At 40.8% G+C, this 72089-nt stretch overlaps 1 protein-coding gene across 1 annotated transcript; it reads right to left on the reverse strand.

Moving 5' to 3' along the window:
• Window positions 1-13634: 13634 nt before the first annotated feature.
• dmrt2b (doublesex and mab-3 related transcription factor 2b) lies at window positions 13635-18506 on the reverse strand. Its single transcript, XM_060920012.1, has 3 exons — window positions 17986-18506; window positions 15641-15737; window positions 13635-14921 (listed from the first exon to the last, which is right to left on the reverse strand). Exons 1-3 carry the CDS (start codon window positions 18253-18255, stop codon window positions 14170-14172), a joined length of 1119 nt encoding a protein of 372 aa, XP_060775995.1. The 5' UTR covers window positions 18256-18506; the 3' UTR covers window positions 13635-14169.
• Window positions 18507-72089: the final 53583 nt, after the last annotated feature.

Genomic DNA, 72089 nt, shown 5'->3' on the forward strand with positions numbered 1-72089 from the left:
AAAATATTTGAGCAAATATGCATATGTGCACGTAACTCCACCCCACAATATATTGCACAAGATAAATATTTAGTAAATCAATCAAAATATCTAATAGTTTGTTTAATAATAGGGATTTCTTCATTTTTACCATTTTCTACTACCTTAGAATAATGAAGATTCCATTAACACTGTGCAATAAAACACGTGTGGAAATATGCAGTGACCAATAAAAATGTTAAACAAATCAAACTTAAAGGTGGGGTATGAGATTTTTTTCAGGAGTATTTTTTACCATATTGCTTGAAAAGCTCCTCACACCCATGTTGCAAGCAGCACAATAGAAGGTTTGACCCAAAAACGAAATATTTGAATCCAGTCTACAGTGTAAAATAAAGGAAAAACGCCATCCAATCCTATCGAGGTACCACCTCAAAATGATTGGATACTGACACGTCAATCAGACTGAAGCCTGTGAGCAGCCAGTCCCTTCTGTGTGTATGTGTGAGACAGCGAGCAGCCCCTCCCCCAACCCGCGCGCTGAGAGCAGAGTGTCACACAGAGCGCAGGATTTTCTCAGTGCGCTCCCTCCAAACAACGGGGATTTACACGAAAACAGAAGGAGATATTCACAAAATTCTTTCACAGTGAGTGCCACAAGGCTCTCCTGAACACACTGATGTAATTATTTTGTCTGTAGTGTAAAAAATGAGGTCACTAGAGCGAGTTAAAAAACGAGTGACTTTTCTGCTAAGTTTATAATGGCAGTCTATGGGGCTGCGCGGCTGTCCTCTCCTCACTTTCAGGCTTCTCATTCAAAAACTGCAAGTCCTATCGTGTAGGTAGACACATTGTGTGAATCAGGACAAGTGTGGCTACTACTTTTGAGAAAATTGTGTGTGTGGAGTGAAAGTTGTGGCTGAAAACACAGTTTAAATGAGAAAGTTTGAGCTATTTTTCCAAGCTCTCTACACTCTAACTTAACAAGCTCCACTGGTGTGTAACGCAATAGACACCCATTATAAAGGCTGACTTTCTCAGGCTTTTTAAGGGGGAGGAGGGGTGGAGACGCGGGGGGTGGGAGCATGGCGAGGGTGGGCGTGTTTCTTTTCAAAATATGGCTTGCGGGAACCGTTATTCCAAAATCTCGTACCCCACCTTTAATAATAAAAAAAAGTGTTGCTAGTGATGCTTCACACTCTTGCCATTTTGTCAATCAGCTCCATGATGGAGTTTCACCCAGGATACTTTTCTTAAAGTTCGTAAAGATGCTGAACTAGTCACTGTTTTTCCTAAAGTTTTCAATGAAAACTCTTTGTCAATAATAAATTTATATACGAGCATTGATTTCACAATTCACATTGGTCTTAGAAACAAATTTCAACCTGATGGTCACAATGAACAATAGAATCTCCCGTATACATAAAAATGATAATGGTAATTTTTAACTATGTTTTGCTATTTTTAAAATGTTCTTGTTGTTAAATTTCTAAATGTTATTCGTTTTTCCATTACAATCCCTGATTAAAAAAGAAAAAAGGTACCATATATTTAATATACTCTCGGTTTAAAAACAACAACAACACAACAACCCTAGAGTGTAGCTGATTATACCACAGCTCTGTTGAATTCTCATAACCAGTTGTTCAGAAAGCATTGATTAATTTTCAAAAACAGCTAGGCTTGGACCCCAAGTCCAAAAAAAAGATGGGGCACTCTCTAAAACATCAATAAAAACTAGGGCTGTTGAAGTTAATGCGATAATAATGCGTTAACGCAATCTCAATTTATCGCAATTTTAAAAAATAGTGCCGTTAACACAAATTCTAATTTGGCCCTGCGAGTCACCCGTAGTTCCTGTTGAGGCTTGTCGCGCGCTGCTTCAATAAGAGTAAGTGTGAGTGATGGAGAAAGGTCTGTTAAACGGGAAGTTTCATTTCAAAAGTAGAGTGTGATTGAGCATAGACATATAAACATAGACGCCGCCTTCTGCGTAGAATCATACGTCATCCTTGCCGCCATATTGGATGTGGCAAAGTGGAGATTCTTCAACCATCTCTGGTATAGCGTCTAGACAGTAGCCGAGAATAAAGATGCCTCATTCATGTGCTGCGTTTAACTGTACCAACAGGTTTGCCGTCCAAACGAGATCACATGGGATTACCTTTCACAGGTGAGACTGGAAAAATACTTTTCATTGTATTTGGTCATTATAACGTAATTTTACGAACAGATTTTCCTGACTTTGTGGCTAATATGAAGTCTCGCGCATAATAGCCGCTCGGTGAAACCTGTCTCCAAACAACAAAGTATTTCCTTTGTAACTACGCTGATAACACTTTTTGTGTTTTTGTCAAACATTGGAGCTTTGTATTCATTCTGAAGGTTTGTTATTAGTATTGAATAAAAAGTAACTGGGATACATCATTGTTAATTATCATTCAAATTTTAGGTAAATTATTTTAATTTGCATCTTATACGGATTTTATAAGGGAAATACGGATTTTGGAGGTTGGTTATACAGGTTTGATTGACCAAAGGTTGACATGTATGTTTATAACCATCACATTGAAAGTTATATGTGTTGTTTTGATGCCTGTTTGTTTCCCAAATATATACGTGTGTGTCTTAATGGGTGAATAAAAGGCATCGAGTTAAATATTATTGTAGAAAGGGGCTTTATGAAGTTCAGTCCATTTACTTGCATTGGTTTACGGGGAAGATTTGCCACATCCAATATGGCGGACACTCTGACGTATCCCAGCAACGGGGCCACCAGCTCAATGCGGCGTCTATGTTTATATGTCTATGGTGATTGAGTTAGTTTTGGTATGCACTTATACTTTTGCAAAGTGAGATTTCAGTATGCTGTAGCACTGTGATATGACACTAAATGTCTTTATTGAAGTCCAACTGCAATTTTTTTTTGTTTGCACAGTACTGTGAAGTCCTATAGGCTGTGACTGAATACAACTCCAGCACAATTGAAGTTTTATTTCATTTTTATTTTCTTTTGTCACACATGTCTGAACTGAGACACAGTAGTATGTGACTACATGTTTTATATTTGAGACTACAGCTCCCTAATCCATCACAAAATCCAATTTTGTGTTTTGTACCGTATGTTCAGTACTGCCTAGTATGTGAGTGAATAAACTCCCTTACCATTTTCTCTTGTCCCAGCAGTTTTTAACAAGTACTTTTAGCATAAAATGTGTTCACCATTTTAATTGTAACATTTCACTTTAAAAGCCTTATTCATTTACATAGATTTAAAAAATGTGATTAATCACGATTAACTATATGAAATTCTGAGATTAATCACGATTAATTTTTTTAATCGTTTGACAGCCCTAATAAAAACTGAATGCTATGATTTAAAAATCACGAAACCCTATATTTCATTGAAAATAGGACAAAGACAAAATATCAAATGCTGAAATTGAGAAATTTTATTGTTTTTTGAAAAATATGTGCTTATTTTAAATTTAGTGCCAGCAATTCAAAACCGTTGGGACAAGGCCAACAAAAGATTTGAAAAATTGTCATGTTGGGGGGAAAAAAACAACTCAAGGTTAATTGGCAACAGGTCAGTAACATAACTGGGTATAAAAAGAGCATCCCAGAGAGGCGGAGTCTCTCAGAAGCAAAGTTGGGGACGGGTTCACTGCTCTGTGAAAGACTGCATGGGCAAATAGTGCAACAATTTAAGAATAACATTCCTCAATGTAAAATTGCACAGAATTTGGGGATCACATCATCTATGGTCCATAATCATGAAAAGATTAGGAGAATCTGGAGAAATCTCTGTATGCAAGAGACAAGGCTGAAAACTGACATTGGATGCCTGTGACTTTCAGGCCCTTGGGCAACACTGCATTAAAAACAGACATCCAGATGACGTCTTTTTCAAGGAAGGCCTTGCTCATTTCAGTAAGACAGTGACAAACTGTGTTCTGCATGTATTACAACTGCATGGTTTCATAGTAAAAGAGTCCAGGTGCTAAACTGGCCTGCCTGCAGTCCAGACCTTTCTCCCATTTAAAACATTTGGTGCATTATGAAGCACAAAACATGAGAAAGGAGACCCCGGACTGTTGAGCAACTGAAACTGTATATCAGGCAAGAATGGGACAACATTTCTCTTTCAAAACTACACTGCAAAAAACTGAAAACTGAATTTGAGGAAAAATGACTGGATACTATTGAAAGTATCTTGATATTTTTACTTGATAAGACATATTAGAATAAGTTGGTTGCAATCTAGAACTAGATTTAATAATCTCAGAATTGGTGTCTTGTATTCTTCTAATAGGAAATGCTACAGTAGATCATGTCAACTGTTTTCAAGATATTTTCACTTGCTAAGATATCATTTTTTGCAGTGTACAGCAATTGGTCTCAGTTTCCAAACATTTACAGAGTGTTTGTAAAAGTAGAGGTGATGCCACACAGTGGTAAACCATTTTGTCTCAACTTTTTTTTAAATGTATTGCTTGGATCAAATTCAAAATTAGCATATATTTTTCAAAAAAACCATAAAATTTCTCAGTTTCAACATATATGTCATACTTGTACTATTTTCTATGAAATATAAGGTTTCTGTGATTTTGCAAATCATTGCATTCTGTTTTCATGTAGGTTTTACAACTTCTTTGCAATTGGGTTTGCACTTAAAAAGGGGTTTATATTAACACACGTTCTAATAAATGATTGTTTCTATATTAGCAACTTACTGGGACTTGCACAACAGAAAATCTGCATAATCTAAAGAAAAAAACATTAAAAAGTGTATAATCATTGACATAGTAATGCTTTCTGTGAGGAGATGTGTATTATCATTAGTGGAAGGAGTCTCCAGTGTCAGTGCTTTGTATAATAGGTTTTCCACCATGGCAAAGTCTTCATGATGACGGATTTTGCTTTCTGAGTTAAAGATAACATGACATGATACACTATTTTGTCTTATTAAATTTACGAAAGAGGGAAAAATAGGGGCTGTTGAGGGAATGACTGTTTATAGTTGGTATAATGTAAATGATAACACACTGCAAAACCCGATAAGGTCACTGAGCTCAAAAATTTTATTGAAACCGATTACGTAAAAATTTTTGATGTAAGTAACTTAAATTTTTTAAGGTAAGATTTCTTAAAAATTACAATTAAGTGTAACTATAGTGTAATTTTTAAGAAATCTTACCTTAAAAATTTAAGTTACTTACCTCAAAAATTTTTACGTAATCGGTTTCAATAAAATTTTTGAGCTCAGTGACCTTATCGGGTTTTACAGTGCAGGAACTGACTTGTTTCTTGGAAGTTCTGCAATATTAAACATCACAAAAAACAATATGATGTGGAATAAAACACTTCAGGACATGCTATTATTGGAAAATTTAAAAAAAATGTCAAGGTGGTCGTAGTACTGTAACTCCACTTTGCATTGGGCCTTTTTTATTTTCCTATAAAAGCACATACAAGCACATCATTCCTTATATATCACATGCTTGTTTTGCTTTGAATGGCATTGAATCACATTTAAAACTGCACGAGAGTGTACCTAAGAGACTTGGTGTAATGTATAGCCTACATATAATGAAAATTCCAGTAGACTGAGGTATGTTTTGTCATTTTTAATTTCACCACCTGTACCTCCCACGTATGAAGCAAAAAGCTGATTCTGATTTTAATTGAAACTCTATGCTGCCACCGATACCAGGATGAGCTGCAATCCTTAATCCAACCTCTGGTCCTGTTTTCCTTGAGAATTCACAGTATGAATTGTCATGTCTGTAATGATAATCCTGTTAGAATAAATAGCCCTTAAACATGGTGCTGTTCTTGGCCAGTGTGCAGGCTGTACAGCTGGGATGGATACTTCTCTACTATATCACGCCATCTCACTTCTCCAACAATCTGCCAATTCAACACTCTCTCTCTCTCTCTCTCTCTCTCTCTCTCTCTCTCTCTCTCTCTCTCTTTCATTCTCTCCCTGTTTTACTTTTAGCCAAACAGCAGGTATTACTCCAAAATCCCATTCATTTGCTCCTGGAGCTTTTACTTGACATAATCAGTGGAGGTTTGTGTGTCAATAACCCCTTGTTTTTCATTTGTGGATCTGGTAGTGGTGCAATCAATCACTCAGAATAAGGTGTCAATATACTTGTATGGCACTTTTATGGAGCAGCAACCACATAACACGCAAGGCTGGGTTCTTTTTCCAGGACTGTTGGCTGTTATGGCTGTCCAGTGGTTAAGGTTACCCATAGAAGAGAAACAAACCCAGGCACAGTAAATACCTTGCTAATGGTTTCATCGGGTGGGGAACGCAGCTATGTTCATCTAAATATTGCTGCGCAGCCTAAGAAACTCCAGAGGCATTCAGGCATCCTGTTGCTAAAGCAGGACAGTTAAGATGCATACAGTGAAGGTTATACCATTGGAATACTCCATTTCAATGGTTCTTGTTGTTAAAAGCAATTGTCAAGACATGACTACAGTACACCAGGAAGGTGTGTTTATATGTCATTGAGATGCAGCACTGTCAAACAGTTTGTGTTCTCTCAGCTTCTGTAGTATGAATCAGGAAATCTGTGGTTTATGCTTTTGGAACAGGGAAAGATGGATACCGGGAGTTGAAGGTAACTGTATAGCCACACAGCTGCAGCAGTGGGCACAGACCCCATGCCGGCTCCAAGAAATCACCACAGAGAGAAAGAGAGAGACAGGCAGAAAGACAGATTTAGCATTCCCGAGTGGAAAAACCAAACCCTACAAGCAAGAAGTGAAATAAATCCTCATCAGTTTGCATCTGTAACATACAGACAGGTGGCAAATTAAACTAAACATAAAAATAATCTGAACAGAAAGTGTCTTAGTATGGTGTTGGCCCCCCATGAGCTGCCAAAAAAAACTTTATAGGTTTTGAAGATTTTACAAGTCTCTGGAACTGTACTCAAGCTTTGAAACCAAAACATATTCACTCAGTTGGTGTTTTGATGATGGTGGGATAGAGATGCTGTCTAAGCCGACACTCCAGAATCCCTCATAGGTGTTCAATTGGGTTGACATTCTGGTGAGTGTAAAAGCCATAGGATATGATTTACATTTCCATCCTCATCAAACCATTTAGTTTTGTGCCGTGGGAATGGAGTCAGAGTCAGCCTGGAAGAGACCATGCCCATCAAGATAGAGATACATCATCCATCCATCCATTATCTGTAGCTGCTTATCCTGTTCTACAGGGTCGCAGGCAAGCTGGAGCCTATGCCAGCTGACTATGGGCGAGAGGCGGGGTACACCCTGGACAAGTCGCCAAGTTATCGCAGGACTAGAGATACATCATTATAGGATAAAGGTGACCAGTCAAAAGAATTTTGCAAGATACAAGTGATCCCACATGGCATTGCCAAATAAATGAATGAATGAATGCCCCACAGCATAACTAAGCCACAGTTCTTTCCTTTGTGACCCATCTGTATGTGTGATTACTTACAGTACAGATTACTTACATTGCTTAAGATTAATTTCGATATTTGACACTCTAACAACTAGAAGGGCACTTGGTAGAGTGTATACCTCCACCAAGCCACATACTATCAACATCAATATCAAATCACTTGAACCTAGGGTAATGCTAAAACTGTACACCGAATTTCATCAAGATCGGTTCACTATTTTACATGGGGAAAGCCAAAAAAAAAAAAAAAAATCCTGGATCCGCATACATGTCTGGATTTGCATCAAAATCTAATCAATTGTTCCTTGGCCCATGGCCCACCTTTCCTCAAAATTTCATCAAAATTGGTTCATTACTTTTTCAGTCACATGGGGAAAAGACAAGTAAACAAACAAACAAATGAAGGTGAAAACATAACCTCCTCCAACAAAGTTGACAGAGGTAATAAAGGTCTTACGGTACGATGAGAGAGAAAATTTTTTACCAAAATTGTTCCTATGGAGTTTCAACTTTCCCCCATATATGTAAAATAAATAAATAAACAAATAAACTTGTTTTTACCTTTTTATATAATGTTTGGTATGGTAATAATGGGAAATAACATAATTAGGGAAATAGTCCTAGTGGGAAAGTATTCCTCCCAATGAAAGTATTCCCAACTCTAAAATAAATAATTATACAGACTTAGAGCTTTAGAGGTTATCAAAAACACCTTTCACTAAAAAGTTAGTGAAAGTATTGTATAAAATATATGTATATCTTTCAAAAAATGGCTCAATGTTCAAAGAGGCCATGGCACTAGTCAGAAGTGGTAAACAGTACTATGAAAGAAACTCTAACCGCTTCAGCTTGTCTTATTTATAGCTGTGAACGAATCACTTAATGGTTAAGCATTAAAATGTTACTGTTATCACCTTTTAGTCATGTTAGTACTTATCTTTCAAAACAAGGAATTTTATGTAGTTGGCCCTTCATTCATCTTAGATGAATGCCCCTGGTCAGCACCTTTTAAGGCAATTTTTTGCCCCGGTAGAAATCACATCTGGCAACAATAACAGCAGCTACCATCACATTGACACACATTTTATCCAAATAAAATATTTCCAACTCATCTGGTCTGTGGCCTTTTTATTGGGTGCAGCAGGTGAGGGGCAGAAGGCCAATCACACACACTGAAGGAGATAACTGCGCTTGGAGATTGGACGGATTGGGTGGTGTGTGTAACCCTAGATCTGCTTTTGGGTGGATTGGGATCATGTACCAGGCGCAGGGGGTCAATGTGACAAATTCTGCCCGTGTAGGGAGCTGGCAGTTGGATCAAAGTGGAGCTTGTGAATCCTGATCCTAAACGTTGCTGATATCCTGTCAACAGAGACGAGATACTGAAGTTTAGCTTACATAAACGATTTAGGGGTGACTAAGAGCAGCATGTAAGCATAAATAAATCCATGGTGGCAATATTTTATACCACATATAGGGCATGGAGTGGCTGGGTTAGCAAAGTCAAGTCTCGACTGTGGTGAGTGTTAAAATGAAATGTTACTGAAATGCAAATAAGAAGAGGAAAAAGTTTTACTTTAACAAGAGGACTGGCTTCGAAGCAGCTTCTTAAAGTGGGGAAAAGCTAATGCTGTGGTTAAGCCTGTTATCTGCTCCGTCAGCATGCCGATCCCGACCCAATTCAAAACTGCATACCTCTGAAACCTTTGGGGGAAAAGAATGCTAATGAAGTTGCATACACTCTCGGAAAATACAGTGCATTACCATACTTTTATGGGTACAATGGCTTCTATCCTCTTAGGTACTTATTTGTACCTTTTACATACTGCTTGGGAACATATATGTACCTTTTTGGCCCTAAAAAGGAACACATTGAGGTCCAGTAATGTGCCAGAGGGGTTACATTAGTTGTTCATTGTACCTTCGGCGACAGAAATGGACTCCTACTGTACCGCTATTTCTGACAGTGTAGAATCTCAGAACAGTAGAAAACTATACATATATTTTGGAGTAATTTGCGTTCGTTTTAATCTAGATACTTGTTTGGCAATATGAACGAGATCAGATACCACTCAACTACTAAAAAGCAACATCTCATCTCATCTCATTATCTCTAGCCGCTTCATCCTGTCCTACAGGGTCGCAGGCAAGCTGGAGCCTATCCCAGCTGACTACGGGCGAAAGGCAGGGTACACCCTGGACAAGTCGCCAGGTCATCCCAGGGCTGACACATAGACACAGACAACCATTCACACTCACATTCACACCTACGGTCAATTTAGAGTCACCAGTTAACCTAACCTGCATGTCTTTGGACTGTGGGGGAAACCGGAGCACCCGGAGGAAACCCACGCGGACATAGGGAGAACATGCAAACTCCGCACAGAAAGGCCCTCGCTGGCCACGGGGCTCGAACCCGGACCTTCTTGCTGTGCCGCCAAAAAGCAACATATCAAGCAGAATAAATATGTTGTGGAAAGGAAGATGGATAGAAATGTCCCTGGTCTGAATGGTGAAATCGATCATTTCCAGTGTTGTGGAGTCTCTACTTTACGAGCTGAAGTTCAATTATTTAGTAGTCGTTTAAAAAAGTTCTAATTACTGTCGAAAGTGTGTAGATGCACCTCAGCTAGTATGGACTTGTCTGGAGAATAACAGGATTGTGGTACAGCTCCAAACCTGTCACTTCGAAACAAAAAGATCAAACATCCATGGCCATATTAAAGAGCGTGATAGATTCACCTGGCAAAAGGACACACATTTGTTTGTAACCTATGCAAATCAGAAATGAAAATACAGTTGACTTTAAACACTAATTTAAGGACACACGCAAATCTGGACAGCTTGTTAGATGCTTTTGTTATTGCTCTTGGTCAGGAGTGATATTAGCATTAGATAGCATCTAATTAGCATTAGATAGTAGCTTAGCTATTTTAATTCTTAAGTAGATTATAGCTTGACAAATTATAATTGTAAAATAGCTTCCTTACACTGATCATTTCTATCATTGTTCTCATGAGTCATTGTGTCTCCAGTTTATTCCTTTATACAAAATGGTTTGTCTAGAACAATAGACAGTCAGACAAAAACAAAATATAAATGGCATCGTTTATTTAGATAATATATCTATATAGCACAACAACAACAACAACAACAACTATTACTCATTTCAAGTGTAATATTAATTCGGAACAAGTCTCTTTGTTGCCAGAGTCCTTTTTTTCCCTTTCACGGGAATGATTAAGGTTCCTCTGAAAGCGTCCTGATGTGGCGCCCCTATCTACACTCTGAGATGTGCTGAGATAGAGCCAAACAAAGAAGAGGGCATGACGCTATCACTCGTGTTGACGCCACACGGTCCAGAGATGTCAAAACTATCTTGCTCCCCTATGATTGTAATTGAAATGAAGGGACAAAAAAGAAAGGAAGAGAAGAAAAAGAGGTGGGATACAGATCAGCTGCAGGCTAAACAAACTTGCCAAGGCTCCAGAATGAAATCACGATTGTGTGAGAAAAATGTTGCTAAGGCAACTTTATCAGATGTGCAGGTATACTGAGCTGAAGTCACCCATGTATACAAAAGGATTTAAAAAATGACTGATTGTATAAAAAGAATATACACTGATCAGCCATAATATTAGAAACACTGACAGGTGAAGGGAATAACATTGATTATCTCATTACAATTGCACCTGTCAAGGGGTGGGATATATTAGGCAGCAAGAGAACACTCCATTCTTGAAGTTGATGTGTTGGAAGCAGGAAAAATGGGCAAGCGTAAGTGAATGACTTTGACAAGGGCCAAATTGTGATGGTTAGATGACTGGGTCTGAGCATCTCCAAAATGGCACATCTTGTGGGGTGTTCCCAGTATGCAGTGGTTAGTACCTACCAAAAGTGGTCCGAGGAAGGACAACCGGTGAACCGGCGACAGGGTCATGGGTGTCGAAGGCTTACTGATTCGCATGGGGTACGAAAGCTAGCCCATATGGTCCAATCTTACAGAAGAGCTACTGTAGCACAAACTGCTGAAAAAAATTAATGCTGGCTAAAACAGAACTGAGTCAATGCTTTCTCTCCCCCCCCCCCCCCCCCCCCCCCATCTGTCCCTCTGAGTTACATGTTGGTCCTGGGATTGGGATGCTGGCCTCTTCTGCCCCTTGAACCTGCTTGATCCATCCTGGTGCCCTGTGTCTGGTCGGAGTTTTATCGCCCCACTCCTCTGAAGGACGGCCCCATGAGGACATTTGAGGGTTATACCTGTTAAAACTGTTAATATTATAGTCAGGCTGTCTGTTGTTGCCCAAATGAGGATGGGTTCCCTTTTGAGTCTGGTTCCTCTCAAGGTTTCTTCCTCATGTCGTCTGAGGGAGTTTTTCCTTGCCACCGTCGCCACAGGCTTGCTCATTGGGGATAGATTACGGATAAAATTAGCTCATGTTTTAAGTCGTTCAAATTCTGTAAAGCTGCTTTGCGACAATGTTTATTGTTAAAAGCGCTGTACAAATAAACTTGATTTGATTTGAACTGAGTGTTCTCTTGCTGCGGAATATATCCCACCCCTTGACAGGTGCCACTGTAATGAGATAATCAATGTAATTCACTTCACCTGTCAGTGTTTTTAATTTTATGGCTGATCGGTGTATATTTAATATGTTTTTATATTTAGTGTGTGAAGTGATTGTTAGTGTCAGTTCACCACTTTTAAGATAGCAATTGTAATTAGAATAAAAATGCAGGTGATTATAGGAAATCGCACGCACTGATTGGTTGAGAAATTCGGACTATTTCTCGATAATCACCTCGGGTGACTCGGCCAAATGGCGGCCGATCGTTTTGTCACTGTAAGTGAGGAAGAATTACAAATTATGAAAGAAAATGCTGTTCTTAAAAGCACTAAAGATACTCCAAAGTTTGGTCTAAAACTATTCAAAGTTAAGGTGGAATTGGGATTTATTTTTTTATCTCTTTCAAAACAAAGTATTTTATGTGACTTGGTGTAGATAAGTGACACAAGTCTGTGCCGCGCCTTTATTACATTTGCATGCCGCTTTTGAAGTTTGAAATCAATAATTTTTTAATACATTTTTTTAAAATAATCACCCGCCTCAGGCTCAGTGAATCCATCCATCCATCCATCCATCCATTATCTGTAGCTGCTTATCCTGTTCTACAGGGTCGCAGGCAAGCTGGAGCCTATCCCAGTTGACTATGGGCGAGAGGCGGGGTACACCCTGGACAAGTCGCCAGGTTATCGCAGGGTTGACACAGAGACAAACAACCATTCACACTCGCATTCGCACCTACGGTCAATTTAGAGCCATCAATTAGCCTAACCTGCATGCCTTTGGACTGTGGGGGAAACCGGAGCACCCGGAGGAAACCCACGTGGACACGGGGAGAACATGCAAACTCCACACAGAAAGGCCATCGCCGGCCGCTGGGCTCGAACCCAGAACCTTCTTGCTGTGAGGCGACAGTGCTAACCACTACACCACCGTGCCGCCCGGCTCAGTGAATATCAGTGAATAATAATCTCGACTTCATCTCAGTTGTTATTATTCACCGATATTCACTTCGCCTTCAGCGAATAATTGTTAATTATACCACAGTGCTGTTGAATGCTGAATTCTGATCAGAAGGTGCTGATTAAGTTTCTATGACAAGACGAGTTTCCTGTGTTCGTGTTTTTTTTTTTTTTTCTTGCAGTTGCTTGGTAACAGGACAAGCTTCATTATTATTTATTTATTTATTTATTTTTATAATTATAATACATATTTTTTCACATTTTCACAAACAGACAAAGCAATTTGCAGTTAATTTAAAAAAAGTCTTTATTAATTTAGGAATTATACTTTTTATCTGTTTATAGATGCGTGTCAGAGTTTCATGGCAGCAATTTACAGCCTCTCTCTTGAACATGATTCGAATCAGCCAGAAGGTGTTGATTAAATTCAGTTTCAGTCGTTTTAGCTGTAAGACAATTTACAGGTTTATACTGTTAAAGAAACAGAAACCATCATACAGTATGTATATATATATATATATATATATATATATATATATATATATATATATATATATATATATATACACACACACACACGGTATGTGTATAGATGTGTACATCTATACACATACCATCATGTTTTATTAATATCAAATATTCCATATTAAATATTCTCTTGGTCGTGATACCTCAGGGCTTTTTATCTTTATTTGTCATTTCTGTAAAAAAAAAATCCAGGGTTTTTCGCTGACGAACATTTTTAATCACACACAATTAAAATGATCCTCCTGCTGTTTAAATGCATAAAAGATGAACATTACTGTTTGCATTTCACTATATGCTGTACATGTGCCTTAATGGTATACCTTCCTCTGTGCATGAATTAAAATAAAACTATACAAAAGAGTACTTTTATGTATCTTTATAAGCCAGTACAAATATATGGTTATTATATAATCAGGGGGAAATAAAGCTTAGGTGTAAATGTAAGCTGTAGCTGTTGTATGAATGCACGATTAATAATAAAATAAATAAAAATAAAAATATACTTAGAATTACCTAGCACACAATATACAACCTAAGGCATATTTTTACAATGTATTAAACCTAATTATGCAGTTTCAGAGTAACACGTGCAACATGGTTTCCTCTATAAAAAATTCTAGAAAAATAAACCACTAAATCTATAAAACCAAGTCGATTCTACAGCGAATACTTCTTCTTATCATCTCATCAGCAAAGCCTCAACAGAAAAAGGTAAGAGCCTCCTATTCTTGATTGGGTTGGGTTTAGTGGCCCAGTCCTCGTGTGTGAGTGATTTAAGCCCTGATGCTCTGCATTGTTTTCCTGGCTGCTCAGTCTGTGACAGCACCTTCGCCTCGGACAGAAAACCAGCGCTGTCTCGCTTGGACGTGACATCCAGTCTGTCAGCACCAGCACTCTGTGGCGTGCTGTGAGACGAGTCAGCAGGGACTCTTTCTGCCTCTGTATTTCTTCTCGTTTTGCAACAATAATAGTGTGAGCTTTGAAACAGGGGCAGAGGAACAGATTCCAGACACGACTCGGTCCCACTGCAGGCGTCCCATGATTTTAGGGATGGAGAAAAATTCTGTGTTGTGAGGATTTCCTTAGGACAGTGGTCTCCAGACATGGCTTTGAACTCCTGTGTGTGGCAGTGGAGGTCACATTCAAACACCACTGGACTGGACTTATACACGGGCATGTAGCCGGGTATGGCTGTATCAGACAGCGGACAGAAGCAAGGTGAAGGACCTGGAGACACAGCGGCCTGAAGGAGGACAATTCGACGCAGGTCTTCCATCTCTCTCTGTCTGAGCTCTCGCTCCAGCATCACACTCTCCAGCTCTTTATCAGCAAAAGCTCTCCTTTTCCTCATCTTAACACTAAGTGGAGGATAGTGGAGTCTCGTCTGCCAGTCCTCTGATGATGATGATGATGATGATGATGATTGACATCCTATGGTTAAACAAAGCACAATGTTCTGTTCACTGTAGTAAGAAATTACTCATGAACTACAATTACTAGGTCTTTTGATTTTACATCAATATGTAAATGTATTTAAAAACACCATCAGCATTCCCTCTTGATATAAACACATCATATTATTTCATATCATACATGTTCACATGTTTGAGGACCTCTTGGATGTCTGTATGCACATTCGGAGTGTGAATAAGAAGCCAAAGTTATGTGACGAGAACTTGTGTTGTAACTACAATTACCGTTGCAGTATAACGATTATGCATATTCTCGGACACAGAATCTGAACCAAACAGTTTTTTTTTTGGGAAAAAAAACCCCCAGCATTGTTTAGGATTGTTCCACTTGGGTTCAAACACAACATAAGAACCGAAGATGATGTGGAAGCCATGACAGAAATTCACCCTTTCCTCAGTTCTTCTTCCTTTCCCTTTTGACTAATTTATGCTTTGTTGTGCATATACTGTATATATTTCCTGTATGTATATATGTATAGACTTCTTCTTTCTAAAGCATCCCATTCCATTGGGTAATTAGCCTATTTGACCTTCATTTGCATAATTTTAATTACCATAAATAATCACAAATAGATCCTCTTCCTGCCAGAGGGATCTGTAGTAATGCCTGCACAAATCCAATTTCTCCTTGTGGATGGGTTAATGAGATAAATGATATATGTGTTAATTAAGGCTTACCCTCGAGTATACTCTTAGCCAGGAGGCTAGGTGTTTTGGTGTAGCGTTGGTAGGCTTGGCGTCTCAGGAAAGGAGCACTTCTTGGAGTTTTCTTACTCTGTTGATGAAATAATCAGAATATTTGTGACTTTAGTAGCATGTTATCTGATTCTATCTGGGGGAAGACTGAATGGCAGGAAGGAGCTTATAATACTAATATTACGGGATATACATTTGCTGTAGCCAGAGTGACACAGAGATTATCAATTAGGTTTTTTTTTTCATAATTGATGCTGAGGATTGAAAGTGCAAAATAATAATTTAATTTTTTATATATACACATACACATACACATAGGGTTAGTCAAAATTATGTTGACACTAATGGATTATTTTTCTCCTGCAGATAGACGTACGCCATGGTGACAGATTAAATGGTACTGTTGCTTGTGTTGGTTTTTGTGTGTTGAATACAGTGGGGAACAGGTTGAGACCGTCCTGTAAATCATCTTGCACATATGATGCATGTTTTGTGAATGAAGTGTTAATATAATTTTGATTAACCCTGTATATACGAGGGTAAGTCAAAAAGTTCGAAGACAAATTGAAAAAATCTTTATTTACGAAAATAACAAAGCTATTTCTTTACATATCCTTAATTTAAGTCTAAACACTTCTGCAAGCGGTGTTTCCATCGGAGAATTCCTTCTTTGTAGAATTCTGGGCGATGTCTTTCACACCTTTTGAAATTATAACATCTCTCAGAACTTTTTGACTTACCCTTGTACACACACACACACACACAAAGTGTTTCAAAAAATTTTATATTATTTGAGATGTAAATATCCCAGAGTGATGTCAGATTTTTTTAAACACCCTGTGTGTGTGTGTTAAAAAAAATATATATATAAATATATATATATATATATATATATATATATATATATATATATATATATATATATATATATACAGTTTCAAAAAATTTAATATTGAAATGTAAATATCCCAGACATCAATTTTTTTGAAACACTGTGTGTGTGTGTGTGTGTGTGTGTGTGTGTGTGTGTGTGTGTGTGTGTGTGTGTGTGTTATACACACACAAGGTGTTTCAAAACACTGAGATGTAAATATCCCAGAGTGATGTCAGCTTTTTCTAAACAGCCTGTGTGTGTGTGTGTGTGTGTGTGTGTGTGTGTATATATATATCTCCACACAGTTTCAAAAAATTTAATACTGAAATGTAAATATTCCAGACCGATGTCAATTTTTTTTAAAACACTGTGTGTGTTCATGTGTATTATACACAGACATACACAGGGTGTTTCAAAACATTGAGATGTAAATATCCCAGAGTGATGTAAATTTTTTCTGAAACACCCTGTGTGTTTGTGTGTGAGAGAGAGATACACACAGTTTCAAAAAATTTAACATTGAAATGTAAATATCCCAGACCGATGTCAATTTTTTTTTTTTTGAAACTGTGTGTGTGTGTGAATATTATACACACACATACAGGGTGTTTCAAAACATTGAGATGTACAGTATATATCCCAGAGTGATATTAAATTTTTTGAAACACTGTGTGTGTGTGTGTGTGTGTGTCTATATATATATATATATATATATATATATATATATAGACACACACACACACAGGGTGTTTCAAAACATTGAGATGTAAATATCCCAGAGTGATGTAAATTTTTTCTGAAACACCCTGTGTGTTTGTGTGTGAGAGAGAGATACACACAGTTTCAAAAAATTTAATATTGAAATGTAAATATCCCAGACCGATGTCAAATTTTTTTTTTTTTGAAACTGTGTGTGTGTGTGTGTGAATATTATACACACACATACACAGGGTGTTTCAAAACATTGAGATGTAAATATCCCAGAGTGATATTACATTTTTTGAAACACTGTGTGTGTGTGTGTGTGTGTCTATATATATATATATATATATATATATATATATATATATATATATATATATATATATATATATATATAGACACACACACACACAGGGTGTTTCAAAAAATTTGATATTGAGATCTAAATATCCCAGAGTGATATCAATTTTTTTTAAACACACTGTGTATTATATATATATATAACTGTTGGTATGGAGGCTTAGTGCAGCACAAGTTTTGAGTTATTCATACACTAATGCAAAAACAAACAAACAAACAAACAAACAAACAAACAACAAAGATGATGTGAATGATTCTGTGTGAGTTAAAAAGTAACCTTGATGTCACAAAATGTTGAGATCAACAGAACACTGTAAACAAAAAAGTAATATTTTACAGCAAGTCTCTCTCTCTCTCACACACACACACACCCCCCCACACACCCCCGCACCTCTCCGGCCTGCTGCCTGCGGAGCGCGACCTGTGCGGCCATCACGCGCTGCCTCTCCAGCACCAGGACGCAGCTCGCGCATCGGCACTCACGCCAGCGGCACGCGCGCTTGTGGCCCTTGAGACGCGACACGACGCCGTGGTTCCGACAGCGCGCGCATTTCGGGCTGCGCACGGGCCCTCCCGGCGTCCTCTGCGCGTCCGGTCGCTCCAAGGGTTCGAGCTCGGGGTGCTGTCGCGGCTCACAGTCCGTTCCCAGTTTAGCGGCCATTGAACAGCAATAACGCGGAGCATGAAGAACCGGGCTCCGAGCTCTCCTCTCACTGGGACATGAAGAAGAGTCCAGGTTCGAAAATCTGCCTCCCTGAGTGCCGCTGTGGATGTTTCTCAGTGCGCGCGCGGCGACGCTTCAGGACGTGAAGATGACGAATGAAGGTCCAAAGTGCCAAAGTTTGAGCTCATCTTCTTCTGTATTTAACCCGCAGCGGGTCGCGGTGCTCAAACCCAACTCCTCCTCTCCTCTCTGGTTACTGCTCATTTACTGGAACATCTGATTAACTAATGCATGCGTAAAGAGTCTGTTTTACCTGTCTGTGTGTGCACAGTAGCAGTCAAAAGTTTGTACACCCCACTCATAGAGTTTTCTGTATTTTCTACATTGTAGAACAACACCGAAGACACCAAAACTATGAAATAACACATGGGACAGATATGGAATTATGTGGTAAACAACAACAAAAAAAGTAAAAAACAAAAAAATCTGTTTCATATTTTAGATTCTCAAAGTATCCAGTGTTGACCTTGATGATGCCTGGCACACTATTGGCATTATCTTAACCAGTTCCATGAGATAGTCACCTGGAACGCTTTTGTCAAAAGATAATTAGTGCAATTTCTTGCTTTCTTAATGCATTTGAGAAAAAAGCAAATCATAAATAATAACACAGTAAATAGCTCGATTCCACAGCTGCAGTCATCCATATTATATCAAGAACCGCTCAACTAAGTAAAGAGAAACGACATCCATCATGACTTTAAGACCAGAGGTGATTCTAGAGTCTGTTGTGGCCCCAAGCAAAAATTTCCAGGGGGCCCTTCTTACCAGTGTTCATCACCAATATGTTATAAATAATCTGACACCAATGAAAAATGTATGAAACCAAAGTTTTTTAAATTCCAAATGTGAAAATACAATGGTAAAGAACAATAAAAACAATAAAAAACAAAACAAATAAGCCCTCGGGCCCCAACTCTCGGGGGCCCCTGGGCCAGGGGGCCCCAAGCAGTTGCCTGCCTTGCCTGTTCACAAGCTGCTCATCTGTTTAAGACATGAAGTGACTTTTAATTCATAAAAATCTCATCTCGTCTCATTATCTCTAGCCGCTTTATCCTGTTCTACAGGGTCGCAGGCAAGCTGGAGCCTATCCCAGCTGACTACGGGCGAAAGGCGGGGTACACCCTGGACAAGTCGCCAGGTCATCACAGGGCTGACACATAGACACAGACAACCATTCACACTCACATTCACACCTACGGTCAATTTAGAGTCACCAGTTAACCTAACCTGCATGTCTTTGGACTGTGGGGGAAACCGGAGCACCCGGAGGAAACCCACGTGGACACGGGGAGAACATGCAAACTCCGCACAGAAAGGCCCTTCGCCGGCCACGGGGCTCGAACCCGGACCTTCTTGCTGTGAGGCGACAGCGCTAACCACTACACCACCGTGCCGCCCTACTCTAAAGGAATGTGTATGTAAAATAATAATAATAATAATAATAATGGCTGGCTTTTTTCCTGATATATAACATATATTCCATTCAGCGAGCATGATATTGAACTAGTCTTCGACTCATTCAGTATCATGCTAGCTGAATAGAATATATCTGATATACCATGAAAAAAAGCCAGCCAATATTATTTAAATGTCACTCAGATCCATGATGTATTTCATTTGAAAAATGCAAGTTTTTCAACACAAGAAGATAAACTTCATATCTTCAAGCCAGCGTGTGATTTTCTTTTTATTATATAGACACATTCACAAACAAAAAGTACCCAAATTTATCAAAACAATTCATCAATTTCCTCACGAGTAACATATAGAGATTTATGTCATGGTTTTGGTTCTCCATGTCCTGGATGGAGCTCGTATGAAAAATACGAGTGGCGTATTTCCCACTAAAACACTCATGTATATACAGTTAGGTCCATATATATTTGGACACTGACACAAATTTTGTTTTTTTTACCTGTTTACTGAAACATATTCAAGTTATAGTTATATAATGGACATGGACATAAAGTCCAGACTTTCAGCTTTCATTTGAGGGTATCCACATTAAAATTGGATGAAGGGTTTAGGAGTTTCAGCTCCTTAACATGTGCCACCCTGTTTTTAAAGGGACCAAAAGTAATTGGACAATTGACTCAAAGGCTATTTCATGGGCAGGTGTGGGCAATTCCTTCGTTATGTCATTCTCAATTAAGCAGATAAAAGGCCTGGAGTTGATTTGAGGTGTGGTGCTTGCATTTGGAAGATTTTGCTGTGAAGAAAACATGCGGTCAAAGGAGCTCTCCATGCAGGTGAAACAAGCCATTCTTAAGCTGCGAAAACAGAAAAAACCCATCAGAGAAATTGCTACAATATTAGGAGTGGCAAAATCTACAGTTTGGTACATCCTGAGAAAGAAAGAAAGCACTGGTGAACTCATCAATGCAAAAAGACCTGGACACTCACAGAAGACAACAGTGGTGGATGATCGCAGAATAATTTCCATGGTGAAGAGAAACCCCTTCACAACAGCCAACCAAGTGAGCAACACTCTCCAGGAGGTAGACGTATCAATATCCAAATCTACCATAAAGAGAAGACTGCATGAAAGTAAATACAGAGGGTTCACTGCATGGTGCAAGCCACTCATAAGCCTCAAGAATAAAAAGGCTAGATTGGACTTTGCTAAAAAAACATCTAAAAAAGCCAGCACAGTTCTGGAAGAACATTCTTTGGACAGATGAAACCAAGATCAACCTCTACCAGAATGATGGAAAGAAAAAAGTATGGCGAAGGTGTGGTACAGCTCATGATCCAAAGCATACCACATCATCTGTAAAACACGGTGGAGGCAGTGTGATGGCTTGGGCATGCATGGCTGCCAGTGGCACTGGGTCACTAGTGTTTATTGATGATGTGACACAGGACAGAAGCAGCCGGATGAATTCTGAGGTATTCAGAGACATACTGTGTGCTCAAATCCAGCCAAACTGATTGGTCGGCGTTTCATAATACAGATGGACAATGACCTAAAACATAAAGCCAAAGCAACCCAGGAGTTTATTAAAGCAAAGAAGTGGAATATTCTTGAATGGCCAAGTCAGTCACCTGATCTCAACCCAATTGAGCATGCATTTCACTTGTTAAAGACTAAACTTCAGACAGAAAGGCCCACAAACAAACAGCAACTGAAAACCGCTGCAGTAAAGGCCTGGCAGAGCATTAAAAAGGAGGAAACACAGCGTCTGGTGATGTCCATGAGTTCAAGACTTCAGGCAGTCATTGCCAACAAAGGGTTTTCAACCAAGTATTAGAAATGAACATTTTATTTACAATAATTTAATTTGTCCAATTACTTTTGAGCCCCTGAAATGAAGGGATTGTGTTTAAAAAATGCTTTAGTTCCTCACATTTTTATGCAATCATTTTGTTCAACCCACTGAATTAAAGCTGAAAGTCTGAACTTCAACTGCATCTGAATTGTTTTGTTCACAATTCATTGTGGTAATGTACAGAACCAAAATTAGAAAAATGTTGCCTCTGTCCAAATATTTATGGACCTAACTGTGTGTGCGTGTGTGTGTATATATATATATATATATATATATATATATATATATATATATATATATATATATATATGATAAAGCGGCGAGAGATAATGAGATGAGATGAGATATATATATATATATATATATATATATATATATATATATATTTTTTTTTTTTTTTTTTGCAGGTTTGTTCCAATATTCACAGATCAATAGCCAGAGATAAGTTTCCCCCACCTGCTGTCCACTAAACATTCGTTTCAAATTCTATCTTTTCATGGGCCTACATTTTACTTTTTTCTTGTTTCATATGATTTAAAGCTGCCTTTAAAGTACACAAATTATAAAGTCAATAAACTTGAGTTGATATAATGTTGGTATAATGCAGATGGTTTGTTTGAATTTTCCAGAGCTCTCAAGCTGATAATGTTGTTATTTAGAAAGAAAGAAATAACAGTTAGATCTTTATTCACTCACAAGGAAAAGTTTTTTTCCCCTCTGTAATCCACGAGGGACGTCTGTCTCTTTTCAGACACTAATATTTTGCAGCCCTGTGCATCAAGTGTTTAACAAAACAGGATCCAAAGCAGATTTTATGTTGTTCATGTATCGCTAATGCCAAATTAACCACTCCACAATTTTTTTTAAATAATAAATGAATCAGAAATGCTTTCAGAAGTTCTAAGTGACAGTGATTAAGTGTAGCCCCCATGTGGTGGATATTTGTACTTTAAGTTCCTGAAACATGAAAGGTGAAATCTTGAAACCTCTCTCTCTCTCTCTCTCTCTCTCTCTCTCTCTCATATATAACAGTAATTCCACAAAACTGAGTTGTATATGCAAGACACATTGCGCTGAGTCAGCTATAAGTCATATACAACAAAATTGAGTGGAATAACTGTTTTATTCTATCCACATTCACTGTATTTTGAGAAACAGAGCATTTTTATTGTTATTTTTTGCAAATTAGATAAATAAAATTTTTATACAAAACGTCCAACAAAGGCACGGTGGTGTAGTGGTTAGCGCTGTCGCCTCACAGCAAGAAGGTCCGGGTTCGAGCCCCGTGGCCGGCGAGGGCCTTTCTGTGTGGAGTTTGCATGTTCTCCCCGTGTCCGCGTGGGTTTCCTCCGGGTGCTCCGGTTTCCCCCACAGTCCAAAGACATGCAGGTTAGGTTAACTGGTGACTCTAAATTGACCGTAGGTGTGAATGTGAGTGTGAATGGTTGTCTGTGTCTATGTGTCAGCCCTGTGATGACCTGGCGACTTGTCCAGGGTGTACCCCACCTTTCACCCGTAGTCAGCTGGGATAGGCTCCAGCTTGCCTGCGACCCTGTAGAACAGGATAAAGCGGCTAGAGATAATGAGATGAGATGAGACGTCCAACAAAATAATTTCCCCTTAGAATGTAAACAAACTAGTGAAATGACAGGAGCAATTTGTGAAAAATGCCATAATAATAATTCTTGAAAAATAAAAAAGATACGTTCTTACCATCAAATACTTTTATTCTATTGTTGCTTTTTTGTATTTTTTGGGGGTTTGGTTTTGAGTAGAGTTTTTATTTCGTCCTCAGTTGGTTCAAGCAACACGCGCCGCCATTTTCTTTTCTTCTTTTTTTGGCAGTTGGCAAACCAACTTAAAGGTGCATTACCGCCACTGACTGGCCTGGAGTATGGAACAGAAGATATTGGAGGAAAAAACGATATTCTTTTATTGAGCTATTTCTGTTTCTTTTAAATACTTGATAAAGTGATATATCTGACTTGATGTGCACTGCCATTTTGTTTTTCTTTATTCACAGTTTCCACTTGAGAGTACGCCGTGCGCGTTTGGCTGCCACTTCTCACCAGAGCATTTCATTTTTTTGTGTGTTTGTGTAGTTTGATGTTTGTTCTTTGTTTGAGTGTTTTGTCCGCCGGTTGTGGTGTAGCTCCAGACCCAGTTTTGGTGTCGGTTTCCTTCAGGCCTTGGTGCACCGTGGGTGATGCCTGCGCTCCTCACTGTGGACTGCATTGAACTCGTTGCTTTTTTTAACATCGGGGTTGTTCAGCGCTCTGTGCTGTGGTGCTTTTGTGCTTGATGCGGTGTTCTGAGTGATGTTGCCCGGTGGCATTGCAGTGGCTGTGCAGGTGGTTTGGGATATAACAGCGCTCTGTGCAGTGATGCTTCTGTGCTCACTTTGTGGATCCATGGTGTGGTGTTCCGAGTGATGTTGCCCGGTGGTGTTGCGGCAGCTGTGCAGGTGGTGTGGGATTTATCTTTGTGCGCCTGGTGGGACTGTGTTAGCTATGCCACTGGAATTACATCCTGACCCTCTTTTGGTGAACTTTTTTTTCCCCCTCAATTGTAAAGTGACCTTGGGTGTGAGAAAGGTGCAATATAAATTGAACTGACTATTATTATTATTATTATTATTATTATTATATGAGCTGATATCCTAGTAGTAGAGTAGCTAATCAGAACACACGATTGCTCATATCTGGTGAATGTGGACATTATTTATATTTACACACACACACACACACACACACACACAGTACTGGGCAAAAGTCTTAGGCACATGTAAAGAAATGCTGGAGACCAAAAATGGCTTAAAATCTCATCTCATCTCATTATCTCTAGCCGCTTTATCCTGTTCTACAGGGTAGCAGGCAAGCGGGAGTCTATCCCAGCTGACTACGGGCGAAAGGCGGGGTACACCCTGGACAAGTCGCCAGGTCATCACAGGGCTGACACATAGACACAGACAACCATTCACACTCACATTCACACCTACGGTCAATTTAGAGTCACCAGTTAACCTAACCTGCATGTCTTTGGACTGTGGGGGAAACCGGAGCACCCGGAGGAAACCCACGCAGACACGGGGAGAACATGCAAACTCCGCACAGAAAGGCCCTCGCCGGCCCCGGGGCTCGAACCCAGGACCTTCTTGCTGTGAGGCGACAGCGCTAACCACTACACCACCGTGCCACCATGGCTTAAAATATGAAATGAAATGTTTCAACATTAAAAAGTAGACTATAAACAGCAGTAAGCCATAATAAATGAAATAAAGTCAATATTTGGTGTGAGACGACCCTTTGATTTAAAAAAAAAATAGTAGTCTCAGGTACAGTGAGTGCAGTTTGATAAGGAAATGAGCTGCAGGTTTTACTGAGCATCTTACAGAACCAGCCACAGTTCTTCTGGACACTTTGACTGTCACACTAGCTTCTTCATTTTGCACCAAAACCCAGCAGCCTTCATTATGTTTTCTTTTTTTTTTAATCTGAAAAGTGCTCTCTTATGTAATATGCTGCTCAGATACAAACTTTTTTTCTGTAACATTTAATTTTGTGCTGGGGAAAAAAACAACAACAACAATGAATGTTTGGACTCTAAAATGTTTTTGTACTGACTCGATAATGTTGAAGTCATAAAATAGAAATCTATAACAAAGTTTGTATGAAAAGAAAAAGCAGGGTACTTTTGCACAGTACTGTGTATATATATACACACACACACATCCATCCATCCATTATCTGTAGCTGCTTCTCCATCAGGGTTGCAGGTGAACTGGAGCCTATCCCAGCTGACTACGGGTGAAAGGCGGGGTACACCCTGGACAAGTCGCCAGATCATCACAGGGCTGACACATAGACACAGACAACCATTCACACTCACATTCACACCTACGGTCAATTTAGAGTCACCAGTTAACCTAACCTGCATGTCTTTGGACTGTGGGGGAAACCGGAGCACCCGGAGGAAACCCACGCGGACACGGGGAGAACATGCAAACTCCACACAGAAAGGCCCTCGCCGGCCACGGGGCTCGAACCCAGGACCTTCTTGCTGTGAGGCGACAGTACTAACCACTACACCACCGTGCCGCCCACACACATAAAATATGCGAATTCCCTGCGATGACCTGATGACTTGTCCAGGGTGATTTTGATTTGTTTATTCTCATCTCATCTCATCTCATTATCCCTAGCCGTTTTATCCTGTTCTACAGGGTCACAGGCAAGCTGGAGCCTATCCCAGCTGACTACGGGCGAAAGGCAGGGTACACCCTGGACAAGTCACCAGGTCATCACAGGGCTGACACATAGACACAGACAACCATTCACACTCACATTCACACCTACGGTCAATTTAGAGTCACCAGTTAACCTAACCTGCATGTCTTTGGACTGTGGGGGAAACCGGAGCACCCGGAGGAAACCCACGCAGACACGGGGAGAACATGCAAACTCTACACAGAAAGGCCCTCGTCGGCCACAGGGCTCGAACCCGGACCTTCTTGCTGTGAGGCGACAGCACTAACCACTACACCACCGTGCCACCCCTGATTTGTTTATTCAAAATTAAAATGTTTATGCAAATAACATAATAATATATGGATGACACAAGAAAGTACAACCCCGATTCCAAAAAAGTTGGGACAAAGTACAAATTGTAAATAAAAACAGAATGCAATGATGTGGAAGTTTCAAAATTCCATATTTTTATTCAGAATAGAACATAGATGACATATCAAATGTTTAAACTGAGAAAATGTATCATTTAAAGAGAAAAATTAGGTGATTTTAAATTTCATGACAACAACACATCTCAAAAAAGTTGGGACAAGGCCATGTTTACCACTGTGAGACATCCCCTTTTCTCTTTACAACAGTCTGTAAACGTCTGGGGACTGAGGAGACAAGTTGCTCAAGTTTAGGGATAGAAATATTAACCCATTCTTGTCTAATGTAGGATTCTAGTTGCTCGACTGTCTTAGGTCTTTTTTGTCGTATCTTCCGTTTTATGATGCGCCAAATGTTTTCTATGGGTGAAAGATCTGGACTGCAGGCTGGTCAGTTCAGTACCCGGACCCTTCTTCTACGCAGCCATGATGCTGTAATTGATGCAGTATGTGGTTTGGCATTGTCATGTTGGAAAATGCAAGGTCTTCCCTGAAAGAGACGTCGTCTGGATGGGAGCATATGTTGCTCGAGAACCTGGATATACCTTTCAGCATCGATGGTGTCTTTCCAGATGTGTAAGCTGCCCATGCCACACGCACTAATGCAACCCCATACCATCAGAGATGCAGGCTTCTGAGCTGAGCGCTGATAACAACTTGGGTCGTCCTTCTCCTCTTTAGTCCGAATGACACGGCGTCCCTCATTTCCATAAAGAACTTCAAATTTTGATTCGTCTGACCACAGAACAGTTTTCCACTTTGCCACAGTCCATTTTAAATGAGCCTTGGCCTAGAGAAGACGTCTGCGCTTCTGGATCATGTTTAGATACGGCTTCTTCTTTGAACTATAGAGTTTTAGCTGGCAATGACGGATGGCATGGTGAATTGTGTTCACAGATAATGTTCTCTGGAAATATTCCTGAGCCCATTTTGTGATTTCCAATACAGAAGCATGCCTGTATGTGATGCAGTGCCGTCTAAGGGCCCGAAGATCACGGGCACCCAGTATGGTTTTCCGGCCTTGACCCTTACGCACAGAGATTCTTCCAGATTCTCTCAATCTTTTGATGATATTATGCACTGTAGATGATGATATGTTCAAACTCTTTGCAATTTTACACTGTCGAACTCCTTTCTGATATTGCTCCACTATTTGTCGGCGCAGAATTAGGGGGATTGGTGATCCTCTTCCCATCTTTACTTCTGAGAGCTGCTGCCACTCCAAGATGCTCTTTTTATACCCAGTCATGTTAATGACCTATTGCCAATTGACCTAATGAGTTGCAATTTGTTCCTGCAGCTGTTCCTTTTTTGTACCTTTAACTTTTCCAGCCTCTTATTGCCCCTGTCCCAACTTTTTTGAGATGTGTTGCTGTCATGAAATTTCAAATGAGCCAATATTTGGCATGAAATTTCAAAATGTCTCACTTTCGACATTTGATATGTTGTCTATGTTCTATTGTGAATACAATATCAGTTTTTGAGATTTGTAAATTATTGCATTCCATTTTTATTTACAATTTGTACTTTGTCCCAACTTTTTTGGAATCGGGGTTGTACATGTACTTATTTCCATTGTGGTACATTATAAAAAAAAAAAAACACGTGACTTGGTTCAATAAGGGTGTACTCCGTCTCTCGCCTATAGTCAGCTAGGATAGGCTCCAGCTTGCCTGCGACCCCGCACAGGATAAGCGGCTACAGATAATGGATGGATGGATGGATATGCCTAATTCTCTGAAGCTATTTGCCAAGTTGCTTTTGTGTTTAATGTCATATGCTGATTTAGTTTTGTTAAATCACAACACAGAAAAAAAAAATCTCCATTTCATTTTGCCCTTTGAATGTAGATATGTCAGGCTTCCGAGACATATTTATTTTTGTTATTTGCTTCTTTCAGAAATACAGTTTTCAGAAATATTTGTGTCATGAAGTCTTACAGCTTGTTTAATTTTATTCTCACAAGTGTATGGTGATGAGTTATTAAGATGGAGAGAAAAAAAATCTCTGAGGTTATATTATTTAATCACTGTTGAGTAAAACATTGCTTTCTTATCCTTTGAAAGTGCTCAGAGTTTGACTTTCAGACAGAATGTGAGCTGAATCTCGAGCAAGGTTCAAAGAGAATGTAAAAGCATCTTGGCTCAGTTCAAAGCCCGTAGCGTATCGTATTCACACCGACTTCACCTTTGGAGAGCTTAGGCCTTGATTCTTTGTGAGATTCTTTACCATTTCTGTGTATACTACCTCTGTTTTGTTTGCTCAGGTAAGAGAATACAGAGTTCTGAATGTCATGCCCTGACATTTCCATTTTGTTTACTGTGTTAGCATTTACCAAAGCTACATTTACATTTAAATTTACATTTAACAACATGTGACAGACGTCCTTATCCAGAGTGACTTACAGAAGTGCGTTTAGGTCTCCAGCAACAACATATTCTCAAGCTAGTGCAAATAGATCAAGGTCTAAGTGTATTGTTTAGCTAAACCCTGTTAGAGAAGAGCTTGGACAGCAACAAACAGTCCATGTCAAGACTTTTTTTTTTAAATTCATGCTCATTTAAAGTAAAACAATCCAGAATCACATTTGTCAAGTCAAGTTTGTTTGTATAGCGCTTTTAACAATAGATATTGTCCCAAAGCAGCTTTACAGAATCTGAATGACCCAAGACGTGAGCCAATTTTATCCCTAATCTATCCCCAATGAGCAAGACGGTGGCGACGGTGGCAAGGAAAAACTCCCCCAGACGACACGAGGAAGAAACCTCGAGAGGAACCAGACCCAAAAGGGAACCCATCCTTACCTGGACAACAACAGACAACATGACTATAACATTAACAGTTTTAACATAAAGTCAGTTTCGTTGATGTTATAACTCTTCATTAATGGAAACTTGAGTGCAAGACTGTTCATGACAACCACAGTCCTAAAGTTAGCAAGTCAACTGTAGTCCTCAGCCATAAAAGCATTACTGTAAGTGTCCAGAGTGTCTTCCAAGTGTGACTTTCAACTGTCCATATGGGGCCGTCCTCCACAGGAGCGATGTGATGAGACTCCAGCCAGACACAGGGTACCAGAATGGATCAAACAGGTCCGAGGAGCAGAAGAGGTCAGCACCTCGATCCCAGGATTGACATGTAACTCAGAGGGACAGATTTTTTGGGGGAGAGATGAGAGAGAAAACAGGTTGTTAGGTATGCCTAGTGTCACCTGAATAAGTAGGTACAGTATACATTTTGCGCTGAGTACAAGCAGGGACTCCGGCAAAACTAACTATGACAGCATAACTAAAAGGGGAGAGCCAGAAGGTAACACAGGCATGAGGGAGCCCCAGGACATAAAGCAGCAGCCACTACACCGTCAACAAACTCGAGTGAGCAAGCGAGTGGGGCACTGACAGCATCCATGCATCCCAGTTTACCAAAACACTCTGTCTCTGAGGACCCTCCAGATCTACACCTTTACCTCATAAACAGCATTAACAAAAGGCTTGACGAAACAGATATGTTTTCAACCTAGACTTAAATGCTGAGACTGTGTCTGATTCCCGAAATTTGTGATGTGTTTTGAGATTCTGCTGATGACGTGTTTGCTGTTGCTGGATTGTTTTTCCCCCTGAGATGAGAAGTTAGCAGTTGTGTGCCACTCTAACACCACAGGAGGACATTGCTTGTGCAAAAAAAAGTTTAACAATCTGACGCATAAGACACGACAATCAGGCCTTGCTGTTACTCCTAAAAACAAAACAGCAAGAGCTTCTTTTCTCACTCACCATTTTCTGGCAACATTCAGTGTCATATTAATGCAAAATCCAACATACTTGTAAGTGGAAACTTTTGTGCAAATCTTGGACTCACAGTTGAACATTGCAGAATCCAGTGCAGCTATAACATGCAGTTGTCCCACGGACTCAGTTTGGCTAATTAGCAACCAGCAAAATAATGAGCACAAGATCATTCACTGTCAGAAATAGAAGTAGAGTAGGAGTCCATTTCTGTCCCCCAAGGTACAGTGTACACTAATGTATCCCCAAGGGCTCATTATTGGACCTCAAGGTCACTATGTGTACCTTTTTTTGGGCTAAAAAGGTGGATGTATGTTCCTAAGCAGTTTATCTCTTTCTGGCATATCACTGCAGTGACATGGCTACTCTGACAGCTCCAGCCATCAACGTTTCTTGGGAGGAATTACAGTAGTGGTTTCCTGTTGCCTTCTACTGGATTATTATAGAGGTTTTCTCCTCTCAACCATTTACACACACACATTCACACCTATGGACAATTTAGAGTAACCAGTTAGCCTAACCGCATGTCTTTGGACTGTGAGAGAAACTGGAGCACCCACACAGACACAGGGAGAACATGCAAATTCCACACAGATCCCCCCCCAATCGGCCATGAGGTCCGAACCCAGAACCTTGCTTTGAGGCGACAGTGCTAACCACTGCATCACCGTGCCACCTAAGCAGTTAATAAAGGGTACAAATAAGTACCTTAGAGGGTACTGGACCGGTGACAAGCTGTTGTACCCACTAAAGGTACAATAATGCACTTAATTTTCTGAGAGTGCTGAAGGTGGTATTAACCTAAAAGTTGATGGTGACTAATGGACTAAAGCTCTGCTGCATCATGTACACGATGTATGAAGTGAAGCCTGAAGCAGCTGGTACTTTATCAGCATTGTGGTTAATGTACGAAACTGTTGGTCAAAGTGGAAAGATGTCAGCAAAATAAGTTGAAACTAAAAAAGGCAACTTCGAATTTCATTATATAATTTATTTTGGATGGCACTGATGTTTTTAGTGAAGAAGTAAGTTCGTAGCCTCTGTTTAAAGCCAGCCAGTGATTCAGCAGTTTGAGAAAGTTCGTAAACCATGTGGATGCCAGGACAGGAAAGAGTCTTGATGCATCTCAAGCCATGTTGTCAGATGGTGTGATCTGAGAGTTCTCTTGAGAGATCACAAGATCTTGACATGGTAAACAATCTCCAAGGATATACAGCAGCTTTGTCTCACTGGGATTTAGTTTCAGATGACCACCAGACACATGACTGTCTGAGGAAGGAAAGGCTGGGTTGAGGATGAGTTGAGTGTCATCAGCATCGGAATGTGACACTTTTTTATTTTGTTATACTGTGTTCCCGGTGGTGTAGTGGTTAGCGCTGTCGCCTCACAGCAAGAAGGTCCTGGGTTCGAGCCCCGGGGCTGGCGAGGGCCTTTCTGTGTGGAGTTTGCATGTTCTCCCCGTGTCCGCGTGGGTTTCCTCCGGGTGCTCCGGTTTCCCCCACAGTCCAAAGACATGCAGGTTAGGTTAACTGGTGACTCTAAATTGACCGTAGGTGTGAATGTGAGTGTGAATGGTTGTCTGTGTCTATGTGTCGGCCCTGTGATGACCTGGCGACTTGTCCAGGGTGTACCCCGCCTTTCGCCCGTAGTCAGCTGGGATAGGCTCCAGCTTGCCTGCGACCCTGTAGAAGGATAAAGCGGCTAGAGATAATGAGAATGGGATACTGTGTTCCAGGTTAAAGGCCTAATTGGACACATAGTCTATGATCACAGAACAAGCGGACAGTGAAGCAAAACAGTTCCTACATGCAGTACAGACATAATGGAGAGAAGTCTAATAAGATCATAAGACAAAAAACCAACAACAAAAAACAGATTTGTCTGGCAGAGCTACATACTGTATGTGCACAGTCCATGTGCTAGTATTAATCCCAGCATTAATACAATTTTGATATATTTTTAAACCATTCACTCAAAGGCAAATTACATACTGTATTACAACCCCAATTCCAAAAAAGTTGGGACACTGTGTAAAACATAAATAAAAACAGAATGCGTTAATTTGAAAATAATGGAAACCCTATATTTCATTGAAAATAGTACAAAGACAACATATCAAATGTTGAAACTGAGAAATGCTATCTATCTATCTATCTATCTATCTATCTATCTATCTATCTATCTATCTATCTATCTATCTATCTATCTATCTATCTATCTATCTATCGAAAAATATATGCTCATTTTTAATTTGATGTCAGCAACACGTTTCAGAAAAGTTGGGACAGGGGCAACAAAAGACTGAAAAAGATGTGTAATGCTAAAAAATAACTAATTTGGTTAATTGGTAACAGGTCAGTAACATGATTGGGTATAAAAAGAGCATCCCAGAGAGGCGGAGTCTCTCAGAAGTAAAGATGGAGAGGGGTTCACCGCTCTGTGAAAGACTGTGTGGGCAAACAGTGCAACAATTTAAGAATAACGTTCCTCAGTGTAAAATTGCAAAAAAATTGGGTATCACATCATCTATGGTCCATCATATCATTAAAAGATTCAGAGAATCTGGAGAAATCTCTGTATGCAAGAGACAAAGGTGAAAACTGACACTGGCTGCCTGTGATCTTCAGGACCTCAGGCAACACTGCATTAAAAGCAGACATGTGCACTGAAAAAAATGGCCTGTTAAATTAACACAAAAAAATCTTGTACATTGGTTGTACTTATTAAAATCATATCCACTAAGACCAATTAAGTCATGTTCAGTCAAACAGAACATGACTTAACTGGTCTTAGTGGATATGATTTTAATAAGTGCAACCGATGTACAAGATTTTTTTGTGTTAATTTAACTGGCCATTTTTTTCAGTGTGTCTGTAGAGGAAATCAGTGTATGGGCTCAGGAACACTTCAGAAAACCATCATCTATGAAAAGAGTTAATTACTGCATCCACAAATGCAAGTTAAAACCAGATATAAACAATATCCAGGAACAACGCCACCTTCTCTGGCCCTGAGCTCTTTTACAATGGACTGAGGTGAAGTGGAAAATTGCCCTGAGGTCTGATGAATCAAAAGTAGAAATTCTTTTTAGAAATCATGGACACCGCATCCTCCAGGCTAAAGAGGAGAGGGACCATCCGGCTTGTTATCAGTGCACAGGTCAAAAGCCAGCATCTGTGATGTACACGATGATGGATTTGTGCCATAGGACAGATCAGTCAATGTACTCAATGCACAAATGTATAAAATATTGATAGGATTGTATTAACTTTACATTCACGACTACTTTCAACCTGATATTATATGTATAAATTGGAACAGGGTACATTATATGGCCAAAAGTATATGGACACCTGACCATCACATCCATATGGACTTGTTGAACATCCCAGTCCAAATCCATTGGCATTAAAATGTAGTTTATTTCCCTTTGCTGTTGTAATAGCCTCCACTTTTCTGGGAAAACTTTCCACTAGATTTTGTAATGTGGCTGTGGGAATTTGTGTTCATTTAGCCACAAGAGCATTAGTCAAGTAGAGAATTGATGTCTGATGGTGCACAGGGGGCGTTCCACTTGATCGCAAAAGTGTTGAGGTCATGGTTCTGAGGTGAGGGCTCACTTGAGTTCTTCCACACCAATCTTGGCACATCATGTCTTCATGGACCTCACTATACTGTATGAACAGTAGCACTAGAGCAGCTTGGGCCTCCTAGCTCCATTGAATGGGAAATCTTAATGTTATAGCATACAAAGACATCCTATACAAATGTGTGTTTACAACTTTGTAGAAACAGTTTGGGAAAGAACCACATTTCAGTGTGATGGCCAGGTGTCCACATACTTTTGGCCAGTGCATTTTGTTTGATTTGTTATCATTTGAAGTCTTACCAAAAAAAAAAAGAAAGAAAGAAAAGGTCAAACTGCTAACTCCACCCCAAATCCTTACCTTAACCTTTGTAAATTTGAGTCATGCAAATTGTTACATATTTGCATGTCTGATTCCATGCTGGTTCCTCTTTTATGTGTAGCTTGACACTAAAAGGGAGATCTCAGTAAAAGAATGCAAAAGAAAAATGGAAATATAAGTGTCTTGAAAATGTATTTTGATGTAGACCGACAGTGCAAGATCATGCTACTGGATTATGTTGTCAAATATTTGATTTGCATGAAATGAGTGATTATACGTATTATTACTTTGTACATATTTGCAATTTACTGAAGGGATTTGGTGTAAATATATGCAATGATACAGTGAATAACATCATATTTGAGCCATATATGACACGTTAAATCAGTACGAGATGCATAAAAATGACAGATCTCTCACAGATGTCATCTGAAACCAAAGTTGAAGTGCCATTTTGGAAGAGAAAGACTGATTTCACCCATAGCCAAGCTGTGTTTCAGATATGATTTCACTGTCTCCTACAAGAGGTTGGATTGTAAATATGCTTTAAAAGAGATAAGTGAAGCTTTTTTCCTACTCCAATGCCTGCTCAGGTACAACGATACCTTATTTAAAAAAAAAAAAAATTGCAGTAATTTACAGCAATCATTTCTAAATTGCAGATAATGAAGCCATTTAAACAAGCATCTCTGAGATTTCACTAGCTATGTCATCTCAGTTCACGTATTCTCTTCCACGTCTCCGTGTTGGAACGTGTTTGGGTGCATGATGGAAAGAGAAAAAGATAAAAGTTAAGAGGGTGCGAGGGAATGCTTTGTTTAACAGCAGGACTCCTAATTTCTGTCATGTTTGGTGCAGGTTAATGAGATCTGCTAAATAATGCATAGACTGCACTGCCCTCATGTGCCATAGAAGAGAACAGTTTGGTATCTCCCTTTGTTTCCTCTCTGGCATGCCTTCCCCGTGGAAAAGGAATTGCTAAAGAATTTCTCGTTTACGTCGGAGCTGCATCAATCATGCAATGATAATGAAGTGTTTTATTCATCTTATTCTACAGCACTGGTCAACTTTCAAGAATTACATTTTTTTTTAATTTATTAATGAACAACAGTTTGGATATTTTATTCATTTATCCAGACATTTAATGTTGTGAAATGTCTGAGACAAGTTAGGTCCAGCCTTTCTTTTTTCTCTCTTTTGATAGATAGATAGATAGATAGATAGATAGATAGATAGATAGATAGATAGATAGATAGATAGATAGATAGATTGTCTTACAAAAGTATTCATCCCCCTTGGTGTTTGTCTTGTTTTGTTGCATTACAAGCTGGAATTAAAATGGATTTTTGGAGGTTAGCACCATTTGATTTACGCAACAGGACTATAATTTTAAAGGTAAAAATTGTTGTTTTATTGTGACACAAACAATAATTAAGATGAAAAAACAAAAATCTGGAGTGTGCATAGGTATTCACCCCCCAAAGTCAATACTTTGTAGAGCCAGCTTTTGCTGCAATTACAGCTGCAAGTCTCTTGGCGTATGCAGGGCTGCCAACTTTTCGAAATTCCTTGGAGTGAGATTTTTTTTTGGGGGGGGGGGGTCGACGGCAAAATTTTTCCGCACACCATGCAGTAAGTGGGAATTTTGTATTCAGTTTGATATTCATTTGTCCCCCTGCATTCTGGTGTTTTGTTTGTGGGTCGTCCAGCTGGAGATGGACAATGGGGGGGGGGGGGGGGGGGGTGTTGAGATTTTGGATTTAGTAGATGTTCCTGCATTCTGGTGGATTTTTGGAGTGGCCTGCTGTGCCATACCTACATTCTTACACACCCTGACTTGCCAAGCCTTCAGCTTGTGGCCAACAAAAGCACCAAGTTTTGGCTTAAAAGCCCCCACACTAGAAAACTACAGATGACTGCCAATGTTCCTGTAGCCCTATAGACCTGTGTTTCAGATTTAAAGGCAAGTTCATGTTTGAAAATATTTCATCAGCTAAGCCTAAACACCTTCTGAATTGAAACTAAATGTTAAGTTTTTAATAACTGTTGCAAAAAATAAGATTGTCCCTCACTGACTATTCATTATGCATTTAAGGGCTTTCCCCACCACTGGGTTCAGCAGAAGATTGGCATGGGGAAAAATATCAACAGCAAAAGAACAAATAAAATGCTTAAACAGTAAGCAAAATGTGCATGTGCTACAAGAAACATTAAAATGATTAAGTTTGAACAATATTGAAACACAAAAAGCTGAACCTTGGCCATAGGTGGGAATGTGCACACAAAGTTGGGCTTAAAAATTTTGGTCATACTTAAATAAGCTCATCTCATCTCTCATTATCTCTAGCCGCTTTATCCTGTTCTACAGGGTCGCAGGCAAGCTGGAGCCTATCCCAGCTGACTACGGGCGAAAGGCGGGGTACACCCTGGACAAGTCACCAGGTCATCACAGGACTGACACATACATAGACACAGACAACCATTCACACTCACATTCACACCTACGGTCAATTTAGAGTCACCAGTTAACCTAACCTGCATGTCTTTGGACTGTGGGGGAAACCAGAGCACCCGGAGGAAACCCACGCGGACATGGGGAGAACATGCAAACTCCACACAGAAAGGCCCTCGCCGGCCACGGGGCTCGAACCCGGACCTTCTTGCTGTGAGGCGACAGCACTTAAATAAGCTATATTAATATATTTCTTATTAATTTATTTCTTATCTATGTTTCTTATTAGTAATGGAGCATTCGTCAGGGCCTGTTATCTGACAAATATTCTCTACCTGTCTTGCCCTCTTTGAAACCCTGTCTCCTCAGTATATTTTTCTCTGTTTTTTTTTAAATTATTCACAAGTTCAAGTTCTTTGATATTACAGGTGACCATGCTTTATTTACTTTAACTGAGCAATTACATACATCATAAATAATTAAAAATAAATACCCTGTAAATAAACAATAGGTATGGTGGCTAATGGCTCTTCTTGCATTTGTAATATTATCTCTTACTTGCTTTATTTTACAACATTTCTAGTATGGCTTCAAATAAAGTCATAAAGTATGATAACATACAGTAAACAAACTAAAAATGCACCTTAATAAACGTGTGCTAAGGAGGTGCTCTCCCGTGCTGCTTGTTGGGGAAGATAGAGGCTGTGGCACGGCAGTAGGCCTATAATGATTTAGCATGCCTAGTACACAGCTCTCGATATGGCATTAAATATTCTCACAACACTTATAGGCTAAAACGATTAAGAAACTTTATATAAGTTCATAATTACGCCAGTAACACCACACATTGGCGTGCATATGTACAAACCATTCTGAGACACCCGTCTTCAACTCGGATACCTTCTTCTCTCTCCTGTTCCTCTAAATTGACGGTAGGCAATTATCCAACTTCCGGCGAGTGCAGCATCATTAGATGCACCACCTACCATAGGGGAGTGTGTACAGAAGGGAACACCTCTCTGCCTGTTTAGCCGTGCGTAAGGCATAATTGATTGATCGCAAGTGGTTGGCGCGACGCAATGGGTAGCCTAGATCAGATAGATAAACTAGATTTTTTTCTAGCATGAGAAATTGGAGGTATGGCGTGTGAGTATGTGAAGACAATCAAATGCGTGTGTCTCATTGTGTGAGAGTTGGCAGCCCAGGGGTATGTCTCTATTAGCTTAGCACATCTAGCCACTGGGATTTTTGCTCATTCCTCAAGGCAAAACTGCTCCAACTCATTCAAGTTAGATGAGTTGTGTTGGTGTACAGCAGGGGTGTCAAACCTGATCCATAAAGGGCCTTGTGGCTGCAGGTTTTCATTCCAGCCATGCAGCAGCACACCTGACTTGGCTCATTCAATCAACTGAACTGTCTTCACACAGTCAAATACTTGCAGCCACACCCACCCTTGATTAAAGGGTGGGTGTGTCAGTTGATTGAATAAGCCAAATCAGGGTGCTGCTGCATGGCTGGAATGAAAACCTGCAGCCACACGGCCCTTTATGGATCAGGTTTGACACCCCTGGTGTACAGCAATCTTCAAGTTATGTCACAGATTCTCAATTGGATTGAGGTCTGGTCTTTGATTAGGCCATTCCAAGACATTTAAATGTTTCCCTTTAAACCACTCCAGTGTAGCTTTAGCAGTATGTTTAGGGTCATTGTCCTGCTGGAATGTGAACCTTTGTCCCAATCTCAAACCTCTGGCTGATTCAAACAGGTTTTCCTCCAGAATTGCCCTGTATTTAGTGCCATCCATCTTTCCTTCAGCCCTGACCAGCTTTCCTGAAAAGAAAAGAACCTCCCCACAGCATGATCCTGCCACCACCATGTTTCAGTGTCGGAATAGTGTTCTCAGGGTGATGGATTTGTGCCACACATGGTGTTTTGCATGATGGCCAAAAAGATCAATTTTAGTCTCATTTGACCAGAGAATCTTTCTGCATGTGTTTGGGGAGTCTTCCACATGCTGCTGGGCAAACTCCAAACATGTTTTCTGAAGCAATGACTTTCTCTGGCCACTCTTCCATAAAGCCCCGCTCTGTGGAGTGTATGGCTTAAAGTGCTGATGACACGAACATGACTCTATGCAATTTCTTAAATAAACTATACAACATGGCAAACATGTTAGATTTCTGTTATAATTACGTGAAAAGAAGCTGTTGTTACGCGACTATCCAATTTTTAATTGCACAGCGCAAGAAAACTGGGTTCGTGGCTCGCGGCCATGTTGTGACGTCAGTGGAAGAACACGCTGCGGTTCACTGGCTGTTCTACTCAATGGAAATGGCGCATGAAAATGCCGGTGAACTCTCTAGTGCTAGCTCTTCAACAACCAAATGCTGGTACTTTAAGCAGTGATCATGATGGCATGATTTTATCTGATTTTAAATAAATGAGATTGATAATAATGTGAATGTTCACAACTAGTACATACAAACTCTGCAGCTTCTGATTCAGCAGCTGCGTCATACTCTGCAAAAGCATCAGCAAGAACCTACAATATAAATGGAAATGCAATACACTAAGCTCAAATGACTTTTGGAAAGTATAATTTCTAAATTTTTTCTACATATTCTTGAAGTCGGTCATCGGGGTACTTGCTACCATTCCCTAACAACGCATGGCAAAGGGTAAAGTGTAGTGTTGCTACGAGTACTTGCTAAAGCCTCCGGTGGAAGATCCTCGATGTGCTGATAAGACATACAGTTCTATATAACACACAAGTGTCACGATAATCACAAAGCAGATGCAAATTGTTAAAATACCTAATTTTTAAGCAATCATGTATTGATCTCTTCCGAATAGAATCTATGATAGCCTACCCTCTTTACCCTTTGCCTCTCGTTGCTAGGCGGCAGTTACATGAAAGCCTCAAGCTTTCACAAGCAAATATGTGACTGATATCACGCCGACTTTATGATTACATTTATGAATATCATGAATGTGTACTCTATGATGTGTACTCTATGAGCGCTCTGGAGCGAGTCACTTCCAAGATGGCCGCGCAGACCGCATGGTTACTATTTTTAGCATCATGTCAGAGCACTCTATAGCTCTACGTACCTTTATCTTATGTCGTTTCTCAACACATGTTCTGACAGAAGGACTGTCTTTGGAGGAGTCGGCTTGTCCCAGGCGACTGCTGGATCCGGCATAGCTACTACTAGACCCCCTCCGGAATACTGTAGGCACTGCTGATGGTAGCAACACACGTTTGTGCTGAACTGAACACCCAAGAGATTCCTTTAAGCTGGGAAGGGTGTCAAAACAATCCAAATCGAAGTGTTCAGAGCACAGGACGGATGTTGGTGAGGGCTCCCACTTGTCACGAGTGCGCCTGACTTGCCTCACCCACTTCGCATGCAGCTCGGGATCTCTGGGAAACTTGAATAAACCTACCCCATCCTTGTGGGTTTTGGAGCAAAAGCCGGCAACACAACGCGAAGGCATAATAACTAATTTATATATATATATATATATATCATCTCATCTCATTATCTCTAGCCGCTTTATCCTTCTACAGGGTCGCAGGCAAGCTGGAGCCTATCCCAGCTGACTATGGGCGACAGGCGGGGTACACCCTGGACAAGTCGCCAGGTCATCACAGGGCTGACACATAGACACAGACAACCATTCACACTCACATTCACACCTACGGTCAATTTAGAGTCACCAGTTAACCTAACCTGCATGTCTTTGGACTGTGGGGGAAACCGGAGCACCCGGAGGAAACCCATGCGGACACGGGGAGAACATGCAAACTCCACACAGAAAGGCCCTCGCCGGCCCCGGGGCTCGAACCCAGGACCTTCTTGCTGTGAGGCGACAGCGCTAACCACTACACCACCGTGCCGCCATATATATATACATATATATATATATATATATAATGTATAATAAAATACTAATAATGATTAACTGAACACCTGCTGCATCAACAACAAACTGGTAAGTGAGGAGGAAGGTTCTTTTGCTGACATCATATAGCTCCTCCTCCTCTTTCGTCTCCTGGGTGCTGCAGCCCCGTCAAATTTGCCCAAATAGCCGCGTTTTTTATCATAACTTGTAAAATAGGCGCCTTCGTGAATTAATATATGGATCATCGGGAATTACTTTTTATGTTATAAAACATTGCCAAAGATGTCAAAAACGTGTTATCAGCACTTTAAAGTGGTCCTATGGATAGATACTCCCATCTCTGCTGTGGATCTTTGCAGCTCCTTCATTGTTATCTTTGGTGTCTTTGTTGCATCTCTGATTAATGCCCTCCTCGCCTGGTCTGTGAGTTTTGCTGGGTGGTCTTCTCTTGTCAGGTTTGTAGTGGTGCCATATTCTTTCCATTTTGCTATAATGGATTTAATGGTGCTCTGTGGGATATTCAAAGTTTGGGATTTTTTTTTATAACCCAACCCTGATCTATACTTCTCCACAACTTTGTCTCTGACCTGTTTGGCGTGCTCCTTGGTTTTCATCTTGCTTGCTTAGTAGTGTTGCAGAGTCAGGGTCCTTCCAGAACAGGTTGATTTATACAGACATCATGCGACACATCATGTGACACTTTGATTGTACACAGGTGGATCTTAATTAACTAATTATGTGACTTCTGAAGTGAATTGGTTGGACCAGCTCTTATTTAGGGGTTTCCTACGAAGGGGGGCAGAATACTTATGCACACTCCAGATTTCTGTTTTTTTCATCTTAATTATTGTTTGTGTCATAATATAACAACAATTTGCACCTTTAAATTTTAGACATGTTGTGTAAATCAAATGGTGCTAACCCTACAAAATACATTTGAATTCCAGTTTGTAATGCAACAAAACAGGACAAACACCAAGGGGGATGAATACTTTTGTAAGACACTGTAGATAGATAGATAGATTTTCAAAGGGAAATGGCAATGTTGTAGCAGTAAATTCACATACATCATAAAATATACATACTGTAACTTACACAAAACAGGAAATGAAGTAGGTTAAAAAAGAAACGTTATGACAAAAATAGCCTCAATGAGGCTGGAACCGGCTACTGTTGTTGTGTGTGAGTTTGAAATCTGATGAATCCTGTGGGAGGAGTAGCGATTTTTGTGAACTTGCATATGACCCCTGTGTTGCTGCAGCCATGACAGGTGGCGCCACCTGGTGAACAATTCTTGTGAAAATATGTCTTTTGAGTCTTCTGGGTGGCGCAATGGTGTAGTGGTTAGCACTGTTGCCTTACAGCAAGAAGGTCCTGGGCTCAAGCCCGGGGGCCATTCTGTGTGGAGTTTGCATGTTCTCCCCATGTCTGTGTGGGTTTCCTCTGGGTGCTCTGGTTTCCCCCACAGTCCAAAGATATGCAGGTTAGGCTAATTGGTGGCTCTAAATTGACTGTAGGTGTGAATGGTTGTTTGTCTGTATGTGTCAGCCCTGCAATAACCTGGCAACTTGTCCAGAGTGTACCCCGCCTCTCGCCCATAGTCAGCTGGGATAGGCTCCAGCTTGCCTGTGACCCTATTATGGTTATGGATAATGGATGGATAGAGGGTCTTCTGGGTGAGTTTCAGGGAAAACATCCTAGCATTTTATAAACAGTAGTGTTTGGTGTGATGAATCACCCAAAGTTTTCAAACGTCCATAAAATGTTAAATATGATAGCTGGCGCCACCATCTTGACAACTGTTATACATACCAACCTGGTGAGCATTCCATATGCATTTGATCAAAATCTGATCAATCCTGTCGGAGGAGTAGCGATTTTTGTAAATTGTGGATGGATTATGACGACAGATGACAAACGGATGACGCGTGATCATATCAGTTCATCCGGCCTGGCCTACTGCCAGATGAGCTAAAAATACACAGCTTGTCATGTTAAAGTTCAGTTATACAGTGGTGCTTGAAAGTTGGTGAACCCTTTAGAATTTTCTATATTTCTGCATAAATATGACCTAAAACATCATCAGATTTTCACACAAGTCCTAAAAGTAGATAAAGAGAACCCAGTTAAACAAATGAGACAAAAATATTACACTTGGTCATTTATTTATTGAGGAAAATGATCCAATATTACATATCTGTGAGTGGCAAAAGTATGTGAACCTCTAGGATTAGCAGTTAATTTGAAGGTGAAATTAGAGTCAGGTGTTTTCAGTCAATGGGATGATAATCAGGTGTGAATGGGCACCCTGTTTTATTTAAAGAACAGGGATCTATCAAAGTCTGATCTTCATAACACGTTTGTGGAAGTGTATCATGGCACGAACAAAGGAGATTTCTGAGGACCTCAGAAAAAAATGTTGTTGATGCTCATCAGGCTGGAAAAGGTTACAAAACCATCTCTAAAGAGTCACATCCACAGTCAGACAGATTGTATACAAATGGAGGAAATTCAAGACCATTGTTACCCTCCCCAGGAGTGGTCGACCAACAAAGATCACTCCAAGAGCAAGGCGTGTAATAGTCGGCGATGTCACAAAGGACCCCAGGGTAACTTCTAAGCAACTGAAGGCCTCTCTCACATTGGCTAATGTTCATGAGTCCACCATCAGGAGAACACTGAACAACAATGGTGTGCATGGCAGGGTTGCAAGGAGAAAGCCACTGCTCTCCAAAAAGAACATTGCTGCTCGTCTGCAGTTTGCTAAAGATCACGTGGACAAGGTAGAAGGCTATTGGAAAAATGTTTTGTGGACGGATGAGACCAAAATGGAAATTTTTGGTTTAAATGAGAAGCGTTTTGTTTGGAGAAAGGAAAACACTGCATTCCAGCATAAGAACCTTATCCCATCTGTAAAACATGGTGGTGGTAGTATCATGGTTTGGGCCTGTTTTGCTGCATCTGGGCCAGGACGGCTTGCCATCATTGATGGAACAATGAATTCTGAATTATACCAGCAAATTCTAAAGGAAAATGTCAGGACATCTGTCCATGAACTGAATCTCAAGAGAAGGTGGATCATGCAGCAAGACAACGACCTTAAACACACAAGTCATTCTACCAAAGACTGGTTAAAGAAGAATAAAGTGAATGTTTTGGAATGGCCAAGTCAAAGTCCTGACCTTAATCCAATCGAAATGTTGTGGAAGGACCTGAAGCGAGCAGTTCATGTGAGGAAACCCACCAACATCCCAGAGTTGAAGCTGTTCTGTACAGAGGAATGGGCTAAAATTCCTCTAAGCCGGTGTGCAGGACTGATCAACGGTTACCGGAAACGTTTAGTTGCAGTTATTACTGCACAAGGGGGTCACACCAGATACTGAAAGCAAAGGTTCACATCCTTTCGCCACTCACAGATATGTAATATTTGACCATTTTCCTCAGTAAATAAATGATCTACTTTTAGGACTTGTGTGAAAATCTGATGACATTTTAGGTCATATTTATGCAGAAATATAGAAAATTCTAAAGGGTTCACAAACTTTCAAGCACCACTGTATTCACTAGTGGATGAACATACAGACAGCTGCAGATACCGTACCACAAACACATAGTTCTTCTTATTATACTATTTTCTAGTCCACTTAGAGGATGTGTTCCATACATGAGCAGTAAATTAGCGTCTACATCAAAATAGTGACATCCATGGAAAGAAAAAGAAGAGCTGCTTTGTCTTTTGTACTTAGTACAATCACATAAGACAAGAAAAGTGCAGAAAGCAGGAAAGTGGTGTATGCAGCCGCTCAATGACAACAGGACCAAAGATGGGGAGTTCAGCATGTTGGTGGACTCTTAAAAGTGTATTAATACAGATATTTAGGCAGTGCCTAAAAGCAGAGCTCCGGATGAGTGTATAAGCAACATATTTGCAAGGGCACAAAATCAACCTGAATAGAATAATAATATTATAGCATATGAACCATCAAATTGTGTAGCGTTGTGTATTTCACGTCAATAAATTGCTGCATTGTCTTGTGACACTGATACCAATAATGAGATACGCATCACGGTTACAAATCCATATTTATTCCTTTCTTTGACACCGCATGCCATGTGCCAGAAACAACACCATGACGTTTATGATGGCATGACTCTGCTGGGTGCCTGGTGGATAGCAATGAACCAGTGCCTTCACTTTACATCATTACTATAGACCCCTTTGCATGTTTGTAAACAAACCGACCGTTGCCAGGATGCGCGCGCAGCCTGGACCCAGAAACAATGGCGCTGCCCATAGACCGGCATTATGAGCTGTCAGATTATGCCAAACAATTGTCGTTACAAGATCGACAATGCTACATAAATAAGTTAACTCTAACAAGTGGACATCGCCTACCGGATCCGCATTTAATTTAATCCGCATTTTATTTAGGACCCCCTTGAAAATGAGATGTCACATCTCAAGGGGTTATCCTCAAAATAAATAAATAAAGAGTGGACAGACGATGTTAGTAAGTTCCCTGGTATACAATGGCCAGATATATACTTGTACCTTATTGACAAGACTTCAGTGTACACTCACGAAAAACTTTGTGCCTACAAGTCTTTAGACGCATATGATTATGTTATGTGCCTTACTAGAACTAGAAAATATGACCACATCACGCCTGTCTTATCCACACTGCATTGGCTCCCAATCAAATTTCGTATTGATTATAAAATACTACTATTGACCTTTAAAGCACTAAATGGTCTCGCACCACAGTACCTGAGTGAACTTCTGCTCCTCTATGACCCGCCACGCCTACTTAGATCAAAAGGTGCAGGCTATCTGCTGGTACCTCGTATAGTGAAGGCTACATCAGGGGGCAGAGCCTTTTCTTACAAAGCCCCACTGTTATGGAACAGTCTTCCAAGTAATGTTCGGGAATCAGACACAGTCTCAGCATTTAAGTCTAGGCTGAAAACATATCTGTTTAGTCAAGCCTTTTGTTAATGGTGTTTATGAGGTAAAGGAGTAGATCTGGAGGGTCCTCAGACATAGAGTGTTTTGGTAAACTGGGATGTATGGATGTTGTCAGTCCCCACTCGCTTGCTCACTCGAGTTTGTTGATGGTGTAGTGGCTGGCTGCTTTATGTCCCGGGGCTCCCTCATGCCTGTGTTACCTTCTGGCTCTCTCCTTTTAGTTATGCTGTCATAGTTAGTTGCCGGAGTCCCTGCTTGTACTCGGTGCAATATGTATACTGTTCCTACTTATTCAGGTGACATTGGGCATACCTAACCACCTGTGTTTTCTTTCCCTCCCCCCCACCCCAAATCTGTCCCTCTGAGTTACATGGAGTCAACAGGAAATCTTTTGGTGGAGACGGTGGAGACCTCGACTGGCTATCGTAGCCTGCAGGGAATCGGCCGTCAGACTTTCTGTCGCATGTCCAGACCCGGTGAAATGTAACTGAATTGTCTTGACCAGCCCTAAGGGTCCCATCTGCATCTCATCATTGCTGAGGAGTGTGCTCCCATCACCCAATCAAGCATCCAGCCAGAGCAGGTCATGATATATTTTACCATATTAACATGCCATTGTGTGTTATGCCTGATGTAAAGACTCTCGTCTCTGCGAGCCTACCACACAGATTTAATACTTGTCATTTTTAGGGCATACCTAACAATGTGTTTTCTTTCTCTCCCCCCCCCCCCCCCCCCCCCCATCTGTCCCTCTGAGTTACATGTTGATCCTGGGATTGAGATGCTGGCCTCTTCTGCCCCTCGGACCTGCTTGATCCATCCTGGTGCCCTGTGTCTGGTCGGAGTTTTATCGCCCCACTCCTGTGAAGGACGGCCCCATGAGGACAGTTGAGGGTTATACCTGTTAAAACTGTTAATATTATAGTCATGCTGTCTGTTGTTGCCCAAATGAGGATGGGTTCCCTTTTGAGTCTGGTTCCTCTCGAGGTTTCTTCCTCATGTCGTCTGAGGGAGTTTTTCCTTGCCACCGTCGCCACAGGCTTGCTCATTGGGGATAGATTAGGGATAAAATTAGCTCATGTTTTAAGTCGTTCAAATTGTGTAAAGCTGCTTTGCGACAATGTTTATTGTTAAAAGCGCTGTACAAATAAACTTGATTTAAACTTGATTTGATGTGCGGGCATGTACAACTTGATTAACAATGGGACATTCATGTTCATTTTGTTTTAATCAAATTATGCCAGTGATGTGACGGCAATGTGGCTTTAGCTACAACAGCAAATACCAACACTAAACAGCAATTTGCAGGAGGGAATGGCATGAAAGGAATGATAGTGTAAAGAGTGCTGCTAAGAGAAATCAGAGCTGCGTAAAAAGCGAGAGGCAGAGAGCAGAAATGAAACTGAACGGGGCGGGAGCTAGGTTAGAGCAGTCAACGTAAGTTGGCATTTAGAGTGAGGGCACACAATTTTACCTTTCCATCCTTGTTTTAAAATTGTGATTTTCGGCATACACAAATAATGATGGCACAAAATCTGGACTGCTTGAGTCAAGCGAGACCTCTCCTACAAACAAAATTGCATGCAAAGCTAACATGCTAACAATATTCATTACATTGTGTAACTATGACCCAGCTAATCAGACAAACGTTACCAAAGTATTTTGCTACATCAATAAACGAAGACTAGAAAGAATAAAAAAGAAATATTTAATAAATAGCCTGATCTTACCTGTGATGACGTGGGCGCTGCAAACCCGCGCATTTTTGATAGTGCTTTCATCCCAGTCTACACGTTTGATGGCTTGTAGTCATAGACGTCGGCGATTTTTTTGGAATGGGTGAGATCCTGCTGGAATTCTGTACATTTTAACCCCATCACTGCTACGATTCTGACACCCGACAACACAACAACTAGGCATTTCTGAGTCTTTTTTGGGTCCAGGCTGCGCGCGCAATTTCCGCTTACGTATGAATGACGTTTACTGCGAAGGGGTCTATAGAGTTAGGATCAAATATTATCGGATGCAAGAACTAATCCATATCGAGTCATGGTAGGTTTAGATGATCTACAACGAAGGAAAGATGCTCATAATTGCTATTGGACTACACAATTATGATGTTTGCACAAGTGTGCAGTGTAAGAACTCGTTCAGGTAAAAAAAAAGCATACAATACAAAAATACGTTGCCTGCTATGAAAAACACGGTAGGATTAAAAACCTTCGGAGGAAAAGAAAAAAAAACTTCCTGGAAAACACACTCCTCGACCGAATGCAGTGTATGAGCTCCAAGGATTTGAGCTGCAATCTTGATATTTCAGACTTGGTGTCAAACAGTTGTTCGGTTACAACGGTCAATCGTCCAACAAGCTAGTGGATTAATAAAACTGTTTTAACTAGTTTTATATGAAGCTGTCATTAATATTTTCCATAAAAAGTGTCCATAAATAATCCCATGTTATTTTTTTTAAATCAAATGAAAAACAAGCACTGGATAAAAACCCATCTATCTTATGTAAATAAAGATACAAATTATTCTCCGGTGGTCAAGTGTTTGTGAGATACATTTCCTTGCACTTATGATCAGGTTCCTTGTGGTGGTCCACATTCATTGTTTGTAAGTACGTACATACGTACAGATGCCTTATGGTCACAAAAGCCATCAACAATCAGGTTGATGCATTACCATGTTCTCTTAAGTATGGAGCTTCCCTCCACTATTAATCGACCTTCTGAAAATCAAATCCTCGGACATCTCCTTTGTTTGTGCAATGATACACTTCAACAAATGTGTTGTGAAGAACAGACTATGATAGATAAATAAAACAGAGTCCCCACACACACCTGATTATCATCCCATTGATTATAAACTCCTGACTCTAATTTCACCTTCAAACTTCAACTTAATTTCTTAAGTTCTTAAAGTGTTTATGAGAGATGGGTGCTTGCACTCAGGTTCCCTGTCATGGTACACATGTGCCATTTGTACGTACAGATATTGTACAGTCACAAAAGCCATCAACAATCAGGTCAATGCATTACCATATTCTCTTTGTGTGTGGGGAACTCCACTATAATTCAGCGTCCATTTTGATTTTCCAGCACATGCACAGTTTGTGCCCTTGTAGCACAGTGGCCACAACAAACAGACCTGAGTTTCCCAAAAGGATCGCAGCACAAAGGTCATCGTTAAATGCTCGAGAAAGCAGCACAATGAACGCTCTCTCTCCTAGTTAAGATGCTCTTAGTGTTAAAGGAGAACTGAAGGCAAATTTTTTATGATCAAAATTCTATTTATCTCATTTTATAAAATATAGGAACGCATTTTTGATAGCTATTTTGTCGCTGCTATAGCAAGTTATAAGTGTTTGAAATATGATATGTAATATATATCAGTCCATATGTCAAAGCAATGGCCGTAAATGAGATTCATTGAGATCTGTGTGAGACATCGTAGGACGGAAATAAAATGTACAGCGGAAATCAAAGTGACAAACATCTGTCAATGTTGTCAAAAGACGCATGCACACTCTTTCAAATGCTGATGTAATCAAGCCGGAAGTTTTGTTTGTTTTGATAGCAATCAGGAAAGTTTGAAGAAAGTAGGCAGTAATCGTCATTTAAACTCGTTTTTGTGCAATATTTCATTTGGAAAACAGTTCATTTGGTGGAATAAATGTCAAGTCAAGTCAACTTTATTGTCAAATATGCTATACATGCTCGACATACAGCACAGATGAAATTTCAGTCCTCTCTGACCCACGGTGCAAACAGGCGATGCAATAAATAAAAAAAAAAAACAGAATAACTGAAATAAACAATATAAACAGTATAAACACTCTAGATAAGAAATAGACATAGACTAATATATATATTGTGGCAGCGGGGGCATGGTCAAGCGTCGGTCTGTGACCGGAGGGCGGAGTCAGGGAAGGTAAGCGGCAGAATCACTGCACCTGATGTCTGTTAATCTGTGTTTGTGTGTCTTCCCCAGTGACCACACCCTATATAAGGAGAGAGAGAGCCGAGGAAGGGAGCTCTCTCCCCAGCCAGATGGATGATATGTGTGTGTGTCTGTGTGAACTGGGAGAGTGTGAATGCTGAAAAGCTGCTAATAAAGAGTTTTTGAAAACTCAGTTCTGGCCTGCCGCATTTCTGACCTCCACCCACCCGCTCAAAGTGTTACACACACACACATATACACACACACATATACACATACATATAAATTGGAGCAAAAGGACATAAAATAAACAGTCAAGGGCACTTGAGGTATAGCAGGTAAACATGAAATAAGCAGTATAAACAATAAACTAATAGCTGTTAAGGTGAGGTAGTGCGGAATAATGCAAATGAGCGAGGTAAAGTGAAATGTGCAGTCCCTGAATTCAGTGTGCGAATGAATGTTGAGAGTATGTGTGTGTGTGTGTGTGTGTGTGTGTTGGGGAGGGGGGGGAACTGTGAGGGTGACATGATGTCAGATGCTGAGGGGGGGCAGGGGGGTGTGCGGGCAGAATCTGTGGCAGAGGGGGGAGGAGGGGCAGAACAGGGACGGAGTTGAGCCTCCTGACCACCTGGTGAAAAAAACTGTCCTTGAGCCTGCTGGTTTTGGCCCGGAGACTCCGCAGTCTCCTCCCTGATGGCAGCAGGCTGAAGAGGCTGTGAGATGGGTGGGTGGGGTCACCTGCAATCCTGATGGCTTTGCGGGTGAGGCGGGGGTTATAGATATCCATAAGAGAAGGAAGAGAGACACCACTGATCCTCTCAGCTGCTCTCACAATGTGCTGCAGAGTCTTGCAGCAGGACATGGTGCAGGCGCTGTACCACACGGTGATGCAGTTGGTCAGGATGTTCTCGATGGTGCCTCTGTAGAATGTGTGCATGATGGGGGCCAGGGCTCTTGCTCTCCTCAGTTTGCGGAGGAAGTACAGACGCTGTTGGGCTTTTTTGGCCAGTGATGCGGTATTGTTGCTCCAGGACAGGTCTTCAGAGATGTGCACACCCAAAAACGTGGTGCTGCTCACCCTCTCCACTGCAGCACCGTCAATAATTAGTGGAGCATGCTGGGTGTGCGCTCTCCTGAAGTCCACAACAATCTCCTTCGTCTTCTCCACGTTCAGGCGGAGATTGTTGTCCTTGCACCACATGGCCAAGCGGCTCACCTTGCTCCTGTAGATTGTCTCATCGCCATTATTGATGAGACCCACCACAGTCGTGTCATCCACAAACTTAATGAAGAGGTTGGAGCTGGATGTTGGTGTGCAGTCGTGGGTCAGCAGAGTGAAAAGGAGGGGGCTCAGCACACATCCTTGGGGGGCCCCCGTGTTCAATGTGATGGTACTGGACGAGTTGCTGCCGACCTGTACAGCCTGTGGTCTCCCCGTCAGGAAGTCCAGCAGCCAGTTACACAGGGAGGTGTTGAGTCCCAGCTGGTCCAGTTTATGAATGAGCTGCTGAGGAATAATTGTGTTGAATGCTGAGCTAAAGTCTATGAACAGCATTCTGATGTACGAGTCTTTTGTCTCCAGCTGGGTGAGGGCTAAGTGGAGGGCAGTGGAGATGGCATCATCAGTCGAACGGTTGGACTGATATGTCAAACGGAACATTGGTCGAATGGTTGGACTGGGTCCAGGGCGGGGGGGAGGGCATACTTGATATGCCGCATGACTAGCCGTTCGAAGCACTTCATGAGGATGGGACTGAGTGCGACCGAGTGGTAGTCATTGAAGCAGGAGGGAGATGGCTTCTTCGGGACTGGGATGATGGTGGTGGCTTTGAGGCAAATGGGGACAACAGCCTGGCTCAACGAGATGTTGAAGATGTCTGTAAAGACATCTGTGAGCTCCTCGGCACAGCCTCTCAGGACACGACCAGGAATGTTATCAGGACCCTGGACTTTCCATGCATTTGTCATCCTGAGAGCTCTCCTCATGCTATCTGTGGACAGTGTCAACACCTGGTCGCCAGGAGGTGGTGGGGTCTTCTGTGCCATGGTGCTGTTGTCTGCCTCAAAGCGAGCGAAGAAGTCGTTCAACTGATTCAGCAGAGAGGTGGAGTTATTGCAGGTCTGTGGTGAGGGCTTGTAGTCTGTGATGGTCTGAATTCCCCGCCACAGGTTCTTGGTGTCTCTGCTGTCGTTGAAGTAGTCAGCAATGTTCCTGGAATACTGTCTCTTGGCCACCCTGATGCCTCGTGACAGGTTGGCCCTCGCTGTCCTCAGGCCCACCTTGTCCCCAGCTCTGAAGGTGGCATTCCGAGGCCTCAGGAGCCTGTGGACTTCCCCTGTCAGCCATGGCTTCTGATTTGCCCGAATGGAGATGGTTCTGGTGACTGTAACGTCATCCATGCACTTCCTCATGTAGGCAGTGACGGTCTCCGTGTACTCCTGGAGATCTGTAGTGTTATTGTAGGTGGCTGCCTATCTGAACATGCTCCAGTCAGTGGTGGAAAAATAGTCCTGGAGTGCCTCTGAGGACCCCTCTGGCCACACACGTACCTGCTTTGTAGCTGGTTTGGTGACTTTAACCAACGGCCTGTATGCTGGCATTATATGTAACACAAGATGCCAAGGACACCTGGCTGACATTTCACATTTCAAAGTCTTGCACAAGTCTCGTGAAGATCACGCAGATAAGTGATGCCTGCCATGGACCAAACGAACTACATTCAATGTGGCTAAAAACTGAATAGGCCAATAAGTATAATATTTAATTACAGTTAGTTGCAAATACGAGTCACGATATCTCGTCTCATTATCCCTAGCCACTTTATCCTTCTACAGGGTCACAGGCAAGCTGGAGCCCATCCCAGCTGACTACGGGCGAAAGGCAGGGTACACCCTGGACAAGTCGCCAGGTCATCACAGGGCTGACACATAGACACAGACAACCATTCACACTCACATTCACACCTACGGTCAATTTAGAGCCACCAATTAGCCTAACCTGCATGTCTTTGGACTGTGGGGGAAACCGGAGCGCCCGGAGGAAACCTACACAGACACTGGGAGAACATGCAAACTCCACACAGAAAGGCCCCTGTCAGCCACTGGGCTCGAACCCAGAACCTTCCTGCTGTGAGGCGACAGTGCTAACCACTACACCACCGTGCCGCCCACCTGAAGATTCCCATGTAGTGGAAAACTTCCTGGCCATTACAAAGCACTGACACTGGAGACTCTTGCTGTAAATGTTAAATAAACATCTCCTTCCATAAAACATCATCATATTAACTTGTTTTTCATTGTTAAATAGGGATTGTTACTACTGAAATGACAACAGATTCAAATGAGCGTATTAATGTAAACCTATGATTTTACCTTACAGCTGGAACTGCTTGCAGAGCTGTTTTTTTTTTTTAATTATCAACACCTTCTGACCAATCAGATTCAAGGATTCAACAGTGCTCTGGGATAATAGAAAATAAAAACAGTGAATGTTCTCAGACTTTAATTAGCATTTATTACTATATAATGTTATCACAAAGAGAATTGCGTGTGTGTGTGTGCGCGCGTGCGTGCACACGTGATTTCTGACAGTGTTGAAAACTTCATGAATGCCAAACATGACTTTTTAAATGAAGCAGCAGGAAGGCTCCAGGATCAAACAGCAGACATTTTATCCACCATCTGCATAAACAAAACATAAATATAATTACCCGTACGGTACTGCGTACTGAAAACACAGACGTGATGCCCCGAGACCATTAATTACATTTCTTGAGTGCTTTTTGATATAATTTAACAGATGTTATAAGACAGCGAGTCATACAATTAGCAGATTAATTAATATTTATGCATTTTTTTTACCCAGACAAGTGCTAAATATAAACACAGAGCACCATTTATAATGAACATGTTCTAATTAATTGCTTCCTCCTCTCACTGACTTTTTTTCTTCTTCGTCTCATCTGCATGTTTGACGTTTGACAGTTTGGTTTGTGGAGTGGCTCAGTGACTTGTAGCTTATAGAGAACACTCAGGAATAGCACATTATAGTAAATGTTCTCATGGTTCAGCGTTTCTCTATTAAATCTACTCATGAATCAAATGAACTTTCTCTCTCCTGCTGTTTCTCTGTTACGCAGATTGCGTTCTGTGTACCATAAATGGAACCGGGTCTCTAATGTAATGAATTCCTCCAGCTTTGACATTAGCCTAATTAATATCTATGGAAGCTTAGATGAAGTATTTGGTACATCATGTGCATTTACATATCATTGCACATTTTTGAATTGTCAGCAGATGAGTGTGGTACCTACTGAGTAAGGAATTGATGATGCAAAAAATATCTTGGCAGTTTTTTTTTTTTTAACCTCTGCCAACTTTGTTGGAGGAGGTTATGTTTTCAGATTAAATTTTAAGGAAAGTTAAGCCATGGGCCAAGGAACAATTGATTAGATCCATCCATCCATCCATCCATCCATCCATCCATCCATCCATTATCTGTAGCCACTTATCCTGTTCTACATGGTTATAGGCAAGCTGGAACCTATTCCAGCTGACCATGGGCGAGAGGCGGGGTACACCCTGGACAAGTCGCCAGGTCATCATAGGGCTGACACATAGACACAGACAACCATTCACACTCACATTCACACCTACGGTCAATTTAGAGTCACCAGTTAACCTAACCTGCATGTCTTTGGACTGTGGGGGAAACCGGAGCACCCAGAGGAAACCCACGCAGACACAGCGAGAACATGCAAAATCCACACAGAAAGGCCCCCATCAGCCACTGGGCTCAAACCCAGAACCTTCTTGCTGTAAGGCGACAGTGCTAACCACTACACCACCATGCCACCCAACTGATTAGGTTTTGATGCAAATTCAGATATGTACTGTATGTGGATCCAGGATTTTTTTTCCCCTTTTCCCAACATAACTCAAAAAGTACTGAACAGATTTGGATGAAATTTCGTGCACAGCTTTAGTATTAACCGAGGTTCAAGTGATTTGATTTTCATGTTGATCATACTGTACATGGGTTGGCAGAGGTATACACTCTACCAAGCGCCCTTCTACTTTTAATATTGTTTTATATTATCATACACAGGGCGGCACGGTGGTGCAGTGGTTAGCGCTGTCGCCTCACAGCAAGAAGGTCCAGGTTCGAGCCCCGTGGCCGGCGAGGGCCTTTCTGTGTGGAGTTTGCATGTTCTCCCCGTGTCCGCGTGGGTTTCCTCCGGGTGCTCCGGTTTCCCCCACAGTCCAAAGACATGCAGGTTAGGTTAACTGGTGACTCTAAATTGACCGTAGGTGTGAATGTGAGTGTGAATGGTTGTCTGTGTCTATGTGTCAGCCCTGTGATGACCTGGCGACTTGTCCAGGGTGTACCCCGCCTTTCGCCCGTAGTCAGCTGGGATAGGCTCCAGCTTGCCTGCGACCCTGTAGAAGGATAAAGCGGCTAGAGATAATGAGATGAGATTATCATACACAATAAAATAAATATAAGATTATTGATCATATTTTTATTTTTGTAATTATCTTGTGCTATTGATAAATAGTTTTGCTTTGGTTAAAATAAACAGTAACATTTTTTGAAGGGTAGTTGCATAGTGCCTTTAGAATACATTCATAAACATTGCATAAATACTGTTAGCTCATCCAGCTGACATACGATGACCTTATGCCATCATGTGTTTGTAATCTGTCCGGCGTCATCCATGTTTCACCGAAATCACTTCTTCTCTCTCAATTCTTCACTGATTTTCATTCTTTTTGGCAGGAAGGTAGGTCTGCCAAGGGTGCATATGGCTTCTACCCACATTTGCATAATTGCAATTAATAATGAAGATATGGAGTAATTAATCCCTAATGAGCAGTTTCCACACAAATCGCTTCTTTTCCCTCAATTCTTCACCGATTTTGATTCTTTCTGGCATGAAGGTAGGGGTACCTAGGGTGCATATAACTTCTACCCAGGTTTGCATAATCACAATTATTAATGAAGTTATGGACTAATTAAGCCTTAATGAACAGTTCAACAAATATCGCTTCTTCTTGGTCAATTCCCTGCCGTTCTGGATTCTGATCAGTATTCGTAGTGTGTACATAGCTTCTATATATAGCTTGTATATACAGTGCCTTGAAAAAGTATTCATATCCCTTGAAGTTTTTCACATTTTTCCACCTTACAACCACGAACTTAAAAGTTTTTTATTGAGATTTTATGTGATAGACCAACACAGAGTAGCACATAATTGTGAAGTGAAACAAAAATGATAAATGGTCTTCAAAATTTTAAAGAAAGAAAAATCTGAAAAATGTGGTGTGCATTAGTATTCAGCCCCCCTGCGTCAAAACTTTGTAGAGCCACCTTTTGCTGCAATTACAGCTGCAAGTCTTTTGTGGTATGTCTCTACCAGCTTTGCACATCTAGACACTGAAATTTTTGCCCATTCTTCTTTGCAAAATAGCTCAAGCTCAGCCAGATTGGATGGAGAGCGTCTGTGAACAGCAATTTTCAAGTCTTGCCACAGATGCTCAATGGGATTTAGGTCTGGACTTTGACTGGGCCATTCTAACACATGAATATTCTTTGATCTATACCATTCCATTGTAGCTCTGGCTGTATGTTTAGGGTCACTGTCTTGCTGGAAGGTGAATCTCCTTCCCAGTCTCAAATCTTTTGCAGCCTCCAAGAGGTTTTCTTCCAGGATTGCCCTGTATTTAGCTCCATCCATCTTCCCATCAACTCTGACCAGCTTCCCTGTCCCTGCTGAAGAAAAGCATCCCCATAGCATGATGCTGCCACCACCATGTTTTACAGTGGGGATGGTGTGTTCAGGGTGATGAGCAGTGTTAGTTTTCCGCCACACATAGCGGTTTGCATTTAGGCCAAAAAGTTCAACTTTGGTCTCATCTGACCAAAGTACCTTCTTCCACATGTTTGCTGTGTCCCCTACATGGCTTCTGGCAAACTGCAAATGAGACTTCTTATGCCTGTCTTTCAACAATGGCTTTCTTCTTGCCACTCTTCCAAAAAGGCCAGATTTGTGGAGTGTACGACTTATAGTTGTCCTGTGCACAGATCCTCCCACCTGAGCTGTGGATTTCTGCAGCTCCTCCAGAGTGATCATGGGCCTCTTGGCTGCTTCTCTGACCAGTGCTCTCCTTGCTCGCTCTGTCAGTTTAGGTGGATGGCCATGTCTTGGTAGGTTTGCAGTTGTGCCATACTTTTTCCATTTTTGAATGACGGATTGAACAGTGCTTCTTGAGATGTTCAGAGCTTGGTATATTTTTTTATAACCTAACCCTGCTTTAAACTTCTCCAGAACTTTATCCCTGACCTGTCTGGTGAGTTCTTTGGTCTTCATGATGCTGTTTGTTCTTCAGTGTTCTCTAACAAACCATGGAGGCCTTCACAGAACAAGTGTATTTATGCTGAGAGTAAATTACACACAGTAGGATTCTATTAACTAATTAGATGACTTCTGACGGCAATTGATTGCACTGGATTGTATTTAGAGGTATCAGAGTACAGGGGGCTGAATACTAATGCACACCACATTTTTCAGATTTTTATTTGTTTAAAATTTTGAAGACCATTTATCATTTTCATTTCACTTCACAATTATGTGCTACTCTGTGTTGGTCTATCACATAAAATCTCAATAAAAAACTTTTAAGTTCGTGGTTGTAAGGTGGAAAAATGTGAAAAAGTTCAAGGGGTATGAATACTTTTTCAAGGCACTGTAGTCATAGTTCGAATTACGGGGGGTACTGGGGGGGTACTATACCCCCCAATGAAGACCCAGTACCCCCCAAAGAGACAAAAATATAAGTTTTGGGGGGGTCCGATATTTTTTCTGATATTGTGAAAAGGAATATATAATTCAAACCAACTCCCATTCGGCATTCTTATTGTAGGAACATTTTAATGTAAATCAATTTCAGACAGACACCCCTATTGTGGACCGTACCATTTTTAGTCACCGCAGCGCTAGAACGCGCTAGAAGCAACAGCTTCCAGTCCACACCGCATTCAGTTGATTCATCAGATACAGTCCGTGGGTTTGCAGCAATTTATACAGTCTATGGTTTGCAGCAGAAGACGTGCATTGGTAATGTTAATTGCTAACCAACTTGTAGCCTGCTGAAAATGTGTTATTTTACAACTTTCATTTATTAAAGTGATTTGTTCTTCTTTCAGCTCATGTCACGTCTTTATATGTTGGATTACTTACCCACTGAGGCCAGAAGGCTACAGTGGACGGACGTTCACGTTAGTTACCAACGTTAGTTAGCAAGATAAGCTAAGTCTCTATTTAAATCAAGCTTATTACAGTGTGGTATAGAAACGATTCTCATTTCAAAGGAGAAGAACTCCACATGTTTCCATTCTCATTTTATCATGAATAAATTGTGCCCTTCTGAAATTCATTTGGCACATAGGCCCATCCTGTGTGTGTGATTAGGCACAAGAAGTTCTGATGTAGGCCGAGCTAAGCCTATGTAAAATTACAATCAGAACCTCTGGGGGCAACATAAAAAGAGCCAGGTAGTAGGCTAGCCTAGGCAAAATAGCCTAGTACATATGCTAGTATTTTAATTTATTTCTATTGTTTTTACTTACATTCCTTTTGTATTATTTAAGATATTCATAGTTTCATCTGAGTACCCTGTTTGATTTTATTCACAGAGACAGTAGGCCAAGCACGAGGAAAAGAAAAGGGCCAGACATCAGGCATTTTTTTGGTGCTAAAAGAGTAAGTAGTAAATATTAGCACTAAGATCTACAGACAATTACAGTACAAGTGTAGGTGCAGTTAGGTTTTATACACTGTTCATGTGAATAAAGAAAATGGGTTCCCAGCAGACAGGAGAGGCACAGCAGGACGAAAGAGAGCAAGACATTCAGCAGGACTGTTCTGCATGTGTGTATATACTATATGTGACTCATTTGTAGTGTTGATACCCAGTTTGTTCTGACAAAGAAGGTTATCAGGTTGTACTGCTGTTTTTCTTCTGTGGTTGTACTGTATGGTTTGTCATGCTTCTTAATGACATTAAAAATTATTGTTCAGAGTTATTGTGTTGAGTTACTGACACCGACTTCCATAGACAAGACGGGACGGGACCAGGGGGGATTGATATGATAGTGGACCATGATGGTAATTCGCACTCTGACTGTAGTGTATACAGTTTGCAACATTTATTGCACAAGGTGGCCCACGTTAGACTGTTCTTTCTGGACTAGACGGGACTGGAGTGAGCTATGCCATCATTGACGGTCTCATTTATACAACAGTTATTTCTGGTCCACTAATTTGATTGGTTGAGCTGCATTCCAAGAGTCCCTAAATCTATATTATATACTCGTATGGGACATTTTATTGCGTGTGCCACTCTGCTCGTCTGTGTTCCTCACATAAAATTCCACTTCCTAGTCAGAAACTTAGTACAGTTATGTTAGTGACATCATCAACAGACATGGCAAATGATACTATTTAGGAATGTAACCTCATCTCATCTCATCTCATTATCTCTAGCCGCTTTATCCTGTTCTACAGGGTCGCAGGCAAGCTGGAGCCTATCCCAGCTGACTACAGGCAAAAGGCGGGGTACACCCTGGACAAGTCGCCAGGTCATCACAGGGCTGACACATAGACACAGACAACCATTCACACTCACACCTACGGTCAATTTAGAGTCACCAGTTAACCTAACCTGCATGTCTTTGGACTGTGGGGGAAACCGGAGCACCCGGAGGAAACCCACGCGGACACGGGGAGAACATGCAAACTCCGCACAGAAAGGCCCTCACCGGCCACGGGGCTCGAACCCAGACCTTCTTGCTGTGAGGTGACAGCGCTAACCACTACACCACCGTGCCGCCCGGAATATAACCTTTGGTTTAAAATATAAAAGCCTGTTGTTGAAGCTGAAAAAGAAGAAGAGACACCAAGTTTACCAGAAGCACCTTTAACAAGAAAGTACAAATCAATGTGAGCTAGCTAGCCACCGAGCCGACATGCTATAAAGTGAGTGTGGCTGCTTCGGGATCTAGTTTCGCAGAACATTTGGCCATATTGTGACTGAAGTGTCACTTACTCAATATTAATGTTGTGTTTATATAACTGTTATGTAAAAGCAAAATTGCACTCACAATCATGTGGTTGTACTGAATATCGGCATGGCTGTGATTAACTACAGCGCTCGGCCTGCGGCTGAATCACAACTGTGCTTATATATTCAGTATAACTGCACTTTTGCTCATGCAAAACTTTTTCAATATAGCAAAGCTGTCGGATTTATAAAAGGTTTATGTCATAAAGAGTAAGATGATATTGTAGGATTTTATTATTACTTGCGAAAAGCTGAGATTTTTGCAAGTATGTTGATCTGTCCGTTTGTTTGTTTGTTTGTTTGTTTGTTTGTTTGTAATCTAGCGTCATCATTTCTTGACCAATCTTCACCAAAACGCATAGGACAACTCACTAGGGTCACACAAAGACATTATTAGTTTTTGGTGTGTCAAGGTCAAAGGTCAAGGTCACCAAGGTCAAATCTTGTAAAAACACCTAATCGGCCATAACTTCCGAACCAGTTGATTTTCGACAGTATCGTGCTCTGCACGACTTTTCATTCTGTCTGTCCATCTGTCTGTCTGCCTGTCCGTCTGTCCGTCCATCTGTCCGTCACACTTTGAGGGGAACTACTTTATGAACACCATAACTATCAAAAGGAACAATGTTACAGCCTAGTAAGTGGTACCAATGGACTTGGGGAACATTGTAGTTGTGCACCCATATAGACATTTGACCTTGACCCAAATATGACCTAGTTTGAACGTCATGAAAAACACTTAAAATAGCATCAAAATCGAGCTGACGGGTACTACTTTGTGAACACCATAATTACCAGAATAAACAAGGGTACAGAATAAACATTTGGTTAATGGCTCAGTTTGTACTTTGGTCATTACTTATAATCTTCCCTTTTGATATGATATCCTGTTTGTGTCTCGCCTGATCATTGCCTGTTTACTGACTCTGCCTTTGATAACCAATTTGGATTTGTCTGCCAACTTTGCTGCAATAAACTCTCTACTGTTTTACGTCTGCCGGTTGCCTGCGTCCCTGACAATTGGCTCTATAGACGGCAATAAGGCTCATGATTAAATATTGCGAGTGACTTTTACTGAAGTGGATGATGGATGATGATAATGCAATAACTCGTTTATGTTTATTGAGAACTCATTTTAATATGTCAGTAATGTTGTTTTTCCATAAATATATTTGGTTATAAATGTAAAGGTAGGTTTTCTGATAGGTTGATGTAACTCACATGGGAAATTGTTACACCAGTGAAGTTGTTGAACTCATATCTCATATCATATCATTTTTTTTCTCCGTGCTTCCATGGAAGGCGGTCGCATTTTTCTGCTCTCCCTCTCCTTCCTTTTTTCCCTGCTTGTGCTTTTATGTTTTGTCTTGTCTGCTTTTGAAGAGACTCTTCCTGCATTACTTTCTAAACTAAAAAAGCATGGAATTGATACATTGGTCTCCTAACGAAATTGACGCAGTTTTGGGCTCGGGGGAACCCGTTTGTCTTGCCGGAACGTTTGCGGCTGGTTACACGATGAATGCGTGGGAGCGGTGGCGGGTCGTGTGCCTGGCGATTCTTTCTGTGGAGGACATTGAAGATATCTACCTATTCAGAACCATGATTACAGGACTTTTGCTGATGGCATTGCCCTGGTATATCGAGGAAATCAAACAACGGTGACAGCTGTTCAAAGCCCCACAAAGCTGCCCGATATTGGAGTGGTGGGCAAAGCTGTTGGCACTCGAACTGTGGACATTCAAAACTTTAACCACAAAATGGTTGTTATCTCGGAGCAGCTTCCAGCTTTGCAAGGAATACGTTTTTCGGAGATCAATTTGAATTTGAACAGAATGGACAGATATGGACGAACGGTGAGGACGTGCAAAGACTTGCGTCTGGAAAGACCAAACAATTCATATCTTATCGACATTCGGCGCCCTGAGACAGCACCGGCCTTGTTTTAGGCCGTTGCTGAGAAAACATTTCCCCCTGAAGGTCAATGCCGGGAGACGCTCTCATTCCTTGCATTCCTCTCTAACTCTCCGCGGTCGCCATTTTTACCCCAGTGTGACAAGCGGGTGCGTGACCAGCGCCTTCATGGCTGCAGGAGCAGACGGCTGCTTGCTTGCGCTGGATTACCTCCTCCCCTTACCCCTTACTCCCCCCCTCAAGTCCCGTGTTTAAAGTGTACCTGTGTTGTAGTTGTGCTTATGCAAGGTTTTTTTAAATGTTCCCACACTGTACTCCTGACAGGAGCATAGTGGGGGGGGGGGTGTTCTTTTTTTTCCCCTTATCTCTCCTCATGTTGTGTTTTATTTTTATTTTTATTCCTGTCTTCCTGTCCTGTCTACCCTATGTCAATTGTATGTTGTATATGTACGGACAGGTTGACGGCTAATTTCGCTGGTACATGTAACTAGTGACAATAAAGGGCATCATCATCATCATCATCATCTCATTTAGATACATAATCACCCCAGATCTGAGCTTTCACAACAAAATAAAGTAGTGTAGAGTCTTTTCATATTGACAAAAGGATTTCCCTCGTGGTGTATTAAATGGCTCCACCCTCTCGACTCCTTTGATTTGATTCACTTTTTCCCTTGTGAGACACCTGACTGTTTCAAGTGTCCATCATGTTTTCTCGACACGTTGGCACCTGTGTAAGTGGATAAGGATCAGCCAGCAACTCTGGAGAACTGAATTAGAAAGATTTCTTCCTGTCTTTGATGGCTAAAGAGTAGCATTAATAATAAGAGCAACATTTCTGCCCTTAAAACATGACCTACGGTATTATAACTCTTAGTAAAGATGCTCCTCAATCCAATATCAAAATTGCTACCTCATATTGACTGACATTAAAGGGGAACTGATGTCATTTTTAAACTTGCTTTATTTCTTAATTAACGTGTTATTCAATTATGTTTTCCGTTTTATTAACCTTATATCGTGACTCGTATTGGCATATTATATTACACTTATCAGCCTTTTTGGTTTTTAGCCATGTTGAATGTAGTTCGTATGGTCCACGGCAAGCGTCGCTTATCCACACGATCTTCACGAGACTTGTGCAAGACTTCAAACGTGAAGTGTCAGCGCCGCCATTTTGAAAACTGTTTACACAGCGGCCAGATCACCATATCATTCCAATTTAGATTAATTTCGCAATTTGCCAGCTTCATAAGGGATGGAGTGTCAGTCCTGCACGCTGTGGCGCGTGCACCTGAAGGCGCACCGAGAGGACTCCAGCACGCGCGCCATGAACAAGGGGCACCTGAGCTCAATTAAGGAGCTATATGTTTCCCTATTTAAGGACCGTGTTGATGCATTTGCATCACGAAGTATTACGATAAGCATGTATGCATTACCGAGCCTTTCTACCCGTTGTCTTGATTTCCTGGTTCACGATCCTTGTGCCTGTTTCTCATTCTTGTCCTCGCTTAGCCTTTGATGTACTGTTTGCGCCTCGACCGACCCTTTTGCCCGTATTCTCGTTTTTGATCTAGCCTGCCGTTTTGGATTGTTTGCCTGTGTATATATTGTCTCACTGTATATATATTCTGCACTTTATTAAACTGTATGCTTCTGCACATACATCCTCCTCCCTCGCGTATGTGACATGGAGATTATTCCATATGACTTCGAATCAACGTGAAGTAGAGAAGGGTTGGATAGACAGGATAAGGATGAGTCCGTCGTGCTGGTACGTATTTACGTCATTACTGTCGCACAATTAAAATGTGTCAGATCAGGCGGCTGGTGGGTTTTCAAAATAATAAATACATGCATGTATTTTTGTGATAAATCCATATTATACTGAGCGCATTTCCCACATAATCCTCACTAAGGTTTCGGACAGCACTACAAAATGGCGTCCCCACTATATAGTGCCCTATATAGTGAGTAGGAAGCAATTTTGGACACAGGGAAAACTTCTGGCTTGATTATGTCAGCATTCAAAGGAGGGCACACGTTTTTTGACAATGTTGGCAGGTGTTGGTCACTTTGATTTCTGCCGTACGTTTTACTTCCGTCCAACGGTGTCTTGCACAGGTCTCAATGAATCTCGTTTATGGCCGTTGCTTTGACTTATGGACTGATATATTGCATAGCATATTTCAAACAGGGCGGCACGGTAGTGTAGTGGTTAGCGCTGTCGCCTCACAGCAAGAAGGTCCGGGTTTGAGCCCCGTGGCCGGCGAGGGCCTTTCTGGGTGGAGTTTGCATGTTCTCCCCGTGTCCACGTGTGTTTCCTCCGGGTGCTCCGGTTTCCCCCACAGTCCAAAGACATGCAGGTTAGGTTAACTGGTGACTCTAAATTGACCGTAGGTGTGAATGTGAGTGTGAATGGTTGTCTGTGTCTATGTGTCAGCCCTGTGATGACCTGGCGACTTGTCCAGGGTGTACCCCGCCTTTCACCCGTAGTCAGCTGGGATAGGCTCCAGCTTGCCTGCGACCCTGTAGGACAGGATAAAGCGGTTAGAGATAATGAGATGAGATGAGATATTTCAAACACTCATAACTTGCTATAGCAGTGACAAAATAGCTATCAAAAATGCATTCCTATATGTAATAAAATGAGATAAATAGAATTTTTATAATAAAAAAATTGCCTTCAGTTCCCCTTTAAAGCATTAATACTAAATGCAAACCTTAGGATGGGTTACTTTATAAATGTGTTTAAGATTTTTAGCAGTCAAAAACATCTCTTAATCTGAGAAGAGGTTACAGTAATGGATGATGACAACTTTAGACCTTTATAAGAGGACAATGTGCAAAGCTTTTTTCCTCTAGCTCTGCCTTTTACTCTCACCTTCACTGTCAAGCTTCATCTGCTTCACCCTCTGTACACTTGCCTCTTTCTTTCCTTCCAATACTTTCTTTTCTCTCTTAGTCATACTTGCTTTATGTGCCTGACATCATTGAATATTTTGTGTCAGTGGCCAAATATTTGTTTGTATCTCTGGTTAACTGTTCTTTCTTTTATGCTTTTCATTATATGTTTCATAAAATTGTCACACATTGACAAAACAGTACAATTAAAAACAACATGTAGAGTATACGGTATATTTGTAATAGAGTAGTCTAGAAAAAATAATTCATTCATCTTTATCAGCTCTTATGCTGTGTTTGTTGTTTGCAAACGGTCTTAACTGTCAAATATTTGCTCATCAGACTTATGATATTGACCAGAATTTGGGATTATGTGTATAAGACATAGAATATATTGTTCTTACTCAAGGCATTCAACAGACAGTGAAATTCAAATAAAGTCAGTTGCTGCCAAAAGTGAAGACACCCAGGGCAAAAGAAAAAAAAACTTACTGAGTGTGGCACTGTCAAAAATCATACTGGTACGTGCCAAGGATAGATTTTCTCCTCGGGAAAACGACGCGATGATCAAAATTAAGTGTCAAAATTCAGTGACAGAGATAGACAGTGACGAAAGCAGGACCATTCCGAGAACAGTGAGCAGCTTTTTCAACTTGCCACAAAACTCCAATCATTTTCTTATCCTTTCTTCACTTTCAGAATGAGGTTAATTAAAACTGTGTAGTTATTTTGCCTTAAAAATACTGAAATTTGCATATCGCCCTGTTAAATGTGGTATTAAGGAATAAAACATGTTATTCTATCCACATTCACTGGATATGAGCAATCACACGTTCTGATTGGCTACTCTAATACTAGGATATCAGCTCAAACCATGAGTAGAGAAAAACAAAATGGTGGCACGTGTTGCTCAACCAACTGAGGATGAAATAGAAACTCTACTCGAAAACAAACCCCCCAAAAATACAAAAAAAGGAATAAAAGTATTTGATGGTAAGAATGTATCTTTTTTTATTTTTCAAGAATTATTATCACATTTTTCACAAATTGCTACTGTCATTTCACTGGTTTGTGAAGCAGAAATGATTTTGTCGGACATTTTGTATAAAGTTTTTATTTATTGAATTTGCAAACATAAATAAACATAAAAATGCTCTGTTTCTCAAAATCCAGTGAATGTGGACACACTGAGAAGAGGAATACGTGACAAATACAGTAGATGAATGATGAACACCATGGAGGAGGGAGATGTTTCCATCATCACCCAAAAGCAGGTTATTTTCCAATAACTGCACATCCCAAAATCCTTTTCTTCTCTTCCTTTTCTTATTTATTCATGAACAACATAAGATATTTGTATCCATTTATAGTTGCATTTACATGGATAGAATTTCAAATGAACAGGTTCTCCAACGTGTAAGCCAAAACAGACATCTCTTCACAACAGTTGAACAATGCCAACTTAAGTTTAATAGACATTACATAACTGTAATCAGTGACACCAATGAACAACCCCCGCACAGAAAGGAAGACATCATACAGTGATGGGAGGAGTATTTCAAGGATCTGCTATACCCCATGGGAATACACAACACCCAGTCCCAGTTCACCGCGCGATATCCAGACCACCCTGAACCCACCATCCTGGAGAGTGAAGTGAGAAGGGCTGTCAATACAAGTCCAAAAGGCAAAACGGCAGGTGTAGACAATATCATAATAGAAGCCATCCTAGCCTGTGGAGAAGTAGGAATTAGGTGGCTTACCACCATCTTCACGAAAGCATGGGAGGAGAAGAGAGTCCCAGAAGACTGGCAGAACATGATAGTTGTTCCCATATGGAAAAAAGAAAGGCACTGCGAAAGAATGTGACACATATAGAGGCATATCACTACTCAGTCAAGTAGGCAAAATTTATGCTAAAATCCCGGAACAGTGAACTAGAATGAAAGCAGGAGCTTTCCTAAGTGACGCACAATTTGGATTCAGGATAGGGATAGGATGCACTGATGCAATCTTTGCACTTTGCCAACTCAGTGAAAAGACATTGGAGTATGACCGGCACCTTAACCTCATATTTGTTGACCGCAAGAAGGCCTATGATCGAGTCAACAGGGCCAAACTATGGAAAGTCCTGGCACAGTACAATGTTAAAGGTCAGCTACTTGAAAACATATGAGCCATCTATGCCAAGAGCAAGAGCGCAGTTCACACTCCCAGTGGACCATCCAGATGGTTTTCAGTGACTTCAGGAGTTAGGCAAGGCTACGTACTGTCATCCCTGCTTTTTATCATCTATATGGATAGGATCACCAGAGAGGCAAACCTCAACCCGGAGGCACTAAATGAGCTGTTATTCACAGATGATCAGGTCATGCTAGATAGCGAAGAACCATAACTCCAAGATCACACGGACCGACTAAACATGTACTATGAGAGCTATGACATGAAAATAAGTACAGACAAAGGGGTCATTCCATGCCAAATCAACAAATATCTGACAAATTTATGCTCGACCATCTCAGATTTCAATGAAATTTGGAGGGCTCAGAGATACTATTAAAAGAAGCTAATCCCCAAAATTTGAGCTTCCTATCTCCAACGGTTTCAGAGATACAGGCATTTGAATTTTTCGATTTTTTTTGCATTTTGCTCAAAACATACATATTTCAAAGTGTAATATAATCTTTATTATGCAAGATAGAAACCTAAAATTTTGCACAGAGAGACTCAATGTCTTGTACTACAAGCTTCAACTTAGAATTTCAATGGTCATTGTATATTAGATGGTGATTTTAACAAGGAAATTAAAAAGACAAATTTGCATTTTTTGCATTTTTAACTCATTCTGGAAACTTGCCTGTGGCAGTAATGCTTAAACTAAGAATGTTATTCAAATCTACACAGAAATATCTACCAATTTCAGTTTTACCAAGTCTCCACTATTCCTAGTTTGTCTGTAATAGGGTTTTGAATTTCGCCGATTTCTAAAACATGCCATTTTCAGTAGCAAGAAATCCAATGTGGGATAGCAGTTAGGAACTTGTAAATTTTTTTCAGTAATCCCCAAGACCCATATTTTATAATTCCAAATTTTTGTTCTGTGTCTCTCAAGTATTTTTAAACTACAGGGGTTTAAAAAATCCATTTTCACCAAATTCAAATTTTTGATATATTTTCATATAACTGATATTTGAGGGTTAGTAAATGCTTCAATAAGGCTCAAGTAGGTTAGGAGACATGTTTCTTCCTCAATTTTAAATAAAATTTCAATTAATGCTCAGTATTATCTCATCTCATCTCATTATCTCTAGCCGCTTTATCCTTCTACAGGGTCGCAGGCAAGCTGGAGCCCATCCCAGCTGACTACGGGCGAAAGGCGGGGTACACCCCGGACAAGTCGCCAGGTCATCACAGGGCTGACACACAGACAACCATTCACACTCACATTCACACCTACGGTCAATTTAGAGTCACCAGTTAACCTAACCTGCATGTCTTTGGACTGTGGGGGAAACCGGAGCACCCGGAGGAAACCCACGCGGACACGGGGAGAACATACAAACTCCACACAGAAAGGCCCTCGCCAGCCCCGGGGCTCGAACCCATGACCTTCTTGCTGTGAGGCGACAGCGCTAACCACTACACCACCGTGCCGCCTGCTCAGTATTAATTATTTGTAAATTGATTTTAATCTAAGACTGTGTATCATTAGCAATCAATGACCAGCTATTGTGTACCAGTCAACAGCCAGCCTTATCAATATCAACACAGCACAATAGGTGACCTTTGATACCAGAACAGGTGGCTCATATCTTATAGTTTTAGAGTCTGTAAACTGCATACTTGTTCAGATAACATTATATTGCTTGGATTATATTAAATACATTGTAATACAGAGCACTGAGAAAATTTACCACTGTTATTAACTGAATGTGTTTCTTTGCAAGGATTGGATATTTTGAATAGTTGACTAGGGAATTTAATTGTAGTTGCTTTCAATTTGTGATCAGTATAAATGAGTTTGTTCTTAGACATCTAGAAATGGCTGAACTTCCTCCCTGTTCTATAGGAATTGGACTAAAGAAAGATTCTGACTGCCATAAACCAACATACAGCAGAAATTGTAAGTTAATAACACTCTCTCAGTATAGTTTGGAGCAAATTTCATTAATTAATAAAATTTCATTTTAGAACGTAAAGTTTCTTCTACTCATTGCAGCTTTGCTTTGCCATATGCAGCTTTCTGTTTGTGGCTATACTTGGCAATTTTCAGTGGAGAGCAACCAATTGACACAAGGCTTTTGTCAAGTGATTCAGCTACCTCACCAGTGTATGTTGGATCCACATCTACACACATGCTCTCTTGTTCTGATTCTGTAGAACCTGCTGAATCTGCTTGGCTTAAATGTTCTTTCACTCTCTGTGAACATTTAGAACACAATTTTTGTCCAGGTTTAATATTTTTATTTATCAGTTTTGAAAGTGAATCTGCTGTTTCAGGAAGAATTGAACGTAATTCTGTTTTAACTTTTTTCTTGTGCCTTTCATATTGATCACAACAACTTTTCTGTAGCTCTTCATATTTCATCAGAAACAGTTTCTCATGATGCAGACATACTGTGTCTGTGCTTGAAATGTTCTCAAGTTCAGTTCTCTGTTTAATTAATGAAATTTGCTCCAAACTATACTGAGAGAGTGTATTTAACTTACAATTTCTGTTGTATGTTGGTTTATGGCAGTCAGAATCTTTCTTTAGTCCAATTCCTATAGAACAGGGAGGAAGTTCAGCCATTTCTAGATGTCTAAGAACAAACTCATTTATACTGATCTCAAATTGAAAGCAACTACAATTAAATTCCCTAGTCAACTATTCAAAATATCCAATCCTTGCAAAGAAACACATTCAGTTAATAACAGTGGTAAATTTTCTCAGTGCTCTGTATTACAATGTATTTAATATAATCCAAGCAATATAATGTTATCTGAACAAGTATGCAGTTTACAGACTCTAAAACTATAAGATATGAGCCACCTGTTCTGGTATCAAAGGTCACCTATTGTGCTGTGTTGATATTGATAAGGCTGGCTGTTGACTGGTACACAATAGCTGGTCATTGATTGCTAATGTTACACAGTCTTAGATTAAAATCTCATCTCATCTCATCTCATTATCTCTAGCCGCTTTATCCTTCTACAGGGTCGCAGGCAAGCTGGAGCCTATCCCAGCTGACTACGGGCGAAAGGCGGGGTACACCCTGGACAAGTCGCCAGGTCATCACAGGGCTGACACATAGACACAGACAACCATTCACACTCACATTCACACCTACGGTCAATTTAGAGTCACCAGTTAACCTAACCTGCATGTCTTTGGACTGTGGGGGAAACCGGAGCACCCGGAGGAAACCCACGCGGACACGGGGAGAACATGCAAACTCCACACAGAAAGGCCCTCGCCGGCCCCGGGGCTCGAACCTGGACCTTCTTGCTGTGAGGCGACAGCGCTAACCACTACACCACCGTGCCGCTAGATTAAAATCAATTTACAAATAATTTATACTGAGCATTAATTGAAATTTTATTTAAAATTGAGGAAGAAACATGTCTCCTAACCTACTTGAGCCTTACTGAAGCATTTATTAACCCTCAAATATCAGTTATATGAAAATATATCAAAAATTTGAATTTGGTGAAAATGGATTTTTTTTAAACCCCTGTAGTTTAAAAATACTTGAGAGACACAGAACAAAAATTTGGAATTATAAAATATGGGTCTTGGGGATTACTGAAAAAAATTTACAAGTTCCTAACTCCTATCCCACATTGGATTTCTTGCTACTGAAAATGGCATGTTTTAGAAATCGGCGAAATTCAAAACCCTATTACAGACAAACTAGGAATAGTGGAGACTTGGTAAAACTGAAATTGGTAGATATTTCTGTGTAGATTTGAATAACATTCTTAGTTTAAGCATTACTGCCACAGGCAAGCTTCCAGAATGAGTTAAAAATGCAAAAAATGCAAATTTGTCTTTTTAATTTCCTTGTTAAAATCACCATCTAATATACAATGACCATTGAAATTCTAAGTTGAAGCTTGTAGTACAAGACACTGAGTCTCTCTGTGCAAAATTTTAGGTTTCTATCTTGCATAATAAAGATTATATTGCACTTTGAAATATGTATGTTTTGAGCAGGGGCGGCACGGTGGTGTAGTGGTTAGCGCTGTCGCCTCACAGCAAGAAGGTCCTGGGTTCGAGCCCTGGGGCCGGCGAGGGCCTTTCTGTGTGGAGTTTGCATGTTGTCCGCGTGGGTTTCCTCCGGGTGCTCCGGTTTCCCCCACAGTCCAAAGACATGCAGGTTAGGTTAACTGGTGACTCTAAATTGACCGTAGGTGTGAATGTGAGTGTGAATGGTTGTCTGTGTCTATGTGTCAGCCCTGTGATGACCTGGCGACTTGTCCAGGGTGTACCCCGCCTTTCGCCCGTAGTCAGCTGGGATAGGCTCCAGCTTGCCTGCGACCCTGTAGAAGGATAAAGCGGCTAAAGATAATGTGATGTGTGTGATGTGATGTTTTGAGCAAAAAACAAAAAAATTGAAAAATTCAAATGCCTGTATCTCTTAAACTATTGGTGATAGGAAGCTCAAGTTTTGGGGATTAACTTCTTTTAATAGTATCTCTGAGCCCTCCAAATTTCATTGAAATCTGAGATGGTCGAGCATAACCTCTTGTTGATTTGGCATGGAATGACCCAAAGCTGAAACTATGTCAGTTGGCAGAACACCAGGAAAGCTGGAAATGAAGATGAATGGGGTACAACTGAAACAAGCAACTGAATTTAAATACCTAGACAGTTTCTTTACTGAAATTTATCATGTTCTGCCAAAAGGTAAACGCTGTCAGTCACCAACTCGCTCCTCTCCTGCAACACCCTAATATCCCTATGATCACAAAACGACAACTGAGAAATACAATCTTCATTCCAACACTCACATACCAGTGCCAGACATGGACATTAACAAAATCACTGGAAAGAAAACTAACAACATGGGAAATGAAGTGTCTGAAGAAAGCGTGAGAAGGTGGGACAAAGTCAGAAATGAGGTGAAACATTGTTGGGACTACACACATCCTGCCAATACTGAAAAGAAAAGGATGCAGTGGTTTGGCCATCTTATCAGGATGCCAACCAATCAGCCAGCTGCCTGTGCCTACAATTCTAGATACTCTGGGGAAGACCGAGAAGGAGATGGATTGATGGGGTAAAAGAGACATTACGAGACCACAACATGTCAACCCTCCAAGCCTCCCGCCTTGCCGCAGAAAGAAGGTTACATCTCCCTGTGACACCTCAGAGTAGAAAGAAAGAAAGAAAGAAAGCACAACTTTATTCATCACACACTTGTGAAATTCCTCTCTGCATTTAACCCATCTGAAGCAGTGAACACACACATGCACACACACATGAGCAATGAGCACACACACATACCCAGAGCAGTGGGCAGCCATGCTAACAGCGCCCGGGGAGCAGTTGGGAGTTAGGTGCCACACTCAAGGGCACCTCAGCCCAAGGCCATCCCATATTAACCTAACTGCATGTCTTTGGACTGTAGGGGAAACCGGAGCACCTGGAGGAAATCCACGCAGACACGGGGAGAACATACAAACTCCACACAGAAAGGCCCCCATCGGCTGCTGGGCTCAAACCCAGAACCTTCTTGCTGTGAGGCGATCGTGCTAACCACTTACCCCACCATGCCACCCACACGGTGGCAGAAGCAGACAGAAAAAGCAAAAAGTAAGTAAAGGACACTACATAAGGAAAGGACGACAAGAAGAATTGATGGAAAGAAAACCCAAAGTCATCAAAGAAGACTTTACTTGCACAACTTCCAACCTAACCTCAAAAGTGCAAGTGTACTCTG

The sequence above is a fragment of the Neoarius graeffei genome, chromosome 4 (assembly GCF_027579695.1).
Source record: "Neoarius graeffei isolate fNeoGra1 chromosome 4, fNeoGra1.pri, whole genome shotgun sequence".
In the NCBI taxonomy this organism is placed as follows: Eukaryota; Metazoa; Chordata; class Actinopteri; order Siluriformes; family Ariidae; genus Neoarius; species Neoarius graeffei.

Coding starts and splice junctions, on each gene's coding strand:
- dmrt2b (XM_060920012.1), bottom strand. CDS start 18,255: ATGGCCGCTAAACTGGGAACGGACTGTGAGCCGCGACAGCACCCCGAG. Junction 15,738..17,985: donor GCAGGCAGCAGGCCGGAGAG/GTGCGGGGGTGT, acceptor TTTCATCAACAG/AGTAAGAAAACTCCAAGAAG. Junction 14,922..15,640: donor GGCTAAGAGTATACTCGAGG/GTAAGCCTTAAT, acceptor GTTTAACCATAG/GATGTCAATCATCATCATCA.